At 36.9% G+C, this 62,401-nt stretch overlaps 3 protein-coding genes across 3 annotated transcripts in view; all 3 read right to left on the bottom strand.

The window, feature by feature from the left end:
• Positions 1–3,220: 3,220 nt before the first annotated feature.
• Positions 3,221–31,056, bottom strand: LOC121407383 (mucin-5AC-like). The gene is made up of 12 exons (XM_041598434.1): positions 30,971–31,056; positions 30,667–30,768; positions 29,226–29,345; positions 27,848–27,874; positions 11,009–11,683; positions 10,392–10,553; positions 9,375–9,433; positions 8,485–8,591; positions 7,804–7,976; positions 6,846–7,071; positions 5,584–5,690; positions 3,221–3,737 (listed from the first exon to the last, which is right to left on the bottom strand). The coding sequence occupies exons 3-12, from the start codon at positions 29,239–29,241 to the stop codon at positions 3,685–3,687; spliced, it is 1,605 nt and encodes a 534-aa protein (XP_041454368.1). The 5' UTR covers positions 29,242–29,345; positions 30,667–30,768; positions 30,971–31,056; the 3' UTR covers positions 3,221–3,684.
• A 1,644-nt stretch (positions 31,057–32,700) lies between these two features.
• Positions 32,701–48,952, bottom strand: LOC121409647 (peptidase inhibitor 16-like). Its single transcript, XM_041601557.1, has 5 exons — positions 48,596–48,952; positions 44,630–44,866; positions 44,238–44,353; positions 42,424–42,515; positions 32,701–32,771 (listed from the first exon to the last, which is right to left on the bottom strand). The coding sequence occupies exons 1-5, from the start codon at positions 48,950–48,952 to the stop codon at positions 32,701–32,703; spliced, it is 873 nt and encodes a 290-aa protein (XP_041457491.1).
• Positions 48,953–56,390: 7,438 nt separating this feature from the next.
• The window catches only part of LOC121407382 (M-phase phosphoprotein 6-like), a 12,643-nt gene continuing 6,632 nt past the window's right edge, over positions 56,391–62,401 (bottom strand). The window contains exons 2-5 of the mRNA XM_041598433.1: positions 62,290–62,401; positions 61,300–61,390; positions 60,615–60,709; positions 56,391–58,399 (exon numbers count right to left, since the gene is read on the bottom strand). The exon at positions 62,290–62,401 is cut by the window's right edge and continues 1 nt beyond it. Coding sequence (XP_041454367.1) covers positions 58,276–58,399; positions 60,615–60,709; positions 61,300–61,390; positions 62,290–62,401 — 422 coding nt within the window. The 3' untranslated portion in view covers positions 56,391–58,275. The remainder of the gene's footprint in view (positions 58,400–60,614; positions 60,710–61,299; positions 61,391–62,289) is intronic.

Here is a 62,401-nt window from a genome sequence, read left to right as displayed (position 1 = left end):
TAATGATCACACTGATAAAAATACGTTAAAAATAAATGAAGATGTAACGAAATCATCTTAATATGATGGTAAAGATTATATTGATGTTGATGATGACGAGGAGGAGAATAGGGAGGAGTATGTAGGAATAATGATGATGATGATGACGGCATTGATGATACTGGCTAGTGATCGGGGATGGTAATGTTCTTAATGATCACACTGATAAAAATACGTTAAAAATAAATGAAGATGTAACGAAATCATCTTAATCGAGTGATTATACCATTTAAAAAATAGAATTTGATGGATAGTGTTTGTTTTTATTATTCAAATTTAATATTTCACCATTTGATTATGCAGACACCAAGGAACTAGATATAGACAAATAAGTCCGGTTATAACACACGTTTCAGTTATTTTTCAACAGTAGTTTAATCAAGTTACAGTCTCGTGTTGGTCCATGCGAAATACATTCACTTTGTCTTCAAACAGATGTTATATATCTGAGTCTAATACCCAGTGGACCTAAACCCATTGGGTAGTATTCTGATAATTAAGCCCAAGTTTTGCCTTGGTCTAAACTAGAATTTTAAACCACTTTCTATGGAATGCTGGCTACGATATACCAATTATTACATTTTTCTAATTTCACGACTCAGTTAATTTGTTGACAATTTTTTTGCATCATGATGAGAACAAGTTTTAATCGGTGAATAACTTGACCAATGGCATTCCATAGCAGTGTGGTCTCAGTTTATATCCCAGGTTTAACTACACCATGGCTATCGGAATACCACTCATTTCAGTCTACTATCAATCCGATCTTATTGCCGTTTGATCTGCACTTCAATTGGTCTAATATCCATTTAGTCTTCTGTTCATTTAGTCTAATTTTGTCTCAGATGGTCTAATTTCCACTTCATCTTAAAATAATTTCTCACTTTAACTGTTCATTAATTTTAATCATATAGAATATGTGGTGTTAGACCATATGGGCCCGTTTCATAAAGATCTGCAACTGTTGTAATTTTGCCATAATGGGAACTACCATGGTAACATTGATCTTGATTAGCTGCTGAGCCCTGTAACCATGGTGGTTGCCATAATGGCAAAGTAACAACAGTTGTAACTCTTTATGAAACGGGCCCCTGGTAAGGTGGATATCATACGAACTGTGCATATAGCCTTGCGAGACATTAGACGACATTGTGAATAGACTAAATGGCAATTAGACTAAATGTTAAGAAGACGAACTAGGATCAGACCCATGTGTAAACAAAAGCAGGTGTAGAACAATGGCACTTCTAACCGGTTATTATTAGACCAATTCCTACAAGCAGGCAATATCTATGATACCTATGAAAAGGCTAAATAACTGTAATGAGAATGAAAATTTGTTTAAAATATTATTGAAGACTCTGTGGAATTTTCTTAGTGATAAATATCAATGAACACTTCACTTAAATTACAAAAAAAAACTAAAATAAAATGTATAGTAAGACTTGAAAGTGCACTAAACTGCCAAATATACTACTTTAAGTTTATTTCATGATTTCTAAATTGTTTAATATGCAATATAAATTGCAATATATGTATTATTTTTAACACAAATCACGAAATTGTTACTTCATACAAGACTCCACAGTTCAAAATATTGACTACCTCGTTATTGTGACACAAGAGAAAGTATTCTACACTTGAATTTAGTTGGATTTATGTGAAAGATAGGTAACAGTGTTGAATATAAGGTTAATGTTTTTATAAATGTATCTTATATTATTTCAATTGCTTGAAATCTGCGATATTCAAAATGATCTCTATATAATTGCATGCTTATACTATTTCACTGCTAGCCAAAATGAGCTATAGCTACACGGATTTCGCCCAATAGAAAGTTTGAAAATTTCGTTATTACATTTAAAGATATCTAATATTTAATCCCGTTAAATGTATACAACTTAGGCCAGTGGCGTAACGGTGGGGGGGGGGGGGGATTGCAAAGCAAACACAGTGTCTTAAAAATTAACTATTTGTTGTGAGGGTGTATGAAGCCAGCATCTTATGAATCCTCCTTTATGCCAGTAAAACCTGGGAAATGACGGTAAGGCAATGGCTAGATGCTTTCCATCACAAATGATCATGAAGGATCTTAAATATCTCATGGAGGGAACACAATACAAATGAAGATGCAAGGAACCAAACAAGGTTACTCAGCCAAATAATTACAAAACGAAGGCTGACAGGGCTTGGTCATGTCCTAAGGATACCAGAAAGCAGCATAGTCAGGACGGCTGTTACATGGAAACCAGAAGGAGGGAAAAGAAAGAGAGGTAGACCACATCTAACATGGTGGAGAACAATTAAAGAGAGTTTACTGATCGGGACACAACTTGGAATGGAGTATTCCTCATCGCCCTGGATCAATGCCAGTGGCGGACCCTTGCGGATCAATGTCCACGTGTGCATGGAACGAGCTAAGGTTTAAGGTCTAATTAAGGTAATTGTTTCTTTAATGATTATTACTGGCTTCATCATGATTATCATACATAACCAATTATTTCTTGTCATTTACCAATTACATTCATGTGAATTTTCATTCTATGAAAATGTGCTTAAAGATATACAATGCAGCAGATTTAGTAACTGCGGGCATTGTTTTACTGCAAAACCCCCAAACCCTCAAACTATCGACTTTTTCTTGATACGAACTATTCTACGAAAGTGTATCAAATATTTTAATTTTATAATTCTTATATAGTTAATCGTATGAAAATATATTACTAACATAAAAAAATAAAACTAAAATTTGGTTAATCTAATTACATTTTGGGGTCACAATGAATAAATAATCTAGAAACATGACTCAACTTGCTCTGAAATGTCAAAATCAAATTACAGTAAAAAAATATACTTCCTCATTTGAGGAAAAGTCAAAACCGCTAATGAAAAGTTTAATTTACCGTTTTTTCTACGATACAAAGATGAAAGATAAGAGTATGAAAGAATTGGAAAAGAATTGATTGTTAAACTTTGAATAAATAATTTCACAAGCTACAAATACATACTGTATATCAAAAATAAATTATACATATGGCAGGTCAGATACAATTAAATATTTTTCGTACATTATCTCAATTGGTCAAATGCTTACAATACATTTCAAGTTCAACTTACATTTTTTTTATATAATAATATCAATTTATAATCTTCACTAATACAATGCACACATACGCATTCTTCTCTCTAAACACGTAGTTTATATATTCACAAATCTATGCATCAATTTTGATCAGAGCATTTTCTAAAACTATAAATATATCAACATATCTCTTTACATAATTATTGCAGAACATATAAATAAAATTTGTCATAACACAAGTCTTACGATGATATTCTTTAAATGACAATTTTTCTCATAAATTAATCATATATCCAATATGCTAAATATTCCACCTTTATAAAAATGCCCGTTGATTCATGGTGCATTATTAAACAAGGTGTAGATAGTTAACTCCGTAGGAGCTTGGGCCTATTGGGTAAAACCTTACATTCAAACGCAACTAAAAGACACAAAACAATCAAGTCATGAATGAGTTGAAAGTCAAGCTTTGATATTTTGAATTGCAATTAATTGCAAGGTTTCATTAACAGGTCACTGGACGGTAGTATACAGAAGCAGGTCACTGCCATAGGAGAAAAATTCTAGAAATTTTTCAGGATGTAGACATCAGGATTCCCATCAATTTCCTGTTTCCCTGTAAACGTTAAAAAAAAATGAGTTAACAGAAAATATCAAGCTCCCATCAGGAAAAAAAAACAGCGAAAAGACGCTAAATATGTGACATAAAATTGAAAATTTCGCAAATAGGTTTGCTTTATAAATACAAGTGAAAACATAGAAAGTTGCAATAAAGATGTGAATTATTTTAAAGTGACAGAATATTATGATTAACTCCCAGACGTAAACAGATACTGAGATAGATAGATCACGAATACAAATAAATAATCGATTTTATAATTGGCCATATTGATTGAATATGCGATGGTTTAAAATCGCGCCCAAAAATTGACGCCGGTAGCTCTATTGGTTATTAATGAATGTAATCTATCATAGTATTTCTTTTGATGATATTCCCTTTTTCGTTCGTTGAATTCCGGATCCCTATCTTCCCTCAGGGGCCACGGAACCGGGGCCGGGAGGGGGACTTCAACTCCCTTTTGCCCAAACCGTGTACAAAATCGTAAAAGGACCATCTGATTGTGATTTTTGGCATGGTCAGCCCCCCACTTTCGGTCTAGCCCCCCCTTTCAACACCGTTCCGCGGCCCCGTCCCTTATTTCCCCTTCTTTAACCCCCTGAAAGTGGCGCCCCAGGAGATACAAACCACAAGCAGTAATAATTTCATTTCATTTCAAATAAACATTTATTTCCCTCCATTTTACAAAATTTCTTCATTAATTTGGATGTGACGGACAGATTTTGGCGTGTTTTTGCAAAATACTTTCCTTGCTGTTTCTTAAGACTAATAAAGGTAGTATAAGTATAAATATCACAATAACACATCAGTGCACTGGCTTACAGACGGGGGGGGGGGTGGCTTGGGGAACAAGTCCCCTAAAGTTTCACTGGTAAGAAAAGGGAGGGGAGAAAAGAAAAGGAAATGGGTGAAATATGATATCATTTACTGAATAGTTTGTCAAAAATCTATCACACAATATCATTTTAAGTTTCACATAAATCACAATCACATGCTATACAGAATAAAAAGGGATACATACATGGGAAAGATAGTCCCCCACTCGTTTAGGGGATAACACACTATGAAAAAGGTGGGAAATCTTTAATTCAATATAATGATCGACAATAATCATGATAATCGCGTAAAAATGAGAAATGGAAATATTAGCGGAAGGAAATGTGCTCGACAGAGAAACAAATATGACTATTTCGTTTTCAAAAGACAAAACAAAATATCTCATTCAACAGGAATAGCAGGCAATGACAATACAATACAAACTCAATTAATGATACCAACGTTTGTTTACTCCTGCGCATGTATGTTGATGCAAAAGCAGAAGGGTGGAGAAAATACAAATATCACTCTGGCACGTTTTTTCAGATCATAAATAGATTGCAGTAAATCACGTTAATTTATTTCCGAATTTTACCTAGGATAATTTCTTCAAGTCTTTATTATTCTTTTGGTAAAAAATATAGTATTGTATACATATTTTCAATCAAAGGCATGGTTAACAATATTCGATCACTTAATTAAATGCAGAAAAATGTAGAGGTATATTGTTAATAAAGTTATGTATTAAACGAATTAAACGGGTAGTAAAGCTGTCATATGAAGGTCATTAAAATGACTTTTTTTCCATTTTTAAATGAAATATTTATAAATTTCATTTTTAAATGAAAGATTTGTTTAAAAACTGATACTGAAACGTATACTCCTTTATCGTTTTCAATTATATATGACAGTAATTAATTTGTAATAGATTGAATAAACTTGAAATTATTTCCACATCTCAATGAAAACAAATGAGAACGTGGTGGGATCATGGAAATGCTTAAAAAAAATCTGGAAACGGGCTTACAGGTAAAGCGCTGATCCAAGGGTTGAACTATGGGTTCGACTCTCGTAGAACGAACTTGTATCTGATGCCATTGCCACCATCTCTGGTTTTGGTAGATTTTCATCTTTCTATATGTCGCAAGAATATGATATTAACAATATTACCTTAGACTTAAGCTTTTAAAAAATGAGAATTTGTTCCTCCTGCTTAAACAAGGGTTGAATGGTTTGAGAGCGGGAATGCTGTTTGTTTTGTACTAAAATTAGGCGTTGTGTCTCCGCTTATACGAGAAGTGTCCCTCCCAACTTTGAAGGGGATATATTTCTTTCTTCTTTATTTTTGCTCACTTGTTCAAGTTTATGTCGTCGATGACGTCGTTTCGCTAGAGAGTTTTAAATTGCTCTCTCTTTAGATTCATGTAAATTATGATTCATACATAATAACAATCAATAAAAAAGTTAAAATCGATCTTGTCATTTGGAATTAGAACTCGGAGGCGAGAAAGTGATATATAGGCTACAAAAATCAGCGACCGTGATTTTCTGCCAACAACTAAGATGAGCTGAGACGCGTCATTGTGGTCCGTTTTTTACTCTAATAAAATTATGGTAACTTTATCATTATTCTAACTACCATGGAAGCCTTGAGGGTGACTGGTTTCTGAGTCCCGTTACCATGGTAGTTGTCATTATGGCAAAGTTACCATTTTATTTGTAACTCTTCATGAAACAGTCTGATGAAAGATCAGAACGTTTTCCCCTCGAATCGTGTATGCATGCTATTCAAATTCAGTAATACAGTCTATAAATGCAAGATGCACTGGCCAAAGGTGAGGTCTTCAAAAGGAATGACAAAAGCTTTTCATCTGTAGTGACCCAATAAGTAACCCAATTGTCTTTATACAAAACAGAGCACCCCTCCCCTGATCACAAACAGGAATATCTCGAGAATCATCCAACCTAACACGTTTGTTACATCAGACCAAACCTGCAGCCTATAAAATCTATTGTTGCTATGACAGGCAAGATTAACTTGGTAAAGTTGTTGACTGATACTCTGAATTGCTGTTTCGTGCTTTTCTTACCTTGCCCCTTTCTTGGGATCTTATTAATCATTCCAATGAAGGCACATTTATGCTGTCTCCGAATTTGTGGGGGGGGGGCAAATCTGTGTGTATTACTATAGAATTTCCAGTGACCACGAGGGTGAAAAACAACTATCGCTTTATTGAACCAAGTTAAGTAAAGGAGCGGTCTGATAAATGTGAATTTATTGCAACTTACAGCGCAAGGAGACAGATGGCAACCACTATAAGTGGTATCACAGTCAGCAGGCATATACCAACGATCCATGCCGTGCTCAGACCGGTAGACGTTCCCTCTGGTTGTACATCGTCAACCATGCCGAGAGTGACATTGCTGATCGGCACACCAAGCTGGGATTCGATGACGTCGATGTTGTCATTGATGGCGGCGAGAACGACATCCTGGGGTATGTATATCATAGTATCTATTCGAGAAAATAATAATTAAAAAGTGGTAAATATATTTGCTCTCATGTCTGAATTTTTGAGTATCTATTGGAGGGAGAAAGATCAACGCTCTTTGGAAAATAATGACATAGCATGATCTATCGAACATGTATGATCTCTCTGATTGCAGTGTTATTCTCGAGAAAAATCCATGTAGAGTTGGTAGCAATAATTATTGAGCTCAGGTTACACTTCGATACTAAACTGCTTCGCCTGTCAACAGTAAGTTTGCTTGTTACTGCATGAAGTCAATATAAATACAGTTGAACAAACTTCTGAAGGGATATAATTGCGAAGGATATTCAGACAAAAATAAAAAGTATATAGTGGCTACTTTGACTTGCCAGAGTTTTCTTCTTCTGGGGGGCGGGGTCAATTTATTGACAATCCCGTGAATATACCCGTGAAGTAAACGCATGAAAACGTGTTAACATTTTACTTTTCCGCTTTATGTACACTTTTCAGACAAAAAGTGTTCCTGTGACGCAACCCCTTGTCAAAGACTTGACCGACGTAGCGACATATAAAGTATGCAAGTTAGAGTAGACCTAAAATGTATAGTCTAATAATCAAATGTAGTCTTGAATCACGTTTGGCATTTTCCATACATTGCCATTTAGGATACCGTCTGATAATATTTTTTAGCATACTGCTAGTCCCTTGCTTGAATATTTTTTGAATTAAGTTTAGAAGCCGACCGCCAAATTTACCCGATTCAGGTGCAGCACTTCTACTGCTTCCTTCCTCGCATGATGACGTCATAGAAGTCGGTTGGATATAGACGGCGGTCTCGGTCGCCAAACCGGAACCGACATTGCTCTCTTTTGGATATCCACCCACGATCTTAACGTCGTTCGCTGATGCAAAATTTATCTGACCGGAACTATGTTTAAAGACATAAAATCAATCCCAGCAAATGTTACTGCAATGAAATATACGAACTGAAAAGATAAATCCCATCGTCGGGGAATGTTGAGAATTCAGAGCAATATTATTTATTGTTCAAGTGAAATAGATTGATATTTCAATTAATTGTGCCTAAATTAAGCCATGTGATTTTAGTTTATGCGTCAATTTTAGAGCGAAAAGAATGACAACAACCTGCCTTGGTTTTCAGATTGTTTCCGATATGGAAATTAAGGCAAACAATATTGTTATTGTTATTATTATTAGTAGTAGTAATAGTAGTAGTAGTGGTGGTGGTAGTAGTTTAGTACCGCTGCTCCTGCTGTTACTGCAGCTTCCATTTATTAAAGCCTCTGCAGATTTCAATCGTGCTGCTATTGACTTTTTTTAGTTAGCCATATTTTTGTTATTTTTTTTATTGTAATAAGTGTAATAAACAAAACAAACCAAAATATTGGCAAAGACAGTATTCTGTTATAATTTACGTTGCTTTTTCTCCGTAATTTGGACAACACTGGCTGAAGTTGGTGTTACAATAGTCTGACGTCACTTGGGCGATGGCATCAAGTAGAATGTCCTGAATCTGCAACCACTATGAAAGAAAGTAAAATGAAAGGAAGGTTAGCTAGATTTTGTTTATTTTTTTTGCCAAAGTCAATCCTGAAATATTAAGGAGATCGTTCTTAATCAATTAGTTTGTAATTATCAATAATATTTTTGGGGTTCTAAACTTCTAAACCAGTGAGGTTAGCGTGCAATATGAGACAGTTTATACGATGACATCTACACACCTGACTCACTTCGTCTCAAACCATTCTTCACAATGCATTCATCGAATGCATTCAAAAGATATTTGAAAAACCGAAACATTCAGGCGATGGCCTGAAAACTTTGTAGAAAATCATAAAATGTCTATTTAATCATTCAGCGAAAATGACAAAATCTAACCAAAACAATAGTACACAGCAAAAACTGTGGAGTTAACCGGTGTACATAGAGGACCACACCAGTTATTTTACACCGGTGTTAAATTGGTGGTGTTAGTTTTACACCTATAGGTGTTATTACAACAGCTTTTGTTGTAACATTACCACTTTTTGGTGTTACGTTTAATCTCTACGGTGTAATTGTAACACATCAGGGTGTGGTCCTCTATTAACACCAAATTGTGTCAGTTTTAACACCGCAGTTTTTACAGTGTAACAGCAGAAATAATTAAAACATTTGAATTGTATTATCTATCTCATTATTTTGTCTCGCAACCCTCCCCCACCCTCTCTCTCTTTCATTCGCCCTCAGTCTTTCTGTGTCTGTGTTCCTAAATATCCCAAATTATGTTCCTGCGTTTATAGCTTATGAAAAAGTTCATTCTCACGGTGATCATGTCGACGTTGATCAAAATCACGACAGAAATCCGGATTTCTGCATGTGGAGCTGAAAATGAAAGCAAAAACAAAACAAAATAACACACACACAAAAACTCGGTTTTAATGAAATAACTTGAATAATTTCATTGATCGCCACTCGGGAGTTAGGCATATTGTCCTTCAAACCCGCTTGCTGAACGAGAACTTCTTTTCCTTTTTTCTATTCCAATGTTCAATTAAATTAACTTTTATGGATAATGCCATCCTACCTCAACTGCAATTTCATTGACAAATACAATCGTATGAGATGGTGATCAAGTAGGGCCTAAAAAGGAAAAGTCCACCCCAAAATGTTAACTTGAATCAATAAAGAAAAATCAATCAAGCATAACGCTAAAAAAATCATCAAAATCGGATGTAAAATAAGAAAGTTATGACACTTTTTGCTTATTTTGCAATTTTGCTTATTTTTTCACAGTTCTGTGCAAAACTCAGGGATATGCATATGAAAGATTCGGTGATTTCATTTTTTTTTAGACAGATTTGACAATAATGACCAATATGACTGAGGTACAAAATGTTAGAACAATAGTAATTTATAATATGCTCAAAGAGGAATACAACTTTGTATCACACGACAATGAGCAGAAAATCAAGATATTTCACATAATGAAATACAAAAGAAATAGTGAGTAGATGCCATCAGTTCCCTCAGTTGCATACCAACCAGGATTTGCGTATAACTTTTTTGTGAAGTTGAAAATTTTTTCAAAATGTCAGAATTTTCTTATTTTATATCCGATGTCGCTGAAATATTCAGTTTTATGCTTGTTGAATTTTCCCGTTTTTATTCGAATAAATATTTTGCTGGGGTAGACTTGCCCTTTAAAGAAATATTTCAAAACTAAAGTTTACAAACAAAACGTAAGCGCACATCCTATATAACATCCTCTTTATAACACATCCTATATCGCACCCATTCGATGAAACAATGAAGGATAAAAAGCGACCACTGCGGGACTCACTTGAGCAATCGTCGCCTTGAAATCCTTCGGCACAAGCACAAGTGCAATCATCTCGATCTATCGTTCCTCCATTATTGCATGCAATACTAGAACAAGAAGATGGCGAGGCCACCGTCGTTGGGTCGGATTGTGTAGTCGTTGGGTCCGGTCCTGCTGTTGTCACTGATATTGGATACAATAAGAGGTAGAAGATACATATTTCTATTCATGGTTCGGTCACTGATTTCGATATTTATTGAAACGAAAGTGAAATAAAAATCCGAGGTAAACGGCCTGATCTGCTGCATGGTTAAGCACAGATTAAGCTGATTAACGATATTAGGACGGCAAGCTTTAAATCTAAGAAACAGTGATAAAAAACCCTGCAAAAACCATTTTGTAGTTTTTACATCTGTTTATTTGGTCGAAACCGTCCGGAAAATTGAGGCTAAAAGTATCCAGACAGTATGTAAATTGATAAACTTTGAAAAGTAGTGAGTGCAATTAAGTTAATATGCCAAATGAAAGAATATAATTCTTAAATTATTCCGTCGACTAAGATGGAAAAAATATCCATGATTGGAATAATTAAAATTGACTTAAAATCTAAACACGTCCACGACATCTCTTACATTTACCGTTTGATACCGTAGAAGTGGCTGAAAATGGACTTTTTGTACTTGGTGTAGAACTGGTGCTAAGTGCAGTGGTACTGGAAATGGTTGGTGTATATGTGATAATGCTAGTAAGCGAAAATGAATAGTCAAACAATGTGGTGTCAGCGTCAATGAGTGTAGAGCTTGGATGGCTTGGGGTGTTGGTATAATCAATAGTTGTACTCAAGTAATCACTTGGTGCAGTGCTCAGATCATGCGGTGTCGAGATTAAATCATTCGGAGGAGTGTTTAAATCACTTTGAGTGGTGCTAGAATCATGCGATTTAGTGCTCAAATCACTCTGTGAACCACTATGACTACTCCAATCGCTCGGTGCTGTGCTTGATTCAGTGCTTGAGTAATCCGAAGTAGTGATCGGCTCATTCAAAGTGGAGATCAAGTATCTCAATGTAGTGCTTGAATCACTGGGTACTGTGCTTGGATCTGTCAGAGTAGTGCTTGAATCGCTAGGTGTTGTGATCATAATGTGATCAGTCGGTGTATACGTGGCATGTCCGTGCGTCACTGAAGTGAGAGCCATATCAGTTACAGGATTGTTCGGTGTTTCCATGTGTGGTGTAATTGTGGTGAGATTGATGCTTGGTGCTGTGGTGTGCAATGAATTCGTAGCATCAGTAACTCCCTCTGTTGTTACATCTGCAAACAATGATAAAGTGATCTGGAAGGTAAAAGTTGTATATCAGGTACTTTTAAATTTTTAGTTCAGAGGGGGGGGGGGGGGCTGCGTTGGGGGTGGGGGTCTTTTGGGGAGTTAAGGGAGAATGAGAATCTGCTGTCAAAATTTGATATTAAAAAAGAATGACCTTAATATTCCCATAGACTGAATTATATGTCAAGTAATAAACAATGAGATATTTTTAACAGATAATTTCCGTGACAATTTTAGGAGCGTTATTGAAATTAGGGAGTTTGCGATTTACTGCCGTATTGCTTAAGACGGTTAAAACAACGCGAATGTAAAGTGAACAGTATTTCTGTGACAGGCTTCAGCACAGGCAAGGCAGAATAATAAACGAATTCTATCTAAGAAGCTTTCACGACATCACTGAGGTAATATTGTCAAGAAGAGGTCGAGTATATGATCTTTAGCTAGGAGGCAAAAGTCTGCTGTTGGGACAAGGGAGTAGGAAATGCTTTCGTTTGACGGATGTAAGCTTCTATACGACGGTTGGCAACTGTATTTCTGTGGTAGGGTGTTACAGTGTTATAGTCCAGCGAATAGATCGTTTTGATGTAGGATGATAAGGAACTCGCGTTGACGTATTGGACATGTGTCAAGAGACCAAAAAGTGTACACATGTATAGTCATGTTGTATTCAGCACAATTAAAACTCAGTCACCGAAACCAGTCGTGAGAAATGAATGAATGAGGAAACCCAAGAGATGACGCCTGTGCAGATGGTTTAGTCGTAAATGTCGTCATCAGTGGTCGTAGAAGCATCATTGGTGCAAACGAATTCCCCTTATTTCACTAAAAATATGTACATGCTATCGATTGTGAGTGCTGGCTGGAGAGGTCATATTCGATTGTGGTTTCAGTTAATTGCCAATTCGAACTAAACTAGAAGCCTCCTGTGGTTTTAAATTTTCTTAAGTTATTGCAAAGTGTTATAATAATGGCGAAATTTTAAAATCCTAGGGTCACCCTGGCTCGCCACTGAGAGGGCTATTACTGACCTAGACCTATGCGCATATTAAATATTGCCAAAAAAATCCAACAACTGTATCCGAATATCACCTTAATTTGACCAAAATTAAGGTGATCCCGATTTTGTATTCAATTGAAAGAAATATATATATATATATATATATATATATATATATATATATATATATATATATATATATATATATTGAAATTAAATACCAACTCGATGATGCCATATTCTACCACTGAAACAAATCATAAGTGACTAATACCAAAGAAAAGTGGTACAGCTTCCATTTGGGGATAGGTTTGGTAGAGTGGAAACTAATCCGTAAAAAACCCCAACCTTTTCAAACATAAATGCTTTATATTGGAAGTCTCCGCCTTCTTTAGAGCTATAAAACGATACATAGGCACTGTATATCTCTTACTGTATACAGGGTAGCTTTGCTTTCAGTATACCGTCATATGGTCTGTATCGTATCTTGAAAAGGGTACGAAATGAGTAACACAGGAAAAGTCAGGGTATAGTGGTTCATTTATACGATTCATTTCATAAGGCTAAAGTATTCCTGTGATACTGTGTCATAAACTTAAAAAGGCGTTTGGGTAACTTATGTCTTATCAGGTTTAATCGCAAAACAGGTATCTAACACTAAAATAATCGTTATTCACATATAAACGAACATTCTATGATCGGTAACGTTTTAGAAGAGGGCATTTATATAGCGCCAAAATTGACTCATGATAGTATTGTTCTTACTGTAGCGTTACTAAACTTAAGTAGTGGTATTTTATTTCTGTTGACAATTGTTAACCCATAATCAACCAAAAAAAAATTAAAATCGCAATTCCTACCCCATTTTGCGCCATGTAATCTGTTAATTAGTCATACACATTAAGTAAATTATTCGTTAACGTCTTGATTTGTTCCATCCGTTGTTTCTCCTCCATCATGAATTAGATATATGCTTCATTTGGATAAATTGTTTTTTTGTAGGTTTTTTTTATAAGTGGTTGCATCATCTTTAATAATATTTGTGCTAGGGTTCATAGCAGTTCTTGAAATTTGAATTCGTCAAATATAAAATTATGTTTGTTTAAGAGTCGTAGATTCATTAAGTACATTTCCCCTTAGTTGAAGGAGCTGTTCTTTGTGGAAGGATCGCTGTTTTATGGTTCATTCTGAGATCAGTGGTAAGTCCAAAAGTAGTAGTTATGTCACATGTTGTAGGTAGTAGTGTAGTTACTTTACCTATCGCTGTGTCTCTGGTAGCTGTGTTCTCAGAGGTTGTGCATTTTATTCTTATAGTCAGTTGTGATGCTTTTGACTCAGAAGATGTTATCTTTTCAGTAGCTGTACTCGAAGTTGCCTCTTGACCTACAGTCACAAAATGTGGATATCTTTATTAGTCGTAAGTCAAAATCGTTGCTGAGTGATACCTCCTAGATAAGTCATGGGGTAGGCGTGTGTACATTTATTGTCATACCTGCTGTCTTCCCTTGATTAGCAAGTACGAAATCTGTACTTTTTATAGTTTATATTTTACCTAACATTAGAACAATTGTGGTCTCTTGGGCTGTTGTTCTCATGAAAGTAACCCCATTTCGAGTGGAAGCATCGGGTGTCCAGTCTTTATCAGTGGTTATAGCAAGTGCTGTATGTTGGTTCGTTGTTTTCTCGGCTGTTGTTCCCTCTCCAGTGCTAGTATCTACAGGCGTCGTTGGACCTGTCGTTGAAAAGGTTGTCTCTACAACGTGAGTTGTTTCCTTCTGAGTTATCATGGCGTCAGATGTTTGCGGATCATTCGTAGGATAAGGCGTGTGGTGGATTGTTGTTGTTGTGTCAACAGTTGTTTCTTCTTTTGTAGTTGCGTCTGTAGCTTGTTGATCCGTGGAAACCACAGGCGTTGTCTGTTTTTCGTTAGCGCGGGTTGTTTTAGGATACCCTGTTCCAACATTTGTAACCTGATTAATAATTGTCTGTTTATCACTTGGTGGTTCCGTAGTTACAGTTCCTTGATCTGATGTGACCAGAGTGGTTCCTTGTTGGAAGGTCGTTGTTTTATCTGCTGTTTGATCAACTGTGGTCAAATCTGTCGTGTATTCTGGATAAGTTGTTGCCTCCTCCTGCACTGTTTGACTTATTGCATCTCGAGTCGATGCTACGGTTGTCATTTCTTGATCTGTGATTATTAACCCTGTTGTCTGTTTGGTATCTGCTTGCTCGGTGGTGGTTCCTTGTTCAAAAGATTCGTTGGGTGTCGTGTCTTGATCCGTTGTCATTAAAATGGTCGTGTGCTGTGTCAATATCTCAGTTGTCGTTTGCTCTTCAGTAGTCGTGTCTGAAGTTGTTTCTGCACCTGTGGTCACAACAGTTATTTCATCACTTGTTATTCTGTCTGCAGTTGTTTGGCGTTCTGTTGTAAAGAAAGTAGGTTCGATCGTTGTTGTGTCGTAGGTTGTCCCCACTTGCTTTGTTGTGTCTGCTGTTGCTCCTTCGTCTGTTATGATAATACTTGTCAAATGTTGATTCGTTGTTCCGGCAAATCTTTCTGTACTGACTCCATTTGTTGAAAAACTCATTTTATTTGTCTGCTCCTGGAATGTGGTGAGAATATCAGCCGTGGTATCAGTAATGATATCATGGCCAGTCGTGCTTTGTTGAAAGTTCGTTGTTTTATCTGCTGTTTGTCCATGTGTTGTCATATCTTTCGTAGATTGTTGATAAGTGCTTGCATCGTCTCGTACAGTCGTCGTGCTTGCCGTTGTCTCTCGCATTGTATGGCTTGTAGGAGTTATTTCATCTGCAGTGGATGCGTCGGATGTCATTTCTTGTTCTGTGGTTATCACAGTAGTAGTCTGCTTTGTACGCGTTCTCTCAATAATTGTTCCTGTTTCAGTTAGTTCGTCTGATGTCGTGTCTTGACCCGTTGTCATTAAAATGGTTGTCTGTTGTGTTGATGTTGTATCAGCAGTTGGTAGTTTTTGAGTTGTTATGTCCGTAATTAAATCTTGACCTGTGGTCACAAAAATGGATGGATGTTGATCAGTTGTGAGTTCGTTTAGTACCGTTCCTTGATAAGTTGTTGAGGTAGGGGTATTTTCGGGATAAGTCATGGTTTTGTCAGCTGTTTGACCATACGTCATAACATCCGTTGTAAGTTCTTGATCAGTCGTTGCGTCATAATCATGTCGCATGGTTGTCATTTCACCTATCGTTGTACCTATTGTTGCCTCTTTTGTTCTTTGTGTCGTGGAAGTTATTCCATTTCGAGTGGAAGCACCAGGTGTCAAGTCTTGATCAGTTGTTATAACAAGTGCTGTCTGTTGGTTCGTTGTTTTCTCGGCTGTTGTTCCATCTTCAGTGCTAGTATCGACAGGCGTCGTTGGACCAGTCGTCATAAACGTTGTCTCTGCAATGTGAGTGGTTTCTCTCTGAGTTATCATGGCTTCAGACGTTTGCTGATCATTCGTAGGATAAGGCGTGTGGTGGATTGTTGTTATGTCAACAGTTGTTTCTTCTTTTGTAGTTGCGTCTGTAGCTTGTTGATCCGTGGAAACCACAGGCGTTGTCTGTTTTTCGTTAGCGCGGGTTGTTTTAGGATACCCTGTTCCAACATTTGTAACCTGATTAATAATTGTCTGTTTATCACTTGGTGGTTCCGTAGTTACAGTTCCTTGATCTGATGTGACCAGAGTGGTTCCTTGTTGGAAGGGAGTTGTTTTATCTGCTGTTTGATCAACTGTGGTCAAATCTGTCGTGTATTCTGGATAAGTTGTTGCCTCCTCCTGCACTGTTTGACTTATTGCATCTCGAGTCGATGCTACGGTTGTCATTTCTTGATCTGTGATTATTAACCCTGTTGTCTGTTTGGTATCTGCTTGCTCGGTGGTGGATCCTTGTTCAAAAGATTCGTTGGGTGTCGTGTCTTGATCCGTTGTCATTAAAATGGTCGTCTGCTGTGTCAATATCTCAGTTGTCGTTTGCTCTTCAGTAGTCGTGTCTGCAGTTGTTTCTGCACCTGTGGTCACAACAGTTATTTCATCACTTGTTATTCTGTCTGCAGTTGTTTGGCGTTCTGTTGTAAAGAAAGTAGGTTCGATCGTTGTTGTGTCGTAGGTTGTCCCCACTTGCTTTGTTGTGTCTGCTGTTGCTCCTTCGTCTGTTATGATAATACTTGTCAAATGTTGATTCGTTGTTCCGGCAAATCTTTCTGTACTGACTCCATTTGTTGAAAAACTCATTTTATTTGTCTGCTCCTGGAATGTGGTGAAAATATCAGCCGTGGTATCAGTAATGATATCATGGCCAGTCGTGCTTTGTTGAAAGTTCGTTGTTTTATCTGCTGTTTGTCCATGTGTTGTCATATCTTTCGTAGATTGTTGATAAGTGCTTGCATCGTCTCGTACAGTCGTCGTGCTTGCCGTTGTCTCTCGCATTGTATGGCTTGTAGGAGTTATTTCATCTGCAGTGGATGCGTCGGATGTCATTTCTTGTTCTGTGGTTATCACAGTAGTAGTCTGCTTTGTACGCGTTCTCTCAATAATTGTTCCTGTTTCAGTTAGTTCGTCTGATGTCGTGTCTTGACCCGTTGTCATTAAAATGGTTGTCTGTTGTGTTGATGTTGTATCAGCAGTTGGTAGTTTTTGAGTTGTTATGTCCGTAATTAAATCTTGACCTGTGGTCACAAAAATGGATGGATGTTGATCAGTTGTGAGTTCGTTTAGTACCGTTCCTTGATAAGTTGTTGAGGTAGGGGTATTTTCGGGATAAGTCATGGTTTTGTCAGCTGTTTGACCATACGTCATAACATCCGTTGTAAGTTCTTGATCAGTCGTTGCGTCATAATCATGTCGCATGGTTGTCATTTCACCTATCGTTGTACCTATTGTTGCCTCTTTTGTTCTTTGTGTCGTGGAAGTTATTCCATTTCGAGTGGAAGCACCAGGTGTCAAGTCTTGATCAGTTGTTATAACAAGTGCTGTCTGTTGGTTCGTTGTTTTCTCGGCTGTTGTTCCATCTTCAGTGCTAGTATCGACAGGCGTCGTTGGACCAGTCGTCATAAACGTTGTCTCTGCAATGTGAGTGGTTTCTCTCTGAGTTATCATGGCTTCAGACGTTTGCTGATCATTCGTAGGATAAGGCGTGTGGTGGATTGTTGTTGTGTCAACAGTTGTTTCTTCTTTTGTAGTTGCGTCTGTAGCTTGTTGATCCGTGAAAACCACAGGCGTTGTCTGTTTGTCGTTAGCGAGGGTTGTTTTAGGATTCCCTGTTCCAACATTTGTAACCTGATTAATGGTAGTCTGTTTCTCACTTGGTGGTTCCGTAGTTACAGTTCCTTGATCTGATGTGACCAGAGTGGTTCCTTGTTGGAAGGTCGTTGTTTTATCTGCTGTTTGATCAACTGTGGTCAAATCTGTCGTGTATTCTGGATAAGTTGTTGCCTCCTCCTGCACTGTTTGACTTATTGCATCTCGAGTCGATGCTACGGTTGTCATTTCTTGATCTGTGATTATTAACCCTGTTGTCTGTTTGGTATCTGCTTGCTCGGTGGTGGATCCTTGTTCAAAAGATTCGTTGGGTGTCGTGTCTTGATCCGTTGTCATTAAAATGGTCGTCTGCTGTGTCAATATCTCAGTTGTCGTTTGCTCTTCAGTAGTCGTGTCTGCAGTTGTTTCTGCACCTGTGGTCACAACAGTTATTTCATCACTTGTTATTCTGTCTGCAGTTGTTTGGCGTTCTGTTGTAAAGAAAGTAGGTTCGATCGTTGTTGTGTCGTAGGTTGTCCCCACTTGCTTTGTTGTGTCTGCTGTTGCTCCTTCGTCTGTTATGATAATACTTGTCAAATGTTGATTCGTTGTTCCGGCAAAGCTTTCTGTACTGACTCCATTTGTTGAAAAACTCATTTTATTTGTCTGCTCCTGGAATGTGGTGAGAATATCAGCCGTGGTATCAGTAATGATATCATGGCCAGTCGTGCTTTGTTGAAAGTTCGTTGTTTTATCTGCTGTTTGTCCATGTGTTGTCATATCTTTCGTAGATTGTTGATAAGTGCTTGCATCGTCTCGTACAGTCGTCGTGCTTGCCGTTGTCTCTCGCATTGTATGGCTTGTAGGAGTTATTTCATCTGCAGTGGATGCGTCGGATGTCATTTCTTGTTCTGTGGTTATCACAGTAGTAGTCTGCTTTGTACGCGTTCTCTCAATAATTGTTCCTGTTTCAGTTAGTTCGTCTGATGTCGTGTCTTGACCCGTTGTCATTAAAATGGTTGTCTGTTGTGTTGATGTTGTATCAGCAGTTGGTAGTTTTTGAGTTGTTATGTCCGTAATTAAATCTTGACCTGTGGTCACAAAAATGGATGGATGTTGATCAGTTGTGAGTTCGTTTAGTACCGTTCCTTGATAAGTTGTTGAGGTAGGGGTATTTTCGGGATAAGTCATGGTTTTGTCAGCTGTTTGACCATACGTCATAACATCCGTTGTAAGTTCTTGATCAGTCGTTGCGTCATAATCATGTCGCATGGTTGTCATTTCACCTATCGTTGTACCTATTGTTGCCTCTTTTGTTCTTTGTGTCGTGGAAGTTATTCCATTTCGAGTGGAAGCACCAGGTGTCAAGTCTTGATCAGTTGTTATAACAAGTGCTGTCTGTTGGTTCGTTGTTTTCTCGGCTGTTGTTCCATCTTCAGTGCTAGTATCGACAGGCGTCGTTGGACCAGTCGTCATAAGCGTTGTCTCTGCAATGTGAGTGGTTTCTCTCTGAGTTATCATGGCTTCAGACGTTTGCTGATCATTCGTAGGATAAGGCGTGTGGTGGATTGTTGTTGTGTCAACAGTTGTTTCTTCTTTTGTAGTTGCGTCTGTAGCTTGTTGATCCGTGGAAACCACAGGCGTTGTCTGTTTGTCGTTAGCGAGGGTTGTTTTAGGATTCCCTGTTCCAACATTTGTAACCTGATTAATGGTTGTCTGTTTCTCACTTGGTGGTTCCGTAGTTACAGTTCCTTGATCTGATGTGACCAGAGTGGTTCCTTGTTGGAAGGTCGTTGTTTTATCTGCTGTTTGATCAACTGTGGTCAAATCTGTCGTGTATTCTGGATAAGTTGTTGCCTCCTCCTGCACTGTTTGACTTATTGCATCTCGAGTCGATGCTACGGTTGTCATTTCTTGATCTGTGATTATTAACCCTGTTGTCTGTTTGGTATCTGCTTGCTCGGTGGTGGTTCCTTGTTCAAAAGATTCGTTGGGTGTCGTGTCTTGATCCGTTGTCATTAAAATGGTCGTCTGCTGTGTCAATATCTCAGTTGTCGTTTGCTCTTCAGTAGTCGTGTCTGCAGTTGTTTCTGCACCTGTGGTCACAACAGTTATTTCATCACTTGTTATTCTGTCTGCAGTTGTTTGGCGTTCTGTTGTAAAGAAAGTAGGTTCGATCGTTGTTGTGTCGTAGGTTGTCCCCACTTGTTTGGTTGTGCCTGCTGTTGCTACTTCGTCTGTTATAATAATACTTGTCAAATGTTGATTCGTTGTTCCGGCAAATCTTTCTGTACTGACTCCATTTGTTGAAAAACTCATTTTATTTGTCTGCTCCTGGAATGTGGTGAAAATATCAGCCGTGGTATCAGTAATGATATCATGGCCAGTCGTGCTTTGTTGAAAGTTCGTTGTTTTATCTGCTGTTTGTCCATGTGTTGTCATATCTTTCGTAGATTGTTGATAAGTGCTTGCATCGTCTCGTACAGTCGTCGTGCTTGCCGTTGTCTCTCGCATTGTATGGCTTGTAGGAGTTATTTCATCTGCAGTGGATGCGTCGGATGTCATTTCTTGTTCTGTGGTTATCACAGTAGTAGTCTGCTTTGTACGCGTTCTCTCAATAATTGTTCCTGTTTCAGTTAGTTCGTCTGATGTCGTGTCTTGACCCGTTGTCATTAAAATGGTTGTCTGTTGTGTTGATGTTGTATCAGCAGTTGGTAGTTTTTGAGTTGTTATGTCCGTAATTAAATCTTGACCTGTGGTCACAAAAATGGATGGATGTTGATCAGTTGTGAGTTCGTTTAGTACCGTTCCTTGATAAGTTGTTGAGGTAGGGGTATTTTCGGGATAAGTCATGGTTTTGTCAGCTGTTTGACCATACGTCATAACATCCGTTGTAAGTTCTTGATCAGTCGTTGCGTCATAATCATGTCGCATGGTTGTCATTTCACCTATCGTTTTAGCTATTGTTGCGTCTTTTGTTCTTTGTGTCGTGGAAGTTATTCCATTTAGAGTGGAAGCACCAGGTGTCAAGTCTTGATCAGTTGTTATAACAAGTGCTGTCTGTTGGTTCGTTGTTTTCTCAGCTGTTGTTCCATCTTCAGTGCTAGTATCGAAAGGCGTCGTTGGACCAGTCGTCATAAACGTTGTCTCTGCAATGTGAGTGGTTTCTCTCTGAGTTATCATGGCTTCAGACGTTTGCTGATCATTCGTAGGATAAGGTGTGTGGTGGATTGTTGTTGTGTCAACAGTTGTTTCTTCTTTTGTAGTTGCGTCTGTAGCTTGTTGATCCGTGGAAACCACAGGCGTTGTCTGTTTGTCGTTAGCGAGGGTTGTTTTAGGATTCCCTGTTCCAACATTTGTAACCTGATTAATGGTTGTCTGTTTCTCACTTGGTGGTTCCGTAGTTACAGTTCCTTGATCTGATGTGACCAGAGTGGTTCCTTGTTGGAAGGTCGTTGTTTTATCTGCTGTTTGATCAACTGTGGTCAAATCTGTCGTGTATTCTGGATAAGTTGTTGCCTCCTCCTGCACTGTTTGACTTATTGCATCTCGAGTCGATGCTACGGTTGTCATTTCTTGATCTGTGATTATTAACCCTGTTGTCTGTTTGGTATCTGCTTGCTCGGTGGTGGATCCTTGTTCAAAAGATTCGTTGGGTGTCGTGTCTTGATCCGTTGTCATTAAAATGGTCGTCTGCTGTGTCAATATCTCAGTTGTCGTTTGCTCTTCAGTAGTCGTGTCTGCAGTTGTTTCTGCACCTGTTGTCACAACAGTTGTTTCATCGATTGTTATTCTGTCTGCAGTTGTTTGGCGTTCTGTTGTAAAGAAAGTAGGTTCGATCGTTGTTGTGTCGTAGGTTGTCCCCACTTGTTTGGTTGTGCCTGCTGTTGCTACTTCGTCTGTTATAATAATACTTGTCAAATGTTGATTCGTTGTTCCGGCAAATCTTTCTGTACTGACTCCATTTGTTGAAAAACTCATTTTATTTGTCTGCTCCTGGAATGTGGTGAGAATATCAGCCGTGGTATCAGTAATGATATCATGGCCAGTCGTGCTTTGTTGAAAGTTCGTTGTTTTATCTGCTGTTTGTCCATGTGTTGTCATATCTTTCGTAGATTGTTGATAAGTGCTTGCATCGTCTCGTACAGTCGTCGTGCTTGCCGTTGTCTCTCGCATTGTATGGCTTGTAGGAGTTATTTCATCTGCAGTGGATGCGTCGGATGTCATTTCTTGTTCTGTGGTTATCACAGTAGTAGTCTGCTTTGTACGCGTTCTCTCAATAATTGTTCCTGTTTCAGTTAGTTCGTCTGATGTCGTGTCTTGACCCGTTGTCATTAAAATGGTTGTCTGTTGTGTTGATGTTGTATCAGCAGTTGGTAGTTTTTGAGTTGTTATGTCCGTAATTAAATCTTGACCTGTGGTCACAAAAATGGATGGATGTTCATCAGTTGTGAGTTCGTTTAGTACCGTTCCTTGATAAGTTGTTGAGGTAGGGGTATTTTCGGGATAAGTCATGGTTTTGTCAGCTGTTTGACCATACGTCATAACATCCGTTGTAAGTTCTTGATCAGTCGTTGCGTCATAATCATGTCGCATGGTTGTCATTTCACCTATCGTTGTACCTATTGTTGCCTCTATTGTTCTTTGTGTCGTGGAAGTTATTCCATTTCGAGTGGAAGCACCAGGTGTCAAGTCTTGATCAGTTGTTATAACAAGTGCTGTCTGTTGGTTCGTTGTTTTCTCGGCTGTTGTTCCATCTTCAGTGCTAGTATCGACAGGCGTCGTTGGACCAGTCGTCATAAACGTTGTCTCTGCAATGTGAGTGGTTTCTCTCTGAGTTATCATGGCTTCAGACGTTTGCTGATCATTCGTAGGATAAGGCGTGTGGTGGATTGTTGTTGTGTCAACAGTTGTTTCTTCTTTTGTAGTTGCGTCTGTAGCTTGTTGATCCGTGGAAACCACAGGCGTTGTCTGTTTGTCGTTAGCGAGGGTTGTTTTAGGATTCCCTGTTCCAACATTTGTAACCTGATTAATGGTTGTCTGTTTCTCACTTGGTGGTTCCGTAGTTACAGTTCCTTGATCTGATGTGACCAGAGTGGTTCCTTGTTGGAAGGTCGTTGTTTTATCTGCTGTTTGATCAACTGTGGTCAAATCTGTCGTGTATTCTGGATAAGTTGTTGCCTCCTCCTGCACTGTTTGACTTATTGCATCTCGAGTCGATGCTACGGTTGTCATTTCTTGATCTGTGATTATTAACCCTGTTGTCTGTTTGGTATCTGCTTGCTCGGTGGTGGATCCTTGTTCAAAAGATTCGTTGGGTGTCGTGTCTTGATCCGTTGTCATTAAAATGGTCGTCTGCTGTGTCAATATCTCAGTTGTCGTTTGCTCTTCAGTAGTCGTGTCTGCAGTTGTTTCTGCACCTGTTGTCACAACAGTTATTTCATCACTTGTTATTCTGTCTGCAGTTGTTTGGCGTTCTGTTGTAAAGAAAGTAGGTTCGATCGTTGTTGTGTCGTAGGTTGTCCCCACTTGTTTGGTTGTGCCTGCTGTTGCTACTTCGTCTGTTATAATAATACTTGTCAAATGTTGATTCGTTGTTCCGGCAAATCTTTCTGTACTGCCTCCATTTGTTGAAAACGTCATTTTATTTGTCTGCTCTTGGAATGTTGTCGGTATATTAGCCGTTGTTTCAGTAATGATATCATGACCAGTTGTGCTTTGTTGAAAAGTCGTTGTTTGTTCTGCTGTTTGTCTATGTGTTGTTATATCTTTCGTAGATTGTTGATAAGTGCTGGCAGTAGTCTGGTGATTAGTTGTTGCTTTCGATGTGGTTAACATTTTTGTTGTCGGACTGGATGTCGTCCCAGGATCTGCTCTGACATAAAAAAAAACAAACGATAAGATGAAAGGCAGATTAAATGATGTGAATGTTTTTACTTTAATGAATTACAATTTTAGATAAGTTTGATTTAGATCTCTTTATTCTATTCCTTTTGTAACCTTAAATACGAATGAATAGTCAATAGGGCACCACTCACTGATCAACCCCAAAAAAGTGATTATGAATATCTATTTAGAACTTTCATCTTGTAACTGATTTACCAGTCAGAAGTAAAATATATCCATATTAAGCGATGGGTTAGTAGCAACTAAATGTTTATACATGTAGATCTCTGGTGAAAATATTTATCTGAATAGATCTACGAATACGGGTGACTAATGACTGCTTTGAAAATTAGAATATAAATCAGAGGAAGCATCTAAGCTAAATACCATTTAACTACTGGATAGTAATTGTTAGATATACATAGATTATTAAAGGTGCCTAAGCGAAGTCAATCAATTCTTAACTGACCCCCCTTAAACAAGATTCATGTTATTAGAATATGATGTGAATAATATCGTGAATTTATCGTACTTACGCTATGTTTACACTCCGATCAGGTCCATATAAGATATTTTATATAGCTGCCAAGCGATTTTCCGTATCTGCTTTAGTAGATTGCAAGCTGCATTGCTGAGTTTCCCCTTTATTTCGATATTTGTTTCATAGATATTATGCATGATTGAATAAGATAGATACATAAGTTTCTACACACATGTATGTATATGCTACTCAATTGTCGGATCTTATTTTCTAAAGACATAGGCGGAATTTTTTTCATAGACCCAATATAAGAAAGAGGTACAAAAGCTATTTCTTGCAAAACATTTGCAGGTGAAAGGATTTATTGTCAATATAAAAGGTGAAATGCATTCGATAATAGTTAACACAGAATTTTGGATCATACAAAAATTGTTCTGAGCATAAAAAGACGCCAAGAGAGAATGAAATAATATTTTTTTTCTTCTTCTTTTTTCCTATTTAACATTAAGTACACGAATTAGGTAATAGATGAAATAACTCATTGGTGATTATAACTTGTTATTACTTTCATCTGGTTGCTAACACGCATACAAAAATGACAAATAAATGATAAATATTCCTTTATTACCACATCAAATTAATGTCTACCTATATGCCTGTAAGTTTGGGGTGATTTTAGCTCATTTAAATAAACAAGTACTAACGGACGAGATGGTTGCCAATAAACACTAACATTGAGCGAGGGTTATGAAGATCGAAAGCCAGTCAGATTCAGATAAACATACACATACACAAGAATAAAACCTACGGTGTTGCATTTCAGGGCGGAAATCCGGGGGGGGGGGAGGGGGACGCGTCCCCTACTATTTTTAAAGCCAGCTTGTGCCCCCCCCCCTTGAGAGTCATAATAACATTTTGTTATAGAAACAAGGGGTTGGGGGGGGTATTTTTTTGCTTGTCAACGTTATTTCAGACGAAATGACCTTACAATTTGGGTAAACCTTCTTTTCTTTTTGCTTGTCAAATTTTCCGGGAAAAATGTGTCCTCCCCTCCCCTTTTGAAAAATCCTGGATCCGCCCCTGGTCCCCCTACCTTTGGGGAAAGATTTCCGCTCATGCACTCTCAAGACCGCCACGACTGCGAACAACCAACAAACTTTAAAAGAGTCACTATAATTACTAGCAGGACAACCACCCTCTAACCTAAACTGTGTCATAGTTTATTATCATGTTAATCTCCTTGATGATTAATATTATTGCAATGATATAATCATCGTCATCAACGATTTCTTTTATACAGGGGTACTATCTCAATTTGAAAATTCCCCCCAAAAAGGGTTTCACTACAAATGGAGGTCTTTTTGGTCCCGAGAAATCTGAATAGAGCCCCCCCCCCCCTAAAAAGAATGTAGGTCATTTGGGTCCCGAGAACTTTGAAAAAAAAAATTGAATAAAAAAAAAAGAAAAGACAAAATTCTACTACAAAGTACAGGGCATTTCGGTTATATTTTGCATTGGTTTTCTTGTTGGTATACATGTCCTAGAGGTACTTGTCCAGTAGTTGATTGCCACCGGAGGTAGTTAACTTTGGGGGCAATCATTTACATTTGAAAAATTTCTAGGGAAATTGTTTTAGAGGGCACCTATAGCTATAAGGTATTTTTTTCAACCGTGGATCGGTGTCTTCGACACAAATGGCATGATGACGTTGTTGTTTTTAATTCCGTATATACCTCACTCTCAGCTGCAACTATATACTGCAAGGTCTTCCACTGGGCGAATACATTGCAAGTCATTTTTTTACGTAACAAACCCCATACAAAAACGCAAGCGTTTAATCAATAATATAAGGAAAACACTTTCCCACTTGCTAAATAGAAATGTAAACGCACATTTAATACGACTTTTCTACGGAAGCTTAAAAGTGCCACCGAGATGTTGAGATAATTATCTTGGGAAGTCGATATCTTGATAGCAAAAGATCAGATGACGAGATCCTGGATCTCATCATGTCGACATCTTTTAGAAGAGATGATGAGATGACAAGATTCCGGATCTCATCATGTCAACATCTTTTAGAAGAGATGATGAGATGACAAGATCCCAGATCTCATCATGTCAACATCTTTTAGAAGAGATGATGAGATGACAAGATCCCGGATCTCATCATGTTGACATCTTTTAGAAGGGATGAGATGACAAGATCCCGGATCTCGTCATGTCGTCATCTTTTAGAAGAGATGATGAGATTACAAGATCCCGGATCTCATCATGTCAACATCTTGTAGAATAGATGATGAGATGACAAGATCCCGGATCTCATCATGTCAACATCTTGTAGAATAGATGATGAGATGACAAGATCCCGGATCTCATCATGTCGATATCTTTTAGAAAAGATGATCAGATGACAAGATCCCGGATCCCGTCATGTCGACATCTTTTAGAAGAATTGGTCAGATGACAATATCTTCGATCCATGATCATGTCATCTAATCATCTCTTCTTAAAGTTGTAGACATGACGAGTTACGAGATCATGACATCTGATCATCTCTTCCACTGGATGTAGACATGACGAGATCCAAGATCTTGTCATATGATCATCTCTTCTACAAGATGTCAACATGATGAGATCCGAGATCTTGTCATCTCATCATCTCTTCTAAAAGATGTTGACATGATGAGTTCCGGGATCTTGTCATCTCATCATCTCTTCTAAAAGATGTTGACATGATGAGATCCGGGATCTTGTCATCTCATCATCTCTTCTACAAGATGTCAACATGATTAGATCCGGGATCTTGTCATCTCATCATCTCTTCTACAAGATGTCAGCATGATGAGATCCGGGATCTTGTCATCTCATCATCTCTTCTACAAGATGTCAACATGATGTGATCCGGGATCTTGTCATCTCATCAACTCTTCTTAAAGATATTGACACGATGAGATCCAGGATCTTGCATCTCATAATCTCTTCTTAAAGATGTTGACATGATGAGATCCGGGATCTTGTCATCTCATCATCTCTTCTAAAAGATGTTGACATGATGAGATTCGGGATCTTGTCATCTCATCATCTCTTCTAAAAGATGTCGACATGATGAGATCTGGGATCTTGTCATCTTATCTTTTGCTATCAAGATGTCGGCTTCCCGAGATAATTATCTCAACATCTCGGTGGCACTTTTAAGCTTCCATACTTTTCTTTTCTAAAATTTAAATGTTGCAATAATAATACATGGCGGATATTATCTGTTGCGTTATACATACCCATTGCTGTGCTATATGTATTAATAAATAAATATATATATATAAATCACCAGGTAAATATGCAGCCTACAGCCAAATCTTATTATGCTAATAAAGCGAAGCTACCATAGATTAATGCTTTCTTTCATATTTAATATGCTTTGTACCAACAGATTGTACACAATAGACATCAGTTGTTAATTTGATTGCCTGTGCATCTATCGCATTACATATACATTTTGTTGTAAGAGACATGGAAAAAAATGAGAACAACTCACCACAAACAAAACTGCCATCATCTGGAGCTGTTAACGTAATGAGAACAAAAGGTAGCATGTAAGTGATTGGGTAAAAGAAATTTATGATAGTATTATCATAACAACAGCAATTGATAACATGGAAATGAAACTTCTCATACCATGGCCCGTTTAATACAAACTATATTGTAATTTTTCCATTATTTATTCATGTATTTATTGGTATGTATAAGCATAAAAATTGACCAGCAGCGCATACTGAAATAGTCAATTTACAAAAATTCATAAGTACAATATAACAAAGCAAATGACCGGAAACGTAATAACAGTATTCTATATCAAAACTTAAGTCTACTTAAAAATTATGTCTCGTAATGGAAGATTGAGGAAGAGAGGGATAAGCACAGGGAAAGAGTCAGAGAGAGAGAGAGTGAGAGATGGAGAGAGAGAGGGAAAAAGAAAAGGAGGGGATAGGACTCCAAAAATAGAGAAAATTGAGTGAGATTTAAAATAATATGGTAAAATTGACACGTGAAGTTCAGATGGTCAAAAAAAAACAGTACACGACGATTGATGGAAAAGTGGGGATATGATACCGTAAAGTGATTGTGTAATCCACAACGATTACCAATCTTGTGAGAAAAAATGGGTGGGGTAGAAATAGCAAGTAAGTCTATTTGTTCGTGTGTATGATATGTCTCCTTGTTATAAAAAAAGTTACAGCGATAAATATTTAATGCATTAAATCAGTTGTCAGTCCAATTCTTTTAGTGCTTAGAGGATACAGTTTAAATTGATATGATTTCATATAATAAAATAAAAAAGAACAAGTGGGGATATCATGAGTTTCTCATTGAATATTCACGATGAAATGCAAAGAACTGTTTGAACGAAATAATGCAAATCTTTAAACTGTCATAATTATGTTATTCCTTATCCAATATTGAGGAAATTTTCTAATTTTTCTCTTTCTGTTCAAATCATGATTTGTTCAGCCTGGAGTACTCCTTTAATTAACAATGTGATATTTCTTTTCCTTTTGACTATCAAATTAATTAGTTTTGCCATTATACAATCATAAAGAATCGAGTGAGACCGTTTAAGACTGACATCTTGTGAGGTTGGAGACACTCGAAAGTCTCGGTTTATGTCGGATTAAAACGAAATTATCAATTCTAGCCTCGTTGTGAAAAGGGGACGAATTGTAACTATTCCATTTATGTTATCGATCGTAAGATTGAAGTTTTTTTTACACTTTATACACGAACACGAAGCAACAATCAGTGGGCAATTAAATCAATAAAGATGTACAAGGAGCAAGGGGGAGAGAGACAGAGAAACATGGAAAATAGCATTTATGAATATCAAATTGGTTTAATATAAGCCTGACAAAACTTACTACACTTGCCGCACATGGCTGGGCAATCATCAGGTACATTCTCCAAACCTAGTAATATCGTGGTGCACAAAAACGGCGGCCATCCCACTCCGCATTGTGCATTTAAATCGCCACATGGAACTGGAAAGGATTAATGGAAGGACGCATTAGGCAGATTTAGATTAAAACAGTTTTTATATTTCTCAAATTATGTAATTTCAGACCGAACTGTACAGGCTATACTGTAGATAAGATTTGTCACAAATGTATAACTACATAATAGGCCTACATCTTTTCTACCAATTTGAAACCAAGCTATTACACAATGAACATATCTTTAAAATCACTCTTCATCCAACAATTTCCTTTTCCATTTTGTTTTCTTCGGTAGGAGCGGTAATACATCTTCTTTAGGGTTAAAGTATATGTTAAAGGTTAAGTCCACCACAGAAAAATCATAATGCTCAAAATTTCATCGGATGTAAAATAAGAAAGTTATGACATTTTGAAGTTTCGCTTATTTTTTTTACAAAATAGTTATATGTACAATTTAGTCACATGCAAATGAGAGAATGGATGATGTCCTTCACTCACATTTTGAAACCAATAATACACAATGCTACTCAATGATTTTACCAATTGTTACGCATTTCTTTTTCCCTGCTGTTCTTTCTGTTTCCGTTTCACACGTTATAGATACTTATTGATTTTTTACCAACCTAATTCCATATCGCCACTCATTTATGTTTCGTGCTACTTTTACAAGGTCGAATGGATGTCACTATGCATTCTGTATTGACTGGTTGTTTTAATTATTTATTTATTTTTATCGTCTTATCTATATATGATATATACCTTGTTTGTATATTTGCGTTTTTTGTCAATTTATATGTCATATTACTTTGTACTAGCATTGGTAATTCAGCCTTTGGCTGCAACGAATGTTTTTGAGTACCAATAAAGACCATTATTATCATCATTATTATTAGGGCCTACTATTTCTTTTGTTTTTATTGTTTGAATTAGACAATATTTCAATGTTTAAGGATTTGAAGAGAACCAATTGGACTGAACCATCAAATGTTAAACAATGGTAATTCCACATGTTCAGGGAGAAATAAATTTTGTTTCACAGGTCATTGAGCAGAACTTGAAATTAGAATATTTCATATTTCATGTAATGAAATACAAAAGAAATATCCACCGGGATGTGCATAATCACGTTTTTTTATAATTAAGCGAAGCTTCCAAATGTCATAACTTTCTCATTTTACTTCCCTTTTTCATAAAATGTTCAATGTTAGGCTTGCTGGATTTTTCTCTTTTTATTCAAATCAACTTTTAGTTGGAGTGGACTTGTCCTTTAACAATGTATCGTCTATCGATTACGTTAAAGCGCGTGTCTTTATAACTTTATATAATTGATCTGAAAACACAACTTATTAATGATTGAGTAGCTTACCTGAGCAATCAACACCTACGAATTGTGGTTGGCATGTGCAGGTGCAATCTGCGTTGAGTGTGGCACAGTTCCGGCAGTTTGCCCCGCACGTCGTCGAGCACTCTATTAAGATGTAAAATTCAGTGTATCATTTCAGATTAGTAAATATGATACAGAGAGAGATAATGAGACCAAAACATCGCCGTCTCGAAAGCAGGAGAAACACATAGCCCTATTTTGCCAGATTCAAAAGTACCTTTCCCCTTAAATACACATGAGGGAGCATTTCAATACTAATATTGTATAGCCTTCGCAATAATCTTACCCAGGGTAGCCACTTCAACTTTTTAGTAAATTTCCAGCGGGCCTGCATTACACGATGTCATTAACTTTCTCCTTCCTAATATGGCGAGTGCACAATTTAGTAGGCAGAAGGTCCCATGTTTAAAGTCTTTGATTATCGAACCCATGACCCCCATTCACGAGGCGGGCGCTACCCAACGGACATACCAAACCTGTATTGATATCTCCAATCTGCGTCATATGCTGTACATTTACTTTCAAACAATATCAGGGCCCTATTTTACAAAGAATTGCAATTGATCCAATCAACCACAACTATGGAAAGCCAGCAACGTCAACATCCAACATGCATGTTCATTCAAAATATTTTCCTTATATGAAGTTTACTCACATATTCATCGTTTTCTTGACAATTCAGTGTGCTTATTCTTGTTCACAAAGTACATTGTGCAAATTTTCTGTAGAAAAAACTTATGTTATTGTTGGATTTTCACATAGTTGAGTTTAATCGGATCAATCGTAACTCTTTGTAAGATGGGACCCAGTTATCAGAAATGTATTATTTAACCTTCTTATAGCCTTTAATTCACATTTGTATCCCTACTTCAAATAGGATTATTGGGCTTAATGTTGAATGAAACATAATAATGTACTTTCCCCGGTTGTATCGATTTATGTTTATATCTTTCAATCATCACTCCTCCGTCTTCCTTGTTGGGTTATGGTTATAATGTTTTCCTTATTGATGATTAATTCAATATATATCACAAATTTTCCCAAAGGGTAGATAGCTCTGGGGAACCTTGATTTAAGCTACGCCTACCATTGTTCTCTTCATCCATTTCTTTACAATATTTAAATAAAAAAGAGTTGCCAAAAGCTGTTGTACATGTATAACTTTAGACATTTGTATTTCTTCTCCCATACATGTACTGTATCGAAGCAATAGCTTTGATCCAGCTGAGGCATGGCGGCTTGTCATTGTTCTTAACCCACCTTCACCCGACAAAGGAAATTATAATTGGTACAGTGTCGAAAGTCTGTCTATCTAACGGTCAATCGGATTGGGTTCGCCCTAGCCATTAACCCGTCTCTGTGGTCTAGTGGTTAAGGCACCGGCGTTCAAAGCTGGGGGCCCGGGTTCGATTCCCGGCAGAGACATTTTTTCGGCATCACCAATTTTTCCAAAGGGTAGATAGCTTTGGGGAACCTTGATTTAAGCTACGCCTACCATTGTTCTCTTCATCCATTTCTTTACAATATTTAAATAAAAAAGAGTTGCCGAAAGCTGTTGTACATGCATATATATATATATATATATATATATATATATATATATATATATGATATATATGTAATATTCAAAAACATGATAAACTCGAGTAATCAATATTTCTATCCATGCTCTTCAAGATATTAGTTTTTAAATATTCTATCTCACATTTTCGCGGTTCTTTAACGTAGGGACCCAAACTCAGGGAGAGATCAACACATCTATAACATTATTCAAGCTTCCACACTTTTTTCAAGGACGCATTGCTGCAATGCAATGTCTGGCGAGAAAACGGGTTGCGAAACCCTCTTCCACATTGAAAGTTGAAAATTTTACCTACTTTTGATGAAACTTGAATAATGTTGAAGTTTTATAAAAAAAAATTGATGTGCCTCATGCGTGCTTTCGACGCTCTTCTACGATACATACACTTTTAAGTATGATTTTTTTTAGATATCAACATTAATACACATTTGTCGTCAAACATCAAACGAGGTAAGATGTTTACATGAAAACATACCGGCTTCTGTTTCCCCAGCTTGGCATTGACCTGAATGTGAAAAAATGAAAAGAATAAGGTACAAATAAAAATCTCAAGGTTGTGTTGATAGAGGGTGTCAATATTGGACCTCATTCTCGCCTAAGAATCAGTTTGTTGCACTCTTCTTGTCGGTGATACCCAGCTAGCAAACATACCGAGTGAGAAAGTCATTGAAATAGTATTTGCGCGCAGGTGTTGTAGGAAACGGACTAGACTTGATGGAATTCTTTCATGGCCCACTTTTTGTATCTTATTAATACAACCGTAATTTTGACGTCTTTGTTTTTTAAGGTTACAAGAAGCTCGAGAAAATCCACATTTTATGTCATTTATTGTGTAAATACAACCAATTTGCCTATTTCGGGGGGGGGGGGGTAATTTCTTATTTGATATTCTGGGAGGCGGTCATCTTTAAAGCAAGAAATGATAATTGCTACATTGCCAAATTACTGATTTTTTTATATAGTCGTATGTATTTTTGTTTGCCTTAAAGGCCATTTAATGCTTGGATTTGCCCAAGTTTGCATTTAAAATTACAAAGCCCGCTCCACTAACTCAATTTTATTCAAACCACAATTGAAATAATACATGACATTTATCAAATCAATACGATGGGAATACTTGTGTAACCTTTTGTTGCGATTTTTCATTTTTATACAAGAATACACATCATCAGCATGATAATATAATAAGTATATCATATGCGAATAATAATTTTTCTAAAACTACACAGATTTTACGATCTGTTCAAGGATTATCCGAAATATTCCCATTTACCAGATCATGCAATTTGCATCAAAATCTGCGGTGTCATTAGGCCCATGTTTCCACCATGGACACACTGTCGCTTTAAACCTGTGATATAAGTATATCCCACTCAGGGGCGGATCCAGCCTTCGCCAATAGAGGGGCCCAGAATTTCTTTTCAGCCATATTTTCCCCGATCGGCTGCTCGAAGTTGATTTTTGCCGAGATTTTTGGTTTCTTTGAAGGGGTAGTCCTTATAGTCACTTCTTAGCTTTATCCTTATAAATCAACATAAATATATATTATAATCCTTATTTATATAATGCGAGCGCGAAGCGCGGTTTTTTTTAAAATTGATGTATTTTCCCTAAAATTTGAACATTCTGGGCAATGTTTGTTATCATGAAAAAGATGTGTATAATTACTACGAACGCGATGCACGAGCAGAAATGAACTGAGTGAAAAGGAAATTTTTTTGATATTTCTACCTAAAGAATGGAAATTTTAAGCACTTTTGTAACTTAAACAGATATAAGTAAGCAATGGATGCGAGCGCGAAGCGCGTGCGGAAAATTTCGATATTTAGACCTACTGAACGAGACACTCTATTCATGTTTTGTAAATCATGAAAAGGATGAGGAAATCGGGGATCTTCCATACATCAATAATGCTCAGGCAAAGCGCGATCAGAAATTTTTTATATACGTTCTGAACTGATCGAAAAAGTACCTGTTAAGGACTGCTTACACTTAGCCATGAGAACGTTAAATATTTCAACAATCAAATAAATCAAGCACGAACTGATAAATTTCGACATTTCTACAAAGAGAATGGAAAATTGTAATCAATTTTTGTTATCGTGAACAGGATAGCTATATAACTTAACAATTCATGCGAGCGCGAAGCGCGAGCGGAAAAAAAATCAAGATTTAGACCTAAAAACGGGACACACTATTCATGTTTTTTAAATCATGAAAATAATGAGTAATAAGAGATCTTCCTCTCTTAATAATGCGAGCACAAAGCGCGAGCAGAAAATTTTTGACAGTGTGATCTGAAACTGGACAATGATTTAAATGGAGAACTTGAGTATTCAAATAAACATGCGCGCGCGTGTTTCATATTTAGACCTAGTATCTAGGCATTCTAAGTACAAATTTTATCATGAAAAATCAAAGCGAGCGCGAAGCGCGAGTTTAAACTATTTGATATTCTGATCTGAAAAAGGTCAATTTCTGCTTTATATTTCAAGCACGTTGTAGGAAAACTGTGAGGTAGATATGGATCGCACTTTCATTATTACTTCTTTTAGTTTTGACATAGGACCGGGACATCCTTAGGACATGTCATCATATGAAAGTGATGACTATCTTCCTACTTGCTGAAACTGCTCTACCAGCGGGCCCTGCATAACATTATATGTTATTATTACCCTTCTCCAATCTAAATGCTGAGCGTCTAGCAAGAAGGCAGAAGGTCCCATTTTTATAAGTCTTTGGTATGACTCGGCGAGGATCGAACCCACGACCTCCCGTTCATGAGGCGGACGCTCTACCACTGAGCCACCATGTCCGGACAATTCACATTTTCAAATTAATATCTTATTCATTAATGCCTAATGAGGGTGAGATTTCTGATGATATTATGGCCTGAAACTTGACATTTCAAGGATAGACAAATAACCAAAAAAAAAATTATGCGAGCCCGAAAAAAATGGAGATTTATACCTAAAAACCAATCAAATGCGAGTGTGCAGCTCTAGCTGGTACGTTTTGACAATCGGACCTGATAGGTACCCGATAAATCAAAATTTATGAACGCGCAGCGCGAGCAGAATATGTTAATATTCAGACCATTACTGACATTTTTACAGAACACTTTTTAAAAATCAATTTGTAAATCACACAAAAATAATGAAAGTTTAATTTCCGAGGAGAAATATGTTTTGTATATCGACTTCTAAACTCCATATTGAACAAGATATGAAGCGAGCAATAAAATTTATATGGTGACATGAAAGATCTTTTTTATTTTCCAAGTCTTCCCCTCATCTTATTTTATTCACTCGTCTTCCACCTCTTCTTTTTACTCCTCTCTTTTCCCTCCTTTTCTTTTTTTTTCCTTTATTTCCCTTTTTCTGTTTTTTGGCTCCGCTAAGAGGGGGGGGGGGGGGGGGGCCTCGAGCCCCCTGGATCCGCCTCTAGCGGTTTCTGTTGAAAAAAACACCCTCTATCAGTCATGTCAGTTTGCCCATTTTAAGTACTGTACTCGCATATGGCAAAAAAGTTGTAGGAGTATTATGTTGCACGCAGCCAGTGCCCAATATTTCATTTAATAAACATCAACGACACTATTATTCTTGAAGACACCAAGATCTCTTCTACTTTATACGAAGAAACACTTTCTCTCGTTTCCATGCCATTAATGTTTTCGTCTACTTGTTCAGTGTAGCAGGGCATAATGTGCATCTCAATAAAGCGATACGTTTTTTATGTTTTTGGAAAAGCTGTCAGAACTATGATACTGATGCTTGAACGACCGCAGACATTTTTGTCAAAAAGTGCCAAAATGGAAAACAAAAAAAAGTACAATGAGAACATAAATCTAAACTGATTACTCCCAATGAAATAAATTGTTCTTGGAATAGGAATGATGATGTTTTATTTATATGCTAAATCTTTTAAAGAATGACTTCACATTTTTTAAAAGGGTCTTCTTCATTCCATCAAAAAACACTGACGCCTCCACTGCCAATGGAGGCGCTAGAGGGGGCAGGGGAGCCTGCCTCCTTGATTTGTCAAGTCCAAAAAAGGAAAGAAGAGAAAAGAGTAAAAAAAAGGTCTAAGTTGTTGGTCTTTTTTCCCCTTTACTATACATTGCCCCTTTGTTCAATTGAGAACAAATTTGTGCCACATTTGGCTCGTCTTGCCCCAAAAATAACAATAATATTAACAAAAAAAATTGCCCTGGCCGCTCACATGCCTGTCAATAATTATTTGGTAGTTCTATTTTTATTGTTTTTTTTAACTTCAGCGCATGACGCGGGAATGATACTGAAATTAAATGAATCATAATGGAAATTAAATGAATCATAATGGAGCAGAACGTTTGAATTTTTTAAAAAAGATTTTCATCCAAAATGACCCCAAAAGTGTGTCACATTGTCAACTTCACGAAATTCACAAAATAATTCACGATTGACCCCAAAGTGGACTGATTTCAGCGATACAGGGTTTGAAAAATTGCTTAACTTTGATGTCATATCGATTTTCCTTTACTCTTGTACAGAATAACAATTTAGACGAATATGAAAAAGCAAAGCGAAAAAAGAATCTCAAATATAGGTGCAAACATATGCGCGCGTGACTTTTTGTGTTTGATCTTAATCTCGTTTGTTGGCATCTGACACACTTACTTTAGACAATAACTCCTTGGAGAGGTCTAAGCAACTATTGACTCTGGCTTTATACTCCCATTTTCCTTCAATTTGCAACCTTAAACTGTGTCTTTATTGTCATATACGTTGTCAAGGTAGAGTCCCACGGGAGGTACGCCTTAAGAATAAATATGTAATTTGAATTTGATACTGCATTATTAAGGAATAAAATCGTGTCATTCTTTCACATTGGGTGTCCTAAAACTTCATTGTTTTACTTACCTTTGGTGCCTGCATGGAAAATGTATTAAATGATTTTCGTATAGCTGGCACGATTGCTCACATTTCATTTCTAACATGACATTTTGACACCTTTCGTTTCGATTTTCATTTTATTTTTGTTTTCGTACACCTCACCAGTTGCAATTCCATATTTGCCACACCCCAGCGGTGTAATAATCCAAAATGTTAGGGTCCAGACATGACGTAAAATGCCTAAAAAGCAGCGAGCGAGCAAAAATGTTCACCTTTCTACTCTAAAATCTAATTTTGTGACAGATTTTGACAACCGATTCGGAGAACGTTATCATATTTCACAGTTTTAACTTCCCTTTTCCTTTTTAATCCTGGTGCTGAAACTTTTTTTTATTCGGGGGGGGGGGGGAGCACCACATCTATATACGTAAGTGCTGCAGCCACCAGACTATACTGATATTTTACTTACTACATGTTTTTTTTTTACTGAGTTCCATACATTTTTAACTGAAATTAAGAGTACAATTGTAGATCTTATAAATGATCAACTTTCAACACTTGTTACTTCTTTTGTAATTTAGCATATTATCATTGTATTGTGTATTTTGTTGAAACGCAGAATGTAACGAAATCAATCAAACAAACAATTAAATATCCTCTTCTGGCTTCATTCATTTGAAGAAAATAAAAAACCCTTTACAATAAAAAATATCGTTGGCCGAAACATTGGAGTAAAGGGGAGAGGGTATGGATTCTAAGCGCATTATAAACTATTAATCATTTGAATCGCGTGTTGTTTTTCAGGTATTTTCGCGAGGTTTACACCTTTGTACGTCAGCCGTTCCGCGAGTCGAAAACAGCCATTTAAACATTTTTTGTACTAAATACATATAGGTGGATTGAATAAAAATGAATAAACGGTTGTTTTCGACTCGCCGTATGGCGTGATGTGACTGAGGTATTAGTAATACGTGCAGGAGGATCGCATGAATGTCATTAAGACACTGAGTCTTTGTGTGTTCATGTAGCAGTAGGGAAATAAAAGACGGGTATGGGGTAGACTACGGTCAATTAAGTTTTGCATCGGCATGAGCACGAGTATACTAAAACTAGAAGTATTCATGATATGCTTTCCAAACATTAGTAATTATCAACTTATTGAATGTACTGAATCAGAGTTACTGGAGTTACAATCATAGATACAGGGATACAAGGAAATTGTGTTTTTCCACGTACGTGTTTTTGTACTTAAAAAGCATTTAAGATATCTGCAAAAAAGATTTTTTTTCCCCTTCTAATCATTGCTACATGCAGTGGCGTAACTACGGCCCCCCAATCGGCTGGCAAAAAAAAAACGGGGAAAGGGAGAAAAAGAGGGAGAAGGAAGAGAAACTTAATGGGAAAGAAGAAATTATTAATTTTATATGATACTTGTTATATTACTGTATATTACTTAAATAAACATTTCTTTCATAACTTTATGAAAAATAATTTTCTCAGGGCCAATGGCTTCATTGTTCCTGGTGCACACATTGTCTGTTTAACTAGATGTAATCAAATATTTTTTCGGAATACTATAGTTTTCCAGTATATTTGAGAGACATGACGTTGTCAATTCAAAGTCAATTTATACCAAATATGTTTCCTTGCAGTTCGAGCTATTACTGTTTTTTGTTGTGACATATGCTTCTTTTCATGACTACTTAAAGTGATCGCCCCGTTTTAAGGTCTTAATATAAAAAAATTCCTGTCCGTGCTTACGTTCGCATTAAAGGATTGGTGAAATATGTCTACTCTTCATGAATTCCTAAAATCAGTCTTTAAATGGCCCTTTTCTGATCTGAATGTAAAAAAAAATTCAGCTCGCGCTTCGCGCTCGCATCATTTGGTTAGTGAAATACGTATGGTCTTAGTGAATTCCTACAAACAAGCCTTAGAATGCCCCTCTTCAGGAATGAATTTCCTATATTTTCAGCTCGCGCTTTGCTCTCGCAATGTTTCATTAGTGAGATGCGTATGATAATCATAATTACAACGACTACAAAAAGAGCTTCATGTGTTTAGATGTAATTCTAACAAAATAAGCATGCGCTTGGCACTCGCATTAGATGACTAAGGTGAGATATGTATACTCATAATGGATTCCTTAAAAAATAGTCCTCAAAATATCCCTTTTTCTGATCTGAATATCAAAAAAAAAATCATTTGATCAGTGAAACACGTATGGTCTTCAGTGGCGGATCCAGAGGGGGGCGCCCCGGGCGCGCACCCCCCCTATTTTCGCCGGATTTTTTTTTTTTTTTGGATGGTTATATTTACTGGATTGGTACAATGTAGTCAATTTCAAGGGCTAGATCTAGTCAAAACTATATTTTAACTTACGTTCATGGCCTTTGTGTTCGCACAAATGCACCTCTGTCATATACTGTATTGCAATATGTAAATTCCGGAATTCCAGGGCGCGCAAGTCGATTGGTTGGAAAATTGCACCACTTGTAATCGGGAGTTGCAGTGCAGTGACCAGTGTGAAGATGTTGGATTGGATATAATTTTTTCCCGAAATTTTGTGTTTTTTGTAACATGCGTTTGTCCGTCTTTATGGCAAATACATGTAAATTGTAAGTAACAGATCGCGAGAGAAAGTGTCAACGATGCGAATGATAATGTCTATCCCCGAGATTATTCTTCACTCAAAGATGAAGCCCTATATCGGGCGCCACGTGCGCAGCATTATCATTCTGCCTTGGTCATGTACGTTTTCACTGAAATGTATAGGTCAGACATATTTGTTTTTAATGTAAACTAACTTTTACACTTTCTGGTAGATTCAGAGGCATATTATCCAGGGCGCCCCAACTAAGTTTCGCCGAAGCAATCATTCCAACGAATTATCAAGGAGCAAAATTGTATATTCTCAATCACCGCCAGTCGACCCCACTCCGCGTTTGCTGTGTATATAGGCTGCTATATGTCAGCGTAAGGAGCGAAGATTTTATGTGACGGGGGGGGGGTGGGGTGGGGGGAGAATAAAAATACTTTCGTGCTGGGGAAAAACGTCCCGAGGACACATTGTGTATTGTTAAAAAGTAGAAATTGTGACATTAATCCCCCTCCCTTACCCCATTTTTAATGTTTGATAATCTATAGGGTTGCTGATTACAATATATCTTTAAAAAAAATTGCCAGTAAAATCGAAAAAAAAAATAGTTTTAAAAATCTAGGGGGGGGGCGACCTCCCCCGAAATATTTGAGGGAGAACACGTCCCCCGTCCCCCCCCCCCCGATCGCTGCCGATGATATGCGCGTAAACCCAAATCCATCTGACCAAGGAGGTTGGTGGAAGACAGATTTCCCCCTCCCTGATGTAAGTGCTTCGTAAAAATTGATTATCTTATGTTAAAATAAATATAAATACAATTTCATCCTGGCTGGTCATAAGTTAAGATGGCAACGCGATGAGAGACTTTGAACGTAAACAATAAAAATGATGAGAATCCCCTTAAGAAGCATTATATTACTTTGAGGTTGTGCAGAATGACTGGATTATTGAAGATGATTTGAAAATAATACGAGGGAAAAGGTTGATTACCAGAAGATGATGTCGTTTTTTCTGTAGTTTGTAACAATTTACTGTGCATTTTGGGGAAAAAAGAACCAAATTTTATGCATGTTGCCATACGACTAAACAATTCTCGTTTGAAACACACAATGTAAATACACAAATGACAATAAACAGAATGGATTATTCGGAACTTATTGATTACAAGTCTCAGTTTCGTATCATTTAAATTTGACGTTTCAATCACACGATGCAAGCAAGTGCCAATTTTAGGAATCCTTTGCCAAATGTATGTTTTGAATGACCGCTTATACGGTGTGTGACTGGAAACCAGCTCCTAAATGAGTCAGTATGTGTCTTTTATTCATGAAGTTACAGTAATTTAAGTGTGCATTTTTCTTCTAAAGGTGCTCTCAAAATACGACTTTTGGACATGATTTTTTGAAAAAGTCCTTGCCGTGGGAGGGGGGTATCCCCCTTTCACACCCTCCCCCCGCTCGGTCGCTTCGCTCCCTCGCCGCTGGCGCCCCCCCTATTTCAAAATCCTGGATCCGCCCCTGAGTCTTAGTGAATTCCTACAAACAAGCCGTAGAATGCCCCTATTCAGGTGTAAATTTCAGCTCGCGCTTCGAGCTCGCAATATTTGATTAGTGAGATGCGTATGTTAATCATGAAGACAATGACTACAAAAAGAGCTTCATGTGTTTAGATATAATTCTAACAAAAAAATCAGCATGCGCTTGGCACTCGCATTAGATGAATATGGTGAGATAAGTATACTCTTAATTGATTACTAATTTAATATAGTCCTTAAAAATAATGTCCCTGTTTGGGGTTAATATATACAAAAATTTCAGCTTGTGCTTCGCGCTCGTATTGTTTGTTTAGCGAGACAGGTATGTAACATAATAACAAAACTTTGCTTATATTGTCCCTTTCTAGATCTAAATATATCAAAAATTTTCATCTCGCGCTTTGCGCTCGCATTATTTGGTCAGTGAGATACATATCCGTTTAATGGCACTGTCCTTAAAATATCTCTTTTATATAGGTCAGTATAGCAACTGAGCGCGCTTAGCGCGCTCACTAGGTGACTCAAATTTTTTTATGGTGCCCCCCATGCCGTGACCCACAGTACGCCACTGGCTACATGTATTTTTTTTACATTTCCATTCACCATGATCAAGATCGAGCACAAGTATAAATAAAACTCTGCAAAATCTGCCATTATTAGTTTGTCATGACCATGACACAAATTAACAATACTGGGTAAAAAATGCTACATAAAGGTAATCATGTGTCCAACCAACATTTTTATTTATCCAGTGCGATGAAAATTTTGCCCATTCTAAGGTAATTGCTGCTTATTATCATTTTTTTACCTAACTGGACAATATGCTTCCCGCATTGGGTAAAATACTGCCCAAAATTGGTTGGACACATAATCACCCTCGTGCTGGTTAAAATTTTACCAAGTATTTTTTTCCTAGTGTATACCCCAAGTAATCGCGATTCTTCTATTGTTACTTGGAGTTCACAGGTTTACTATCCACTGACTCCATACGCAACACACCACACCAAAACATTAATGCATTGTGACAGCCAGACCGACAAAACCGCCCCTAGACCGGTTAAAGCTATTACGATATTTCGAATAGCAAACTACATTTCGGTTTGGAGTCGGGTTATTCGTGAGAGTGACTGTATACGTAGAAGGTACTCACGGCAGAGTTTGTCGTCGCATGTCATAATTCCAGATGTGCATCTAGTACAGCTGGTTCCTGACTCATACGGTTTAATACCTTGCACGTTTCCTCTGAAAAAAAAATCGAATGTGAATTGTCAGTTTTTACCATTCATCAGTTTGTTAATGAAATACAATCGTCATCACCCTAAAAACAATTTCCATGAAAAATGAAAATTTTCATGTCGTAGAAGTGATTATCTTGTCATTTCAAGTAACATATTTATTTAAAAAAAGATATACATATTCTAAAAAATATAAAAGTATATCCCTTGAAAATTTATTAAATGAAATTTGAATATATCTATTTTGTAGAGTGCATGCTGCATTGAAATGAAGTATAGCAGTGGCAGAATTAGTAACAGTAGCAGCAGCAGAAAAGCAGGGAGCAGCAGTAGTAATAGTTTTAGTTGAAGTAGTAGTAATAAGTAGTAACAATAATAGTAGTAGTAGTAGAATAAGTAAAAGTAGTAGTAATAGTCATAGAAGTAGTAGTAGAAGTAGCAGCAGCAGCAGTAGTAGTAGTAGCAGCAGTAGAAGAACAACAAGAAGAACAAGAAGAAGAATTAGCAGTAGTAGTAGTAGTAGTAGCAGTTGTTGTAGTAGTAGTATAGTATAGTATAGTATAGTATAGTAGAAGAAGAATTCGATAATAGTAGTATTAAAAGTATTTTGAGGTATTTGATGAAAAAGGAGATAATTGCTTTTCCTCGTTATTATCCGAGACTTCACAAAACGTATATCATCGGAGATGGGGATGGGGAGCCTAGGGTCATGCCCCCCCCCAAAAAAAAAAAATCAAGACAGAGGAGGAAAAAAGAAAAGTGTGTAATAAGATACTAATTTCTGAATATCATATTTAAAAATCCGTCATATAATTAATTCTTTATGTCAAAAGGATGAATATTTTTGCGTCTTAGAAATTTTCCACCGCACGCAATCTCCCGCTCCCTCAAATTTGTACGCCCGAAAAGTTTACTTGATGAAATTAGCCAAGTCAAACAGTATTAGTCATTATAATGATAATTGTACGATAGGTTCTCGTGTTAGAGAGAGAGAAAGAAGGGAGAGGGAGTGGGGAAGGGGGGGGGGTTGAAATGAGTGAGAGCTGTGTGAACGGGAAAGCCGAAAAAAAGAAGAATAAGGAGACGATGACAAGTCGCTCTTATCTCACACGTTTCAAGTATGCATAAAATCCAATTTTCATTACTCTGTCTCTCTAACGCAGTTTAATGGCTTTCTTAAATTAAGTAAAATGAGTCTGGGTATCCTAGCAATGAAAGACTATTATTCGTTTCTTTCGTAAAAATAGCATGAACATATAAGTATTTATGATGCGATGAGAAATAATAAACAAATATGGGCGTTGTTTAGGGAAGAATGGCGGCATAATGATATAGACTTAAATATCAAATGAAACAGAAATAACAAAATCATCACTTACAATTACAATAAAGGGCATTAGGGATAATCATAATCATTGTTAGTGTTAGTGTCCATGATAAATGTAACTTAATTTTTCCTCATGGTTATTTATTTCTCTTCGTAATATCCTCTTGAATTCAACTGAAGTAAATTGAAGTGACTTGTATAGAGCTAGCCATAACATCTTCAAGTTTCGAATGAAATGTTTGGAGATTTTATACAGCCATTAATTAATTTCCCCGTCTTTCTTCGAATCTTCATAACTAATTGTTATCAATCATTAGTTTTATGCACTGACAATAATATCGTTTATGATTTCCTAGAATCCCTTTTGATATAGGATGGCCTACGATTAATCAAAATACTTACTGTTCACGGTAATTGCAAGCAACAATGTAGTTATTGGTGAAGTTCAAGGTATCATCATAACCTTCCGCACAGAAACTCCTCCCACATCCGACTTGATATGAGGTATCCCATACCAACTACAACAGAAATGAAAAGAGATGACACAAACTCATTTTTGACAGACAAATGACACACACGGGCAGGCAGTTTTAGAGGTTCTGCACCAACGTCAAGTCGGTTCTCGAAAACAAACAAAGAAACAAGGAAAATTGAGAGAAACACAGCCTATCTTACAGCCTAACAAAAATCTGGAAAACAAAAAACGTGTTCCTGTGATGTTTTGTTATGCCTTTACTACCTCCCCTCCCCCATCCCCTCCATGAGACTGTAATTTTCCCAAAAAGGTTGCTCACCTGTGTATAGTGACCGCATATCTTGTCCGGTAGGCACGTGTTCGTCTCATAGTCGTACCATTGCCATTCGTCCCACCAGCTACTTAGGGGACCAGAGCCATCGGGAAGTGATGCTACAAACCCACGCCAAAGGTTCTGACCAATCTTTTCATTATCGGCTGCGGCAGGGAAACCGTGCTCGTAGTAACACGAGTCTGTCCACTCCTGGGCCCATGTTGCCAGCTCATCATTCCAAGTCTGAAAAGAATAATAATAAAACGTTACAGCAACACATTGGTCTTGTCTCTGTTTTAACTGAAGTATTTGAATAAAATCAGGTCAGTGTGATCTGATCTACAAGCTCAGATACAGAGGATCTGATCAATAGGCTCAGGTCAGTATGATCTGATCAACGGGTTAAGATACAAAGAATCTGATAAGCAGGCTCAGGTCAATATTATGATCTGATCAACAGGTTGAGATACAGATCTGATCAACAGGCTGAAATACAGATCTAATCAACATGTTAAGATACAAAGAATCTGATCAACAGACTCAGGTCAATATGATCTAAACAAAATGTTAAGAAAAAAAGAATTTGATCAACAGACTCAGTTCAATATGATCTGAAAAACAGGCTTAAATTCAAGAATCTGTTAACAGGCTCAGGAATTATGATCTGAACGATAGCTTAAGATACAAAGAATCTGTTAACAGGTCAATATGATCTGACCACCAGGCTCAGATCAATATGATCTGATCACCCGGCTCAGATCAATATGATCTGATCACCCGGCTCAGATCAATATGACCTGATCATCAGGTTCACATCAAAATGATCTGATCACCATGCTCAGGTCAATATGATCTGATCACCAGGTTCAGATCAATATGATCTGAACTCCAGGCTGAGATCAATATAATCTGAACACAATGATCAATAATGAATTATGATCTGATAAACAGGGTCAGATCAATATGATTTGATCAACATGATCAGACAATATTATTTGATCAACAGGATTCGATCACCATAATCTGAACAAAATGATGAGATCAATATGATCTATGATCTGATAAACAGGACCGGATCAATTCGATCTGATCAGCAGGATCATAACAACATTATCTGATAATGACCAACGGGATTCAGTCCGTATGATCTAATCAGCAGGATCAGAATCAAATGTTCTGATCAACAGGCTCAGTCGCCATGGGCATCATCAGCTTCTGAACGATGGGGTCACTGAGCGAGTGTGGCTGCTCCTTCCAGGGTAGGGAGTTTTTCATAGTGTTTGTTATCGAAAATAGGCCTGTGATGGTGCACCATGTTGCAGAAATCAAGCCAAAAGTGCTATCAAAGCCTTTTTGGAAAGGATTTCCATTATAACGAGCAGCATTATTACAAGCTCTCACAAGTACAAGGGGTTAATTCTGTACCCGAAGTGGGAGGTGGGAGAATTATATGATGTCCCCCTTCCCGAAGCAAGGGATTATGTCCCTACCAGTCTCTCTTCATGTTTCAAAACGGAGAGTGGGTAAATTTCCTATAAGAAGAATTAAGACACTGATAGATTTCCATGGCTAATTTTTTTATCAGATCTGTCAAAACTCTAAGTATAAGACGTCGATATTTTCACCTGAAAACGCAGACGTGGACCGTCGCAGACGGACGGACTGAAAACATGATGGCTCCAGCTTCCACCCACCTCGGGAGGAGGTATAAATGAAGATATATATTTTGCCACCAACCAAAACTTAAACAATAATTGTTCGTATTAAAGCCTTCAGAAATTCTTCTTCTTCGAGGATGATGCACGTTTACGATAGTAAATCTATGAATTAAGTCATACAGATATCTCCCTTCTATACAGTGCGTATATATATATATATATATATACAGTATATCAAAAAAAATTTACACTCAGAAAAAATCCTGTAAAATCTTATATTTAGTAAAATCCTGAAGATTTTTCCACATTTTAACATTGGTACTGATCCACTTAAGTAAATGACGATATAACTGTCGAAAAATATTTCCGCTTCAATGAGCACCACTTACTTTTGAAAAGTTAGTGAAAAATGATTTGCGCAGAACTCTGAAATAGTTATGCGAATAACCTTATTCATGAGGAACACGAGGAATTTAGCTATTGATTCGATGATATATTTCACATTTTTAAAACTTGTTTCCTTGCCAAAAACACTTCGAAGAGTGCATTGCGCCCCTCCCCACTCCCCCACACACCGAGGCCATCGTGACGATATTTGCTTTACATTGAGATGTGATTTACATAAAATGGCTTAGGCTTCATTTTCATTTTGTTAATCCTTTTCAAGCTTAATAAAAGTGTGGAGAAACAATTATTAAATGAAAAATGAAATATAAACCCACTTTAAATGATACAAACTTAGTGACAAAATGCACAAAAAGGGTAAAGGTTGTGCTTACCAAGTGTTGAAATTTCAATTTTGGTGGCGAAATTGTTACAAAATGCTTGAATGTATCCGTTTAATTTCAATTGACTAAAAGTGCAAGGGAAATGGTGGAGAAATGTTTCGCAGGATAAGTTTGATTTCGCCCTTTCCCCTTTACACAGCGTGAAAACGAGCATTTCTGCGTAAAAAAAATTTCTGCGAGCTTTACGACAATGGTCATTGTTCACTCAATGTCAAAACTTTAACTTGCATTAGATAGATGAGACCCAAACCCAAAATTATCTGGGAGAAAAATTACCCACATGTTGTATATTTTTTAATTTTCAAAGTGTAAACTTTTTTTTGATACGCACTGTATTTACAAGTTAAAGGCCATACAGATAAAGTTTCACACGAGGGAGTTTTAACAAGCGAAACACTTGTAAAGAGTGGTGTAATATTGACACGTTCTTGTCTACTCCGTTTAGCCTCTTATCCTTTGACTAATGCATACGACAAAGCACTTAATAACTGGTGACAGATTTTTTATATATATACCTTTGTCACTTACATTATTTGCGGCGGCTACAGAATAATACGCACATAAAACTACACGTATATAGTTCAATCCCAGTCGAAAATAAATTTAGAAAGTGAAACTCTGGCTTCTTATTCAAGTCTGTAATTATACTTGCTTATATAGCGCTTAATACTTACTTTGTCAGAAGTCTCTAAGCGCTCTACAGTATGCAGCATAATTACCCTGGCTTTAGCAGTGCAGCTGTTACGCGCGCCGGGTTTCAAGGAATAAATTCCTGCCAGGTACCCATTCACCTCACCTGGGTTGAGTGCAGCACATTGTGGATCAATTTCTTGCTGAAGGAAATTACGAAATGGTTGGGATTCGAACCCACGACCCTCTGTTTCATAGTCCGGAGACTAATCCACTGGGCCACAACGCTCCACTGTATTGAACGTCAAATTCAACTTAACCATTAACTTTCTTCCGTAACATTTATTTCAATATTAAAAAATATAGTAAAACCGAAAATAAATAATTACAGCAACTTTGCAGAAAGTAAAACACGTAGACCCTCTAAGAAAGGATCTGAATTTGTCAAGATTCAATTGAAAAGGTTATCTGATTGTGTAAAAACCTGAATTTAGAATTTTCTCCATCACTGGGAGTGAGGAAATAGTGAGGATATAAAATCACATTTTTTTTTTTAAAAAGAGAACGAATCAAGAATCACCAGACGGGGGGCTGGAGGCTTCAATGGTCGAATTTCATAATGAGTTCCGCCTGGTGGGGGTGATCTATCTAATCCGTCTGGCAAAATATTTGTGTAATATTTGAAAGGGGAAAGAAATTGGAGTTCTCATTGCCAAAATGCGGATTCATTCTCCTCCTCACTACCTAAAGGAACGTTAGACAATAAGGGGACCCATGACGGGATAAATGGTACAACTTTATGCCCCTGTGCCCCCTCCCCGAACATACATACATAAAAAAATTTGTGCCTGATCGAATCATTTGAAATGAAAACATGATATCAAATCTGTCCTTACCATGTATTCCATGTTAGAAGCTTCGGGCGAAACTTGTCGACGGTAGTCATTGTGCCAATCCACCAAGTTCTGCTGTTCTGCGGCAGTGAAGACATGAGGAGTCCCTGGGGTCGTGATGGCTCTTTTCTCTCTGCCATTTTTCAAAAAATCCTTGTGTTTCGAATGTAATTCTTGCTTCCCAGACCATTCAGATTCTTGATGTACACCAACGTGGTCTAAACTCTTCTTGTTATAACTAATTCTAATAAAGGTTGAGTTTAAAGCGAAAATTGCGAAAACGGTGGCGACAGCAAAAGCGAGAATCTTGAAGCCATAATTTGGCATTGTGGTATTCATTGTTGAGAAGTTCGCTTCCATGTCGATGAGCTTTAAGAAAAGGTGATTATGTTTTTAGGCCGAATAGAACCTCTGCGATCGAATAAAAAACTGTGAGAGATGGATGAGGTAACCGAGCAAACAAGCGGTCTGTAATTATCTATCGCTCATCATGCCCATGGTGATGTCGCCATCTCTCTCGCATAACTTGACTTTTCGTGCCTAAACGATTTTTAAAACTATCCTGTTAAACTTGGAAGATAAACAGACTATACACCGGCTGTCAACACTTCACGCCTTTTTTCCGTTCATCTTTCTTTTTAACATGGCGCGCTTGGATATGAATTATGAATAAAGAGTGTCTGCCAGAAAAAAGGCAAAACAAAGTTTAATGTTCGGAGCATGCGCAATAAAGTTTGGGGAAAAAGATTGAAAGCAAGCAAAAGGTTGTTACAAACATGACCTCATTGTTTCGTAGCCTGTAAAAGAAGGCAATTGACTTGGGAAATATTGAACCAATGAGTCGACAAATTTGCTTTCACTCCTAACTGCCAGCGGGCTCGTCGAAAATCAATGTAACATTAATTTTGATTCGCTATTATGCAGTATTTTATTTTTTATTCATTCCTTCTTGTAGTGTTACAGTTGATCTAGTTTTCGTTCAAGATTAGTTTACCGTCTGCATGTATCGTTTATTATCTTGAAAGTGGCAGATTCAGTTAAATGTCACTGGCTGAGGTGGTCATTATTCATGGGAACTGAAAAAGGGTGACTCAAAGATTTTTGACTACCCTTATCTCCTTTAAATTATTGTTCCGCCAAGGAGCGAACTTTTCATGCAAGTTTTGGTATAATACTTTTACATTGACAATATTATTTTCAGTAAACTTTAGTAGAGAGGGGGTTTAAGAAAAAAACATATTTAATGAAGGAGTTGTGGGTTTAAGAAAAAAAAACATATTTAATGAAGGATTTGTGGTGCAGTGGTTAATTCAGTCACTTGACTCTATATCTGAATCAAAATCTGATGTAAAATAAGAAAGTTGTGACATTTCAGAGTTTTGCTTATTTTTCTCAAAAGAGTTATATGCACAACTCAATAATATTCAAATGCGAGAGTTGATGATGTCCATGATTCAATAGTTTTTTTAATTATGCAATATTTCAAATTTTACAGAATTGACAATAAAATAAAACTGGACTGAACCACATAAAGTTAAACAATATAATTCCACATGTTCAGGGAGGAATAAAACTCGATTTCACATGACAAGGGGAGAAAATCAGAATATTTCAGATAGTAGAATAAAAAAGAAATAATGAGGGGTGATATCAGTCCCCTCATTTGCGTACCGATCAGGATGTGCATATAACTCTTTTGTGAAATTTTGATGAAATTTTCAGTGTTATGCTCGTAGGATTTTTCTCCTTTTATTCAAATGAACTTTTTGTTGGGGTGGACTTGTCCTTAAAAAAAAATTCATTGAAATAGGATACAAATTAAGAAAGTTATGACATTTTAAAGTTTAGCTTAATTTCACAAAACAGTTATTTGCACATCCTGGTCGGTATGCAAATGAGGAGACTGATGACGTCATCCACTCACTATTCCTTTTGTATTTTATTATATGAAATATTCTAGTTTTCTCCTCATTGTCAAGTGAAACGACGATCAAATCCACGTGGAATTAGCATTGTTTAATACTATATATGGTTCAGTCAAGTTGGTCCTTATTGTCAATTTGTACAAAATGAAATATTGAATAATTCAACAATAAAAAACAAAAGAAATAGTGAGTGGTGGACATCATCGACTGAATCATTTGCATGTCACTGAGTTGTGCATATCACAGTTTACGAAAATAAGCGAAACTTTAAAATGACACAACTTTCTCTTATTTTACATCCGATTTTGATGAGATTTTCAGCGTTATGTTAGTTTGATTTTTCTCTATTTATTCAAATCAATATTTTTTTTGGAGTGGACTTGACCTTTAAGTAGCATTAGCTTATGTTTGATGCCTCGATAAGAAATTATAATTACCTGGCAGCTAGTAATAAAGCTGAAATGCTTTTTCTATTGTTCGCAATCAATTATGTATGTTGTTGTATCCTATTAATTCGTGGGTTGGCAAGGTAACACGTTGATTCGCAGAGCCCCGTCCCTCAACCGCCCTGGGGTCTGGGGAACAAGATCGTTAATGTATATGACAGAAAATATATATTTAATCGAAGGAGCGAAGCCACCGAGATCCTACTTTTTCTGATAGATAAGAAGATTCTTGAGCACACTTTAAAGGTCAAGTCCACCTCAGAAAAATGTTGATTTGAATTAATACAAGCACAATGCTGAAAATTTCATCAAAATCGGATGTAAAATAAGAAAGTTATGACATTTCAAAGTTCCGCTTATCTTTAACAAAATAGTTATATGAACGAGCCAGTTATATCCATATGAGAGAGTCGGTGATGCCACTCACTCACTATTTCTTTTGTTTTTTATTGTTTGAATTATACAATATTTCAATTTTTACGAATTTGACGATTGGGACCTCCTTGCCTGAAGCACAAACTGTTAAAGTAATGGAATTACCCGTGTTCATGGAGGAATGAAACTTTATTTCACATGACAATGACGAGAAAATCAAAATATTTCATATTTCATATAATAAAATACAAAAAAAAATAGTGAGTGATGTCACCAGTTCCCTCATTTGCATACCGACCGAGATGTGCATATAACTGTTTTGTGAAATGAAGCGAAACTTTAAAATGTCATAACTTTCTTATTTTACATCCGATTTTGATGAAATTTTCAGTGTTGGCTTGTTGAATTTTTCTCTTTTTATTCAAATCAAGTTTTTGTTGGGGTGGACTTGCCCTTTAAGTAGATTTTTAAAAACTTTTTTTAACAGAAAACTCAGTCCATGCATGACGACTCATGTAATTAGCACCACTTAAAGATATATACATTCATTAATTTTGTGGGCTCATATGCAATACGTCTAAAATGTATTTTATTTGCAGTCGTTTGGCAATTCTTAAAAAATATATATATCAACAATTCTGTCTCGTTTAATGTATGGCTTATGTCATTTTATTTCGTTCTAGTCTAGTATCTGTCTCATGGGTCTGGTTTCAGTTGTCTGTCTCGTGTCAATTTTGTGTGTAGTGTCTTTATCGTGGACCTTTATAGCCAAAATAATATCTATCTCGTATGCTGTTGGATAGGATGGCCGTGTGTCGAACTCGTGGGTGTCGGTCTCGTTAGCTGTAACGTGAAGCAGAAGCAGTATAGTACAGTAGTAGAAGTAGCAGCAGCAGTAGTAGAAGTAGAAATAGTAGAAGTAGCAGCAGCAGCAGCAGTAGTAGTAGTGGTGGTGGTGGTGGTGGTGGTAGTAGTAGTGGTAGTGGTGTGGTGGTGGTGGTGGTAGTAGTAGTTATTGTAGTAGTAGTAGTAGAAGTACTAGTACTAGCAGCAGTATAAAGTAGTAGTGGAAAATTCAATGTACCTCGTTTAAACTTCTCATCCTTATCTCACCTCTCCTCTTCCACATTTATGTACTTTTTACCCTGTCCGAGGTCGTCTTTCTTTAGAGCTCTCACAAACAGCGTGTCCCACAAAAATGTTAATATAATGGCACTTTAAATGACTTATTATCAAATGACATATTTGAACACAGAGATATGAGCCTTCTTTCAGCACTCGTCAGAAAACCTCTCAATCCAAGTTTCGTTATTTCGATGAATGTTGATTTAGCTATTCATGGAACATTGTTATCCCGCAACTTTGTCGGGGTTCTTGAATGAGGCTTTCTTGTATTTTCTTGTGTTCGAACTGTTATTCTTCTCCCCGATTTCTGAATATTGTCATCTTACATGGTGCTCGTTGATTACATTTTGCCTCTAACTCATCTTGCACTCTCTTCAGATTGATATTTATTTGAGCATATCTAAGAATCAAAAGAAGCCCTCAAAAAAGTAGTATACTCATCTAAAGTGCATTAACTTCTTGTGGGAAAAGAATTCAAAATTCTATTCTTTTTCGTTTTCTATTAATCTTTGCAATTTTTCTTAATTTTTCTTGAAGCGCCATGAGCACCGAAAGTGGACATGTGCGCTATATAAGTAGCAACCATTATTATCACTATTATTATTAAATTTCAATTCTTCCCTCATCTATTCTTTCTCCTCCATTCTCTCTCACGCACAAACACACCCATAGCCCACACACACACCCACGTTTTTCTTCCGTTTCTCTCTGTTATTTCTTCCTTTGTGCCTTTTTCCTATCATCTTCTTTTTCATTTTCTTTCTCTCTCTCTTCCTTTCATCTTTCCCTTTCTCTTTTTTTTCACTGTATCTACTTTCCCTATTTTTTTATCTCCATTATCCCTTTTTTCCCTCTCTCTCCTTCCTAAATTTTTGACGATTTCCCCTTTATATTTTATGTAAACCCTGCTAATTGGGTCCTGATTAATGAACCCCTTTGTCTTGGTTGTAAGAAGGTCGAAGAGGAAGGAAGAACAAATGGAATAACAACGGAACTTGGAAAACATCATGCCGATTTAAATATATATTTTGTGTGAGTAATGTACATATTGATGTTTTGTGCAAACTAAAAAACCGTCACATTTTCAGAGCATGACAGAGGTAAATACACCTGAAGGGAAAAGGTGAATTAATAATAGAACATGCAAAGGTGTAAGTGAAGGAAAAAGGAACAGATAGAGAGAGAAAATGGAAAATGTGAGATAATAGTGGCATGGGAGAAGGCACCCTGAAAAAAAAATGGTTTTAAAATGAGGGTGTGCCAATGTTCAATACCATGTTAATATTAAACTTGCGGGAGAGTGCTAAATTGCTAAATTAAACAGAAAGTACGAGCCCAAAACTTGTTTTTAATCAGGAGCACCTAATGTTAGGGATGCTTATTCAATCTTAAACTCGAAGGGGGAGGGGTGAGGGAGAGTGGCAGCGCCAAACTGTATACTACTATAGATATAATTCTGATCGTCGCGGAATTGACGTTGAACATGGAAGAGGGATATTGAAGAATTTGATACAATATTCAGAAACAATGGTATGTCACTGTTATCGCTGTCATTTTCTTTCTCATCATTGTGTAAATGTTTTTTGTTTAATTTGGATTTAATTTCATTTAATTGTATTAACTTTTTTTTTTTTTGGGGGGGGGGGGAGGAGGAGATGGCAAGTACTGTCCGTCCTCCCCATCTATACATAAATGTGTGTGGGTGTGTGTGTATACATGAAAAAGGGTGTGCATATTTGTGAATATGTGTACAAATAACTTCCTCCCCAATATTTTTATAGAATATAGAGATCAAACAAGCCCACACCCCAAATGAATTTTTATGACTTCATTTCATTGTATAATGAACTTAAATGATTATGCTAGTACTACTACTGCTACTACTACTACTACTACTACTACTACTACTACTACTACTACTACTACTACTTCTACTACTATATTGTTCTATTTACAATAATAACAATAATGCAGATGAGAATTATAACAATAATAAGTTTCTATCTTATAAAGAATTTAAAATTACAATTTTTGTATTTTCTACCTTTAAACCTGGGGATACATCCCTTTGGTCTATGCCCTGTTTTGAGCATTCCTTTTCAGGTCAGCATATTAAAAACTATGAGCTAATTTCTTCAAGAATTCATTGATATGTTTGTCTAACTTTTCTTTTCATTAAAACCAATTTAATGTCAATTTTTTTCCTTTTTGTGAAAGGTTCCAGTCTTCATTTGCTGTTAATTTGAAAGGTTTCCCTTACTCTTTTTAAATCTTAATTATATCAATTGTTATATTTCTTTTGCACAAATAAAATGTGATATGAATTAGCCCCCCCCCCCTCCCATCACCACCACTACCATACACACTTGCAACAATACACCTGCAGTTTCATTTCAAGACAAAAATAATCACATGTTGGGTCTTTTGCATTACTCCCATTCTGAATATATATTTGTTTTCACTATCAAGCTCATTACATGAATTATAAAAATACACATTGAATTTGGATTGTTTCTGTCAGTGTCTTAGTACAATATAAATTCAAACATAAATGCCTATTTTGGCATTGTCATACATGTAAAATCATTAATAAATATTCAATCTAAATATGCTTGAAGTCAATGCAATATTTCATTCATTTCTAAATGATTTCTTCATTACATAAGTTATACAAATACATAACTTAGTTCAACAAATATCAATTTTGTATACATGTATACAGCTTAAAAACAGTAATACTGTACTAAACATAACCCGTCGACAGTTCCATTAAAGACCTGTGTCTGAGAGAGATTTGCGATCCAAAAGGTTGTCTTCAAGAACAACAAGTGGAATGCCTCTGGCCGTCTCACCTGCATCACGCGGTTCAAAATAGCAGCAGTGCTGACTTTGAATACTACTCTAACTCGCACAAGATGTTCAGTGATACATGGTTACTCTTATGTCCACTTTTTATGAACTAGACCAATAAACTTACAGAGATATGATGGTTATTCACCAAAAAACCCCAACATGGCCAAAGTTCATTGACCTTACATGACCTTTGACCATGATCATGTGACGTGAAACTCAAACAGGATATTCAGTGATACTTGATTACTCTTATGTACAAGTTTCATGAATCAGATCCATAAACTTTCAAAGTTATGATGGTAATTCAACAGATACACCCAATTCGGCCAAAGTTCATTGACCTTTGACCTTGGTCATGTGACCTGAAATGTGCACAGGATGTTCAGTGATACTTGATTACTCTAATGTCCAAGTTTAATGAACTAGCCCAATAAACTTCCAAAGTTATGATGGTAATTCAACAGATACCCCCGATTCGGCCAAAGTTCATTGACCCTAATGACCTTTGACCTTAATCATGAGACCTGAAACTTGCACAAAATTTTCAGTGATGCTTGATTACTATTATGTCCAAGTTTCATGAATCAGATCCATAAATTTTCAAAGTTATGATGGGAATTCAACAGATATCTCCAATTCGGCCAAAGTTCATTGACCCTAAATGACCTTTGACCTTGGTCATGTGACGTGAAACTCATGCAGGATGTTCAGTGATACTTGATTAACCTTATGTCCAAGTTTCATGAACTAGGTCCATATATTTTCTAAGTTATGATGACATTTCAAAAACTTAACCACAGGTTAAGATTTCGATGTTGATTCCTCCAACATGGTCTAAGTTCATTGACCCTAAATGACCTTTGACCTTGGTCATGTGACATGAAACTCTAATAGGATGTTCAGTAATACTTGATTAACCTTATGGCCAAGTTTCATGAACTAGGTCCATATACTTTCTAAGTTATGATGTCATTTCAAAAACTTAACCTCAGGTTAAGATTTGATGTTGACGCCGCCGCCGCCGTCGGAAAAGCGGCGCCTATAGTCTCACTTTGCTTCGCAGGTGAGACAAAAATGGTTGTGTCAAAGGTGTTAACCTAGCTATGGAGCTACATGTGTATATATTATAAAGGGGATTATCTACTGTATCTATTGTGCTAATGTGGACCCCATCCTGTGGGTGGGGTCCACTTAACCCTTTGCACGCTGATTTACAATCTTGTACATTCATACAATTAAATTCAACAATCATAATAATTAGTTTTCCCCTTTCCTTCATATTGATCTAATAAGGCAATAGTTCTTGGATAACATCTATATAATAATAAGTATCAGTGGTGCAATATGGAAATCTTGAAAATTAACGAGGAAACAATTGTCATTATCATCCCCCAAAAATTAATTCAGCGTGCAAAGAGTTAAATTTGTATAATAGTTTTCCACTATGGTTCTTGAGATATGGATAATAATGTAATTCATATTCACTGATAATTCAGGTAAATCTCAGAAGATACTCTATATTGAAAAAAGTTTTACCACGAAAGACCATGTGTGCATATTTGCAAACTGGGGTCTATGGAGAAAGTGTGTACTTCCAAAGTCTCTGTAAATCCATAGTCGGATCACAGAGGTTTTGCGAATGTCTTGCATAAGCTGCAAAACTTGGGCAAAGTTCGCATGAAAAGTTAGCATGTGAACCTTGGAACATTCACATTGTTCACATGTTGATGGCGTACATGTATCCATGTATAACGACTGGCTGCAGTTTATCAATTGTACATTCAAAATTTACTCACTACACAAAATTCATTGAGAAATACATGCAGAATGGCTTTTAGGACTCATTTGCCATGGCAGACTCTGAAGAAAACTTTTATTTCACAAAGTGTTTGCAACTCCCATGAAAATTGCACATACAGCTTGCAAAATAATATTTGATTAGACCATACGATGGGAAGCTTACTTTCGAAATGGTTTAAGGTTTGGGGCAGCATTGTCATTGTGTTAAGTGTCGGAATATTGTACTTTGATAATACATTAAGAGAGAAAAAAGTGGGTCAATTACAGCTAATTGCAAACAGCCAATATTGTGTAGATATCACATTGTCACATAATATTGAAAGTTTTAAAACTTTCCACCCCCCAGAAAAAATGGGAAGGGTGTTGTGTTTATTAGTAGTAGAAAATATCAGATCAGTCTTTTACACTGACTGATTAATTACACGTTTTGAATGATCCAGAGGTGAAAAGTGGTGAAGCCACAGAATGCTCATTCCTATGTTAACAATTATAAAGTGAATAAGGGGAGCTTTCATGAAACAAATAGTGATTTTCATGGACTATGGTTACAGGCTACTACAAATCCTTGCATCCCATTGCCTAAAAAATAGTAGTCAGTGAAAAATCACTTATTACTTGTTTCAAAAATCACTTCCCAGATCTACCAATGACAAGGTGCTTTGATTTTGCAGATCACATTGCTTTTCAAACAATTTGAGAATAGATTCATAAATTAAAGTTCAATAAATACAGCAATGTCTTAATATCGAGTTGAAATAGTGGACATTAATAATGAAAGTGCAGTTAACTCAGGAGCAGTCCATAAAGGATCTATCAGTGACTTTCAATGAAAATCATTGTTGCCAGGCTGGTTGGAGGGTATTCAGATTTATGTGTATATCAATTCCCATTCCTGTTGGACAAGCAGAAGGACACTAACTGTACCACTCACTGTACATTTCATGTAGACCATGATTAAGCTAATGCCCTTATGCCTGTCACACGAGAATTGAAAATTGTTGCGCATCCTCAGCCTTTCTGCCAGCCAAGTGACAATATGACTTGTTCCCACTTTGATCACTGACACTCAATTCTATTCTCTTGCACTCCTTACGCTAATACTTTCTCCTTTCCCACTTATATCACAGAAAGGCTCATTGGGAATACATACATATGGAATTCATTCATCTGGAGGCTTGAGGAACTTCTTTTTATGTTTCTTCCTGGGAGCATCAGCATCGGTCTGTGAGTGTATCCTCTTCTTGTTGAATTTCTTTCCTATCGTTCCTACCAATGAGGAATACCTGAAGGAGGAAGGGAGTGGGGTGGGGGTTTATTCAGACATACAGAAAAAACAACCTCAAACACTGATGATGTCTATAATACTACTACTACTAATAAGAGTAATAATCTGTTACATTAGTTTAACTGAGGACGCTAAGCACAAGTTTGATCATAAGCTGATTTTATGCTGGATAACTATGTAACTTATCAATAAAGAATACAAATCAACTTTACAATCAAATAATTCTCTCCATCTTTTTTTCACCAGGTTTTCTATATAAGCCTCACCTATCAAGTCACTTACAAACTCAGGCAATTCAGTTTTTGACACTTTAGATAAGAATTTTATTTTCGTAAATTTGTCTTTTTAGACCTCAGATATTAAAAATATGTATATTTTGATTTGTTGACTCAACTGACACTACAAATCTTTTGCATGATCTGAAGGCAATGCAAATTTAAATCCAATTTCATGACCACCCTTTCAATCTACTGTGGCCAGCCTGGTTGCTGCATAACGCAAGCAATCAGTGATTGGTAAGGCTTGATGTGCACAGCCATGTACATACTGAGAGAGATTGCCACTCAGATTGGTGATTAGGAAAGGTGAAATCTCAATATTATTCCATGTTCTAACCAGGGATGTGAGTGATCACTAATTAAAAAAAAGTTAGAAAAAAAATGAAATTGAAAGAGCCTCCATGCTTTTGTACAGATGAAAGCTGAAATAGGCTGAAATTACAAGTGAAAATTACCCCTTCCCCCCCAAAAAAATGAATTCCCACACCCATATTTAATACAGAATATAAGGTGGGATGCTAACAGCGGCATCTTTGATTACTGGAGCTTAAATATTTAACTATACACTTTCTATTGTAGAATTAAGTGATTACAATATCTTAACATAGGGTCTGGAGTCAGGGAAAGTCTCCTTCTGAAAAAAAAATTAAGTGCATATTAGTCTAAATGTAGACCAAATGGGGAATAGACAAATTAAAATTAGATTGAATGGATTTAGCCTAGGCCCGTTTCGGGTACACGTGTACACGCACGGTCATGTCAGTGCACGTGTACTAAATTCCATCACCGTGTACACGGTAGCATCTGCATAAAGCTTGCGTGGGACTGTAAAGTCAGTGAACAAGCTCACAGCCTCACATTAATTCTTAGTTCTAAGACACTGCACATGTTTTAATCACTAATATGTCAATATATTTCAATTAATCTAGAGTGAGTTTACTTCCAAAATCGCCGATTTAATCCACATTTATTCTGGAGACTCAAGTTTTTGTACCACACGAAATGGGTATGCTCCGGTCAGTGCAGGGCCCTAGTTAGCGCCGACGTTCGTTGGATGCGCAATTTGCATACTGTACCGTACATACATGCACAGATCGCTGCAGAATTGAGTGTAACTGAAGTTATCGATTGATTTTCATTATTTTAATGCCAATCTGAGGAGCGTGTGTTTGTAGGCTTGTAGCACATGTGTATGAGCGTGTAACACGTAACGAGACTCTCGAAAGCGTTCTTCAATCACTTTTAGAGCCAATTTGAGAATCACCAATTGCGACAGCGATCATTGCTCCAGTTACGTGTTATACGCTCATAAACATATGCTACAAGCCTACAAACACACGCTCCTCAAATTGGCAATAAAATAATGAAAATCAATCGATAACTTCAGTTACACTTAATTCTGCAGCGATCTGTGCATGCATGTACGGTATAAAAGTGCGCATCCAACGAACGTCGGCGCTAACTAGGGCCCTGCACTGATTTACTTTTGCATTCTTTATTAATTTAATGCGCTGCTAAGCTGAGTAAACTTTTTAATTGCACCAATTTTTGTGGATTGATACTTCTAACTTCTCAGGTAAGCTTTAAAACCGTGACTTAGGCTACATGTAGGAAACACTGAAAACATACTGTAACTCACTCTCACTCAGTGTTTACAACGTGTACACGACCTAAAAACACGCCGTGTACACGTGCATCAAAAATGGACTTTCAAACCGGGCCTAATTTAGCCCATGTTGTATAAGACTATATAAGAAGTAAATCATTTGCATGTATAACAAATAAATGTGAACTTTGGAAAAATATTCCAATAGACAAGAGCCCAGAGACATATCATCTCAATCTCCTACATGTCAATATTTTTATTTTCTACTTCTTTATCAAAATGAAAATGTTGTCATGATGGACTTCCTTTTTCTTAAAGCAAATATTTACCTGTCAGCCATTTCTTCTTCTGTGACACCTTCAGCTTGCTCTTCTACTTCTTCCTCATCTTCTACTTCTTCTCCATTCATGACCCTCATCACTTTCTGTAATGATGGTAACAAAAAAGGTAGGGGTCAGTTCCTATGAATCGATACGAATACTCGTTTTTGGCAGTACTTACCATGCATGTCAGACGTGATATCACCTTTCAAGACATGGCCAATTAATGGCAGACCCCTAATGATATACGGTATGCTAATTTCATTAAAAAAACTTTACTCAATGGTATGAAGTCAAATTCTGAGTGTCTCTGGCTCTTCCTGTATTAATACATGGATTCCCTGACCCCTAGAGCATAATAAACTTCACCAAAAGAATGTGAAAATCCCTTAATACTCATTAATTTATGGTAAAATGTGATATCAATGGGAGAGGGAGATAATTCAAATTATCACGCAAAATATCCATCAATGCAAAATCATCAATGACAATCATTATTTTTTTATATAGATTTGAATGTTTAAATGGGAGTTACAAATAATCCATCTAAGTTTACTCTAATTTGAGAGACATTCATTCATGAGAAAAGGGCCTGGTTAAAATAATGAATTGTCTTGCTGTTATTTTGGACTTTGTAAAATCAGTAGACAGCATGCTTTCAGTGCGATACAAGGTTGTAAATGAGTTTACTAACCTCTATTGCTGGGTTCATGCCATTGAATGACATTCTACCAAAGACCAACTCTTCACAATCAGCCATGCTATCTACAGTCTCATATCTATTCCTATAAAGAAAAGAGTGACAGAGAAAATGAATGAGAACAGAGTACATGGAATTAATATTGAAGCTTGTAACTTTTGATCCACTTTGAAATACTATAATCTGACCTTGGACATGAAGTATTGTCTCATAAATTCACCAATCTTTGTTACATGAAGCTTATAACTTCAGTGGATTTCTTGAGTTAATGAATGAAATGCTATCAACATTTTTGCAAAGTATTGAATATTCTAACACGCTTACTTTCATAAGTTTATGCTAGAGTATACATCTAGGGACAGTTACATGTAGACGGGAGATTTCAAGTTTGGTCATTTTCTTGGTAGCAGGGCTTAAATTGCCATTCATAGATCCAACACCATATCTGGCAAACCAAATATCGTCTTAAGCAAATTATTAATTGCTCAACAAGAAGTGAAACTTGTCTTGTCTTTATATTGGTGCTGTGCTGATGTCAAAATCAGCCAACACCTTACTCAAATATTGATTTTTTTTTCAAAATCTTCTTTTCCTGTAATCGACTCTGGTACACAAATTGTGAGATGGGCATGGTGTTACATTTGAAAACCTTTTTTATGTCCCTTGACACAAACCATTCATGAATGACTTCACCAATTTTTTCCATGATGAAAATCACCTCAGCAGAAGAATGGTGTGCCACATGGAAGTTCAAATCCAAGTGGAATGTTACAATTCTTAGCGTTACCCTTTAGAACCCATTAATGTGTTCTGTATAAATTACAAGAGTTACAGCTACTTCCTGGCAACTCACAGTCACACAATAAAATGTGATGTGATGAGGGGCACACTCCAGTCAGCCAAACTCAGCAAAACATTGTGGCACACTCGCAACTGTGTTATGTTGGAATTAGTGCAGCCCAGTCGTATCCCTTGTTTTCTTACCCTCTTGAAATCAAGTCTGGCAGATCCAAAACCCAGTGAGTATCATCAATTTGTCGCTGCTTTTCTAGTTCCTGTTCTTCTTCTGCATCTTTCTTCACCCGACGTTGCATGA

This window comes from Lytechinus variegatus, chromosome 2 (assembly GCF_018143015.1).
Source record: "Lytechinus variegatus isolate NC3 chromosome 2, Lvar_3.0, whole genome shotgun sequence".
NCBI classification, from domain to species: Eukaryota; Metazoa; Echinodermata; class Echinoidea; order Temnopleuroida; family Toxopneustidae; genus Lytechinus; species Lytechinus variegatus.
The sequence above is the reverse complement of the archived record's forward strand: the minus strand, read 5'-3'. Positions and strand labels throughout refer to the sequence as shown.

Bases quoted from the DNA above. Each gene is read 5' to 3' on its own strand.
- LOC121407383 (XM_041598434.1), bottom strand. The intron at 11,684-27,847 runs GTGAGTTGTTCT...CATTGTTTGCAG, and splicing joins TGATGGCAGTTTTGTTTGTG to ATGTAACAACAGAGGGAGTT. The intron at 5,691-6,845 runs GTAAGTTGCAAT...TGCGACATATAG, and splicing joins GCCATCTGTCTCCTTGCGCT to AAAGATGAAAATCTACCAAA.
- LOC121409647 (XM_041601557.1), bottom strand. From the start codon at position 48,952: ATGGAAGCGAACTTCTCAACAATGAATACCACAATGCCAAATTATGGC. The intron at 44,867-48,595 runs GTAAGGACAGAT...TATTCTTTTCAG, and splicing joins CTTCTAACATGGAATACATG to ACTTGGAATGATGAGCTGGC. The intron at 42,516-44,237 runs GTAAGTATTTTG...TTTTTTTTTCAG, and splicing joins GCTTGCAATTACCGTGAACA to AGGAAACGTGCAAGGTATTA.